Genomic DNA, 60,948 nt, shown 5'->3' on the forward strand with positions numbered 1-60,948 from the left:
GCTTCTTTGCATCAGTCTTCACTACTTCACCACAAAGAGGCTGTCCTTAAAATAAGTAACACATTAGGGGATTGGGTGGGTCCTTAATGTTTCAGTGTTACAAGAGGTGGGTAGGTATTGAAAAAAAAACAAAAAATGTGTTATGGGTATAAGCAGAGTCTGAATGAGCTCTTCTCTGACATCTAGTGACGAATTGTGGAAGAGACTTCAGGAGCAGACTGTATTTGCATGGACACACCTACTCCGCCTAGATGCTCAGCAGATGGAGCTGCTTTGCCAAAGTGATCAATTTCGGCTGGTGTTGGTTTACAAATCATGTCTTTTTTGCTTCCTCCAGTGAAGGATGAAAAATTGTGCTTTTCTCTCCCCTTTTATCCCCAGAGTTTATTTGTACCTCAGAGTCAGTACAACCCCCTGTGGTTCAGTCTCTGGTGTTTTGCCTTTCTGACTCCATTTTGTCTTCACATTCTTTTGTATGCAAATGGCACTTCCATTGTGCTGGCTTACAATGCTTAATCTAGAGGCTGTCAGAGAGAGGGGTGAATTAATGTCCTTTGTCTAATCCAAAGCCTGTTTGGCAACTCTGCCTTGGACACAGATTTCAGTATGTATACACATCTCCTTCAATATCATCTGTACATACTTTTCATAACAGTTATTAGAATCATCTGACATAACCTTTTATCAGATGTATCATTTAACTCTTGTAGGATAAATATTATGAAAGCAATGTGTTGGGTGTCATGAATTTGTCAGACCTGTCGGAAGTTACTGTTACAGAGCAGTGATCTCTTTGCCAGTTGGCATTGAGAAGTTCAAAGGGTCACACAGTCTAATGAAAGAACGCCTGTTAATTAAAGGAACAATATGTGCTTTCTCAATGGAAATTAGAACTAAATACCAAGAGCTGAAGAAACAAGATTTTCTAGCATAGAGGGCTTGAATTGGTAACCTGAAGTCAATTTTAACAAATTCCAAAAGACTGCAAATAATTCAAAGCACTTGAAAATGACTTTTAAGGTGAAAGATGAAAACAGACACAAAAGAAGCAATCTTTGAATCTGTGGATTGCTAGAGGGTACTGAAGGTGGTGACCCTATTCAATTTCTAGAAATTCTCTCTTAAGATTCAGACACAGTCAGAGTTTTTGGAATAGATACCCTGTAATATACATCATCATCATCAGGCAACCTTTCTAAAGGGAACTGTTGGCCTTTTGTTATAAGTACTCAGTACCCATATTCCTGTCTTCTTCATGGGCAGGAAAATTCCTGTCTCCTTTACGACTAGAAGGCAACAACAAATTCTCATTCACAGACCTGCCTAGACAGTGTGTTTGTAAAATAGATGATTCCTGGCAATGAGAAAAATTCACAAGGACTTGTTTGCAATCAACAAGATTCTCTACCCTGCAGCAATTATAATTAAGGCTACTGTTATGTCATGGAGGTCATGGAAGTCATGGAATCCATGACTTCCATTGACCTCCGTGACATTTTCTGCCCCGGGGCTGGAGCTCCTGCAGCTCCAGCCCCTGCCCTGGCAGACGGACCCTGCAGCTGCCCAGCCGCGGCAGGGGGTAGGTGGACCCCTGCAGTTGCCCAGCCATGATGGGCAGTGGGGGGATCCCTGCAGCTCCCAGCTGCCCCAGGGGCAAGGTGACCCCGTAGCAACCTAGCCCCACAGGCAGGGAGACCCCGGAGCTCCCACACACCGCAGTGGTGGGGGACCGAGGAGCTTATATTAGTATCAATGGCACCTGAGGTGAACATGGTGGCCCGGGATCTCCTGTGCCTATTGGTGACAGACTCAGCACCAATGCAGGATGAGGTCTGGGCACTGACTATTCCTACCATTCAAATCTTGGTACCAAGATCTTCCTCTGCATCCACACATTTGATATCTTCTGGGACTGAACCTTTGTTGGCACCGTCAGGGACTGGAAGCTCTGTTGTCTGGCAGAGCATACATATGGTATCTTCAGCAGGAAAGCTTTGGATGCTGCCTCTGGTACCATCCACCTCATACACCTCCAGGGCCAGGTCCTGGTTACTCTACCCAGTACTGTGCTGCATTGGCATTTGAATGCTGGCTCTTTGTTTATCTTAGCAATTGGCTGAATAAGAAGTAGGACTGAGTGGACTTGTAGGCTCTAAAGTTTTATATTGTATTGTTTTTGAGTGCAGTTATATAACAAAAAAACCCTACATTTGTAAGTTGAACTTTCACGATAAAGTGATTGCATTACGGTACTTGAATGAGGTTAATTAAAAAATACAATTTCTTTTGATTATCATTTTTACAGTGCAAATATGTGTAATAAAAATAATAATATAAAGTTAACACTGTACACTTTGTATTCGGTGTTGTAATTTAAATCAATATATTTGAAATTGTAGAAAAACATCCAAAATATTTAATAAACAATAGAATACCAATTGAAATTTAACAGTGCAATTAAAATTGTGATTAATCGCATTAATTTTTTTAATTGTGATTAATTTTTTTGAGTTAATCATGTGAGTTAACTGCAATTAATTGACAGCCCTACTGAAAATTAGTGCAAACATACTGTAGTCCTATTTATCTTGTTGGGGCCAAATTCTGCTTTGAACATCCCGTACAACCCCACTAGAATCAATGCCCCTCTGTATCTTATCCTTTTTCTGCTAACCATGATAAATCTGACATGAAAAACAGACAATTTTGCTAAATTGAGCTTTCCTTTTGAAAAGGAACTGATTAGTTTTAAATTGAAACTTCAATATTTCACAGTGTGAAAGGCCTATTTTCCATCCCCCTCTTCACAGTATGCCCGTTCCCATGACTTGACCTTAGACTGACCAAGATTAACAGTATTTCATGCTACCCATCCATCATTCAAACGGCTATGGCCAGGCCTCCCCAAGAAACAAGTATCCATTCTCAGAGGGCACTGTCTGTCAGTAGGAATTTACCAGATTAGTTTATTCTCCTTGTAAATTGATTCTGTTATTGATTCATTCTTCCCTGAATGTAAAGTATTTCCTGACAAGGGAAAGTGGCACTGCATCATAAATGGCTCTTGGAAGCTAGTGAGTATTTCACAGCATAAAATCCCTTTACTCCACCAGCTTCAAAATTCTTGAATCTAATTTTTAAAATGGCCAAGAAATTGGTGATTTAATATTCTCTCTGATTACGTTAAGTGTCAGAAGGCAATGCACTGGCTAGGGACCACACTGTGTATAAATTTGTTAGTCTCTAAGGTGCCACAAGTACTTCTTTTCTTTTTACTGTGTATAATGTGTACCACTGCCTTCCTTTAACTGGGGAAAATGTCAGTCCTGCTCATACATTTGTGAAGGCTGACCTGAAAAAGGGCTACAAATCTTAATAATAAGGTGGTTTTGAAGCCAAACTGCAATTAATTCTTGTTTCCTGGGTATGCCAGTTCTGAATGTGTAGTAAAGCTGGTGACCATGATATCTGCATATGCAGATGCAAGGTTGTGGCAAGCACGCATCAGAGTGTTAATTTTCCTTGCTCACATTGCACAGTCTTGATTGCCTTCCACAGCAAGCTAAGAGATGTAAATTTATGAGCTGTACTAACTGATTGTGTGATATCTGAGCTCAATCCTCTTAAACTGCATTAAGGAATGGGAGATCTTTCCCTACTCTTTTGCTGAATAGCTCTGTTTAATAAATGAACAATCAGTTGTTAGATCCTGACTGGCTGCTAAAGCTGACTAATAATAGAATGAGATAAATCCTGTCAAATACCAACAAGAACTATTTTAGTTTTTGTTGTTAAAGCTATACATTCCTTCTTTCCCTTCAGTGTTTTGGATTTAAAAATAAAAATCATTGGCACTTGTAAAAGGGTTTACAGTGAGGGAAATATTCTGATCTCACAATGCAATTTAGGGGTAACTTGAAGTCAAATGGCCTGCCACTGCATTGGCTTGCATGTTGTGTAGTCATTTTTACCAGTGAAAAGTGGTGCTGAAATGCCACCCAACAGAATGGCCCAACCAAGTTACATTATTATAAAAGCACTGTGAGAGGAAAATCAGGTCCTGAGTTTCATGCTTTGGAAGAGTCTTCAGCATTTTTGCTGCTTTCCAGAGTCTTGATTATGATGTTACTTAGAAATAAGGGGCTAGCTTCACAAAGAAATTTAAGTGTGGTGATGCAGAGTATTGCCACGCCTATCTTGAAATGCTACGGCGCTTCAGTGGAGACTCTACCTACGCTGACGGGAAGCATTCTCCTGTTGGCAAAAGTCATGCACCTCCCCCAGAGGCAGTAGGTAGATTGATGGAAGAATTTTTCCATTGAGCTAGTGCTGTCTGCTCCAGGGGTTAGGTTGCTGAACTGTTACTTAGGGGTGTGGATTTTTCACACCCCTGAGTGATGTAGTGGGTCGACCTAACTTTTTAATGTACAGCATGCCTAACTTAGGTGCTTTGGCTCCCTATACAGTGAATGGGGAGAGATAGGAGCCTCAGAATGAGATTCACAAAAGCCAGTATGCTAGGCAGCTTCCTGCCTAAACTAGCCAATTGGAGAAGCCGAGATGAGAGCTGTATGCTAAACTCTGCCCCATCTCAGAGATAGATGCCTAAGTCTGGATTAGAGAGAGGTGCCTTCCTCTGCTTGAGATTCTCAGCTGCAAACTCTCTCTTGGCATTATCTGGCTATGCCCTTTTTGCAAGAAGTGGGTAGGAGGGAGGGCCACCTCCCTCATAACTTTTAGCCCAGTGGAGAGAGCACTCACCTAAGAGTTGGGACACCAAGGATCAGATCCACTTGCGCCAGTGACTTTTTAAAATTATTTGTTCATAGTGGAACAGCTGTGGGAGTCCCCACATCAGAATATCCCATAGCTCAGTGGTTAGAGCACTCTTCTGAGAAGTGGCAGATCCCTGTTCAAATCCCTTCAGTTGCAGAAGGGAATAGAATTGGGAGTCTCCTACATCCCATGTGAGTACCCTAACCACTGGGCTAAGAGTTATGAGGGAGATCATTTTGTGCAAGCTTGCCTACAGGGCCCAATCCAGTAGGTGAGCTCTGAGCACACGTAGCAGATTGGGCAGACAGGTTAGGCAGAAACGCCTAACTTCCCCTGGTTCGTGCATCGCTCTGGGACTTAGGCATCCGAAAGCCTGGAATTGTGCTCATGCACACAGGCAGAAACATGGGAATCTAGGGATTTTTTTACTGTAAAATGTAGGCACTGTACAAGGTTTGGCGATAGCCGAGCAAGAGTTTTGTGAATCCCAGTGAGGCCTGATTCTAGGATTTAGGCGTCTAAAGTGTGAGCTAGATGCCTCTGTCCTTCTGTGAATCTAGCCCAAGATCACTTAAATAAAAAGAAGAACTCCGTACCCATGCATTTGAGCTGGACACCTAGAACCTGAGTCTGATCTTACCCAACCTCTTTGCATTGATCTGCTGAAGTCAAGAGGTTTGTTCTTACAGCCATGTAAAACCAAAGTGATGTCAGAGTCAAGCCTTCATCTCGATTCATGTTGAGTTCTTCAGGCAAATACAAGTCTGACTGAGTACGCTTCAAAAAAAAAAAAAAAAAAGCTACTCCTTAACAAAACCATAAGGAATAAGGGCTGGTAGTCTCTCCTGGAACTCTTCATGCCATTTCACACAAGAAAATTGGTGCTAGCTAAGGGATGCTGAAACGATTTCTGGGTGTTTCGTTTTTTTCCACAAAATGGATCATCTTGAGCGTCTAGAAATGAAGCGTGAGACACTGATAAATCCACACTGCGCCAACTGCACCCTCTACTTCTGTGTGCCTTCCTTTGTAGCAGAAATAATCACACAGAACATACTATTAAAAATAATCAAACGAGAATTAATGCTGATAAATATGTGATCAGAAAAAAGACAGAGTCCCCAGATAAATAATTCATAATGGATGAATGATCTTAACATATTTCCTTTGATGCATGGGAGCATGGTTTTAGCAAGGGGAAATGCCATCGCCTTCACATTAAACAGAACAGCCCTGTATAAAGTACTGAAAGCAGCAGATGTTCTGCAAACCAGTACTTCCACAAAGGGACAGTACTTGGAGGTATATTTGGTAAACAGCCTGGCTTAAAAGGTAACATATGCACTTTGAGGATGGCTGTGTGGCAGGTCTCAGAAGCTAGTACAGGCAGGCCTCAGCAGCAGTGCCCTGGAGAGGGTGCGCTGAATTTGGGAAAGGTCAGGCAGCCTATTTTCTTCTTTAAAAAGCCCCAAGTCCTTGTATTGAAATACTTTTTCTTAAGTATTTGTATATGTATAGGTAGACTGCAAACATTTTAGATGTGAAATTTTGCACCCTTTAACAGCCTTGTGATGCAATAGTTTTCATTTTCCTGTGACCTTAGGAAGGAATAGTCAATATAGTTGGGAAGCTAACGCAGACTGACTGGAAAACAGGGGCCATATTGTAAATGTACATTGTCCGCATCTGTAGTTCATTTTCGAGTATTTCCTTTTTTCCTGATTGCAGTAAAAGTGGAACTGAAGAAAGAGGGTCAAGGTGGGATATCAGGAGCTCAGAAATTCAAACTCAGGCAAGGCTACTGCCAAACAAATACAGGCTTTTCAATTGTGTAGCACTGGCATCTGTGCATGCTCAATACAGGTTTCTTTCCTACAACTCTGCCTGCTTGCTGCATTGCTTATCGCTAATGAAACACTGATTGCTGTAGGAATGATGTGGTATCCTCAGTTACCATGAGATAACAATGAACACATTTCTAATATCCTTTCTCTGCATCTACTTAATTTTTAACTGGGAAGTGAGCAGGATAGAACTCTCTGAGCAGGTTTCAGGGGCAGTTTTTCCGCCCCCTTGAAGAACGGGCTAACACTCCTTCAGAGAAGGAGGTACTGTACCTTCTGCACTCTGCGTTTCCTCTAGCTCTGTCATTTGCAAGAGAGGAAAGGGGGAACTGTACCTTTTAAGAAGCTCCGGCAAGAGCCAGTTGGATCAGTTAGAATGCAGACACTGAATGAAGCAGACCTCTGTCAGTCTGCTTGGCTTTGAATGATCCCTGAACACCACATGGTGTAAGGGGTAAAATATTTTTCTCTTTGATGGCAACTCATGACCCTCTCTGCCCTGTCAAAGAGAACAGTAGCAGAACATTGGCACTTCACTGGTGTTTATCAGCCTTCTGTAGCAAGGAGTTTAGCTCCAGAAAACAATCTTTTTCACCAGGGGAAATCAGATTTCTCAAAGCAATGTCCCACTCATAACGTGCAAATCTACAGCCCAAAGGCCATGATTTCTCAGAGTACTTAGGCATGTGGAAAGTGTCTTTAAAATGGGACTACACCAAGCATGTGCATAACTCTGGCTGAGATTCAGGACTACACTTCTGCGTGTTCTTAAACACTTTCCTTAACTGGGATGGACATAAACATCAGTGGAGTTAATCCCATTGAAATCAATGAGACTTCAGCACATGCTGATCTGAATAGGGATGCTTTCCTGAACTGGGGCCATTACGAATAAGTACCTTTGCTGAACTGGGTCCAAAGGGAATAGGGCTTAGTCTTTTAAGGCTTCTTAGGTATATGACATATGTATTTTGGCAATTTTTGATAGGTACGTTGGATTTTGAATGCCAGTCATAGCCCTGTCAAGTTGGGTTGATATTTTTTCTCAAGTAATGGCTAATATCTGATGTGTCACAGGAAGGGAGGAAAAGCTGGGGAGATGGGGGGATTCCAATATACCACATTAATTGCACAACATTGTACTCAATGGAAACTTTTTTCCTGACTTTCTTGTCCTGAAGCACCTGTGTTCTCCCACCTAGGTTCTGGAGAAACATACTACAGGAAAACAGATAGAAACACATACAGGACTTGAATGATTATACTACTAGTAGGTCCAATTCAAATAAAAACCATTAGTAAATGTGAAATCTTGCTTAGGAAAATACATCACAAAAATGAAAATTACTATGTCATTCCCCTGAGTTAAAAAAGAAATGGTGAATCTAGCTGAGACATTCATATAATATTAATTAAATGCTACAGATGTAATGTTCAGGCAACAAGTTAGACACAAATCAAATTTTGTCATAAAAATGTACATTTCCTTCTGCCAGAGAAATTTAGTTTGAGATGCATTTGTGTACATCAAGAAGGATATTACTAAGACTCTTTAGGTAAAGCATGCAGTAGTGGCATACTACCCCAAGGGATATCTTTAACAATCACAATGCTAGAGTCTCTTTCCAGTTCAAAGATAGCAATTTGAATTGGATTCAGCTAAGGTTGCATCTTGAATGCAAATATGAACGTAATTAATACAAGAAAGGGAGAGAAAAAGTAGTGCCCTATGATGATTATGCAGTAAAAGCCATTAAGTTTAGAGGAAGCTCCTGACTGGAATGGCTTGTCTTCCTTAACCAGCACTAATGAAAAAAGGAGGACAAAAAAGTCATTGATAAAATGTCACCACCCAAATGTCCTTGAAATACATTAGCTATAAATAGTACATTGACAGTGTATAAATCTATGGAATTGTAATGGAAAAGCATGAAAGGTACAAATGCATGCATTTCCAAGGGCATTTCCATTATGCGACCTACTACTGTGAGTCAATAGACATCATACATTATGTCACCATCTGATAATTAAAGGGGGAGGGTTACGAAGGATTTTTGACATGCATTTATCAAGAAATCAATGAAAGAATTAGCTTATTAAGAGTGCTAAAACCCTGGCAATACTTCTCTTGCTATGTGTTAGAGTATTACTTTCTTCATAACTAAGACCAAGTTTCATTTTTATTTTGCAGACATCATGGGGCTGTTCCAGGTACCACTGGATCCAATGGCAAAACTCCCATGGCTGTCAATGGTGCAGGAGCAAGCTTTCCTCAGGGGAAGAAATACTGCAGCATAAACTGATATAGGTAGTTGACTGAGGTGATTATCAATATCTCTTCTCCCTCAAAGGACAGCTTATGTCAGGTCCTGAGCAGACTCAGTTCCCATTGACTTCACTGGTGCTCCAGGGCTCTCACTAGCTCCCACTAGGTGCTTAGCACCTCTCAGGACAGCATCAGGTTCAGTATTAACTTCAGACAGGGCCCATTGTGATATAATTGAAGTCAATGGGAGTCTCTGGGTTCAACAGGCTCTGGACTGAGTACAAGTACAAATCTGAGTGGGTAGGACACTGCTATCAGCAGAGCTAAGTAAGATGGCGTGGCTGATATAGCAACATATGCACTTTGTGGGCTCTTTGGAATCTTGGGGTTCATACTGAGGTAGTGGTCTCAACAAATTCCTGTCTTCTAGGTATTTAGTGTAGCCCAAGCAGATTGTGGAGGCAATGGTGTCAAGTCAATGACAGGAATTATTAATGTTCAGGAGCATGCCTTGGTGACAGACTGAGATGGGCAACGGGCAGGAGAAATAGGGGAGAAATTCATTACCGGCCGCCGTAGGTGCCAATATATTTTAGCTGACGTTCAGCAAAACAGTGTCATTATTTTTTCATAAAAATAAGGGCCCAATTATGCAACATTGGCAAGCGCTTACTCATGTGAGTAATCTCTGTGATTTCAGTGAGACAAACCAGGTGAGTAAGCGCTCATCAGTGTGAGTAGGGATTGCACGACTGGGCGTCAAAGGGACATACAGAGATGGGAGTTAATACTGTTGTAAATACTACTTTATTTAATTCTGAGCAAAAGCGGCGGTGTGCATGTCCCCAGAACTTGCACTGTTTTTAATAGATTTTTTTTTTACTGTGACATAAGTTAACAACATGTGCTTCAGCACATATTGTATGGAATTACCCTGCACTGGTTGGAGGATGGATGTAATGACCTAAACAGCCATTTTCCTGTTTTCTGCAATTAACGGCCCATTCTTGCACCCCTTGATTATACTAGTGGTGTCATGAAGGAATTTAACTGGACTACCTGCATAAATAAGGTGACTGGGATTTGGTCCAATCTGCAGAACAGCATGACACTTTGCCAGAAGAAGAGAGATTATCGATGGCTTTTTTTCCCTAGGTGGTGCCTTCAGTCTTGTTTGGGCCTGAGGCTGCGATGACACACCACCTTTCTTCCGCTGCAGAACCTGCTTCCTGAACAACTCTAGCTAATGTCCATTTTAAACAGAAGCATTGCTTTTAATCATAAACCCATTTGTCTCCTAGAAGCCCCTTGGCCACCTTTATGTTGCATAGTGCTTTACTCTGTGAGCAGGGACTACAGTGGCAGAATCTGCTCGGTCTTGGTCTTTTGCACTGTGTAGGCTTAAAGAGCCAGATTAAAAATACATTGTCCCTTGAAAGATGAAGCAGTGAAAAGAGACAGCCACCCATACCATACCCCATAGCTTATATAACACATTACTCTAATAACGCTTTAGACTCTGGTCATTTGTTAACTTTTTAAAATGATTCACAATCAAATAAGCCATGCTTAATTCACTCTTGACACTAGCCTAAGGAGTGATTTAGGGCTAAATTCTGCCCTTAGGGAGAGCTGCAGATGGCTTTCTAGATTGTCAGCATCAGTATATCTGAGAGGCAGGGCAGCAGAAAATCAATCTGAGCCTTTCCGCAACTGGAATGTGTTGGGTTTTTTTCTATGGAGATTTGGGTTTGGAGGAGGTTTAAAGATCCACACTGCTCAAACAAACTGCAGTTAGATTTATACATCTATTTTTGCTTCAAAGTATCCTTTTGAAACCCAGATGAAACAACTGAAAGGGAAAAACTTGGTATAGCTTCAGTGGAACGACCCTGGTGTAAAAATCAGTGTAACAGAGTGGAGAAAATCAGGTCCAAAGTGCCTTGTTCCAGTGGTCAGCTATTGAATGGACTCCTTAGAGAGGTGTGAAATACATGAATTGACATGGTAAAGTACTGGGGACCAGCCTCTTCTGTGTCTGAGCTGCTTCTTGGTATCTGCAGTATTTTGATTTTTTCCCCCTGTGAAACTATTGCTCAAGTGGCACACCAAGTTTTGTTTTGTTTTGTTTTTGCACTAGCTGGATGTCAGCAAAATGTGGGGAAGATTTTTTTTTCACTTCAAGTTTCAGTGGGAGTTGGTCACTTGGTAGAAGGCAGCTGGGATTGCACTTATTTCCCAGATAGGCCAAGTCTTGCCTGTGAGCTCAGGGGGCATTTCCACTCAGTTTCTCTGTGGGAGAAGCTGCATGTAGAGCCGCAAATTAAATGAACCACAATCATTACAACCCATACAAGGGATGGGGCAGATGGGGTTGAAGTTTACAACAATTAAACTTTTTGATTCACGTTATGCTGTGTATGAAGCTTATTAGTGCTTTTAAGGATAAGGTCTGACAGGAACAGTGGCTCTGGTGAGAAGGCCCAAGAGTGGAAAGTGAACACTGAGAAGTGAGTTTTGAGGAAGGATCTGAAGGCGATTTAGGACATAGAGGTATAATCCTGTACCACTGAAATCAATGAGTGTTTTACTACTAACTTCATTGGATTTAGGATTGAACCTTAGGAGAAAGGGAGAGGTGCAGTGAGGAAGATGAATATAGAGTCATAGAAATGTAGGAGTGGAACGGACTTTGAGAGATCATCTATTCCCGTCCCCTGCACTCTGGCAGGACTGAGAATTATCTAGACCAGTGGTTCTCAAAGCCGGTCTGCCACTTGTTCAGGGAAAGCCCCTGGCGGGCCGGGCCGGTTTGTTTACCTGCTGTGTTCGCAGGTTCGGCCGATTGCGGCTCCCACTGGCTGTGGTTCGCTGCTCCAGGCCAATGGGGGCTGCGGGAAGGGCAGCCAGCACATCCCTCAGCCCGTGTTGCTTCCCGCAGCCCCCGTTGGCCTGGAGCGGTGAACCGCGGCCAGTGGGAGCTGTGATCGGCTGAACCTGCGGACGCAGCAGGTAAACAAACCGGCCCGGCCCGCCAGGGGCTTTCCCTGAACAAGCGGTGGACCGGCTTTGAGAACCACTGATTTAGACCATCCCTGACTAGTGTTTGTCTAACATGTTTTTAAAAACCTCCAGTGATGGAGATTTCACAACCTGCCTAGGTAATTTGTTCCAGGGCTTAACTACCCTTACAGTCAAGAAGTTTTCCCTTTGTTTTTTGTCCTGTCCTTAGTGAGTAAAAAGAACAATTTATCACCCTCCTCTTTATAACAACCTTTTATGTACTTGAAGACTGCTATCATGTCCCCCCTTCCCCTCCAGTGTTCTCTTCTTCAGACTAACCAAACCGAGTTTCTTCAATCTAATGTTCCTTTTTTTTTTTAGCAACAGTATTACATTGGTGACTCATTTAGTTTGTGATCAAGTATAACCCCCAGATCCTTTTCTACTGTGCTCCTTTCTAGGCAGTCATTTCCCATTTTATATCTGTGCGATTGATTATTCCTTCCTAAGTGTAGCACTTTGCATTTATCCTTACGGAATTTCATCCTATTTATTTCAGACCATTTTGACAAGATCATTTTGAATTATAATCCTTTCCTCCAAAGCACTTGCTATTGTCCACAAACATTATAAGTGTACTCTCTATGCCATTGTCCAAATCATTCATGAAGATATTAAATAGAGCTGAACCCAGGATAGATCCCCGTGGGACCCCACTAGATATGCTCTTCCAGCTTGACTATGAACCATTGATAACTACTCAGAATAGGGTTTTCCAACCAGTTGTGCACCCAACATATAGTAGGCTTGTCTTTCTTTACTTTGCTTATGAGAAGATCCTGTGAAACAGTATCAAAAGCCTTACTAAAGTCAACATGGAACATTGCAAGAGCTGGGTTGGGGAGGGAGCGATCTATCCACCTGCTAATCTTTATGCACTGAAATCTCTGTGGAAATAAGGGGTTGTGGAAATAAGGGTTTCAGCACATTTGGTTATATTCAGAGGAGGTGGCCACCAGGGAAGCTGGAGGTGAGGATGAATAGGTTCTGCTTGAAGTGCTGAGCTTGAGAGGGGCTGTTGTGGGTCTCATTAAAGGCAAAATTCAGGAGCTCAGCAGGACTAAGAATCTCTTCGTGCAGGGCTCCATGGATCATGGAAGCCCTCCCCTTCACTTTAAGCCTTGGGGAAGCTGGCCTGCAGTCTTTACATATGTAGTGAAGTCTGTACCCTGACCGTCAAAATATCTTGGATGTTCCTAGAGACATTTGGGTCCTCAAGGTTGCATACCTGTCCTGAGCTAGAACTAAAGTCCTTTTGTGGAGGTTCCAAGTGTTTGTGCAGGCTTATGTTTGGTATTTGGACTCTCGGCATATAGTATATAAATGCATATATCCACTTAGTAGCCTAATGGCACTGCAATGGCAGAAGTTGCCCTGCATCAGTTTGTCTGCTTGCTGACCTTCACTTGAAGCCAATGTGAAGATACAGATTAATTTTATGTTGTGCAAAAAATATCTTGCCTTTTGGCCAAACCACTCTTTTTGTGGGGAAGAAGCACTGCAATTCAGCATAAAATACTGCTTGGAGTTTGGAAGAATAATATCAGACCAGCCATACCGTGGAAGACCAATGGTCCATCTAGCCCAAAATCTTGTTTTCCAATAGTTACCAGGGCCAGATTCACTTGAATCCTAAAGATCCCAGTTATGTGCCTCAGTCTTCAAAATGTTATACACTTAAACCACTCATTTGGGATGTGTTTGATTTGAGCTGGTGACAGAATTTGGCCTGAAGTTTGTCAATTGCAATCTGGCAAGTTTCCAGCACAATAACTATATCCCAAAGTTGATATTCTACAAATTAATGCAAGAAGCTCTGAAATGGTTGAAAATTGTCATACGCAAACATTTTAATTAAAAAAAAAAACCTTCATAAGAAGCACACCGGGTTCTGCACAATCAGACACTGCAGGCTTGTTACATCCTTTCTGCTGTACCTCAAACATATTTAATTTTCTATATGTAATTATGTGTGGCAGAGCATTGACAGGTGGGCAGATTGTGCTTTTATTTTGCAAAACTGAATTCTATTCCTCTCCGTTGGGATTAAAATTTCAAAACAAAACAGAACACAGGTTCTTATCACATTTTACCAAAATACTGCTGGAAGGAAAGCTGTATAGCTAGGCAAGAGAAGGCATTCTGCCTCCACTACAAAAACCTATATGATTTTCGATCAGCTGGCTGAAACACGATTTCTACAATCTGTGCATGGACAGAAAAAAAAATCTTAAGCATGTTTAAGAGCCATGATTTAGCCCATGCACAATGACTTATTCCCGTGGCTATAACGTAGGGATTTAGATTCAAACTGCCAAGAAAAAAAATTGCTTTGGCCCACAACTATATTGCACAACTGTAGTTATTTTGGTGGTTTTGACGCTCATGTTTTTGGGATGCCAAGTGACAAAGCAATATTGCTATAGTGTGTCCTTGCTGCCAGTCATGAACGGTGGCATAATGCAAGGCCAAGCAAGCATTAAAGTTGTCATTCTACAGATTTGAGGAGGTGAACAAAGCACAAGAAAGCTGACACTTGCTCAAGGTCACCCAGCAAGTCAATGGCACAATCAGGGGTAGGATCAACTAAAGAGATTCTGGGAAATTGGAAGTAACATACTTTTTATTACAGGCCCTATTCAGTACGCGATAATCCTGCATGATCTACACTGTGGAAGCTGCACCTGGATATATTTTCCACTGAATCAGCCCTTATGATGATGATAAAAAGTATTGTTGCATGGTATAAGTGTAAGACCTCGCTAATTATCAAAGCAACACTAAAATGGTGCAGGTTTTTCTATAGATCATTTTCAGTCTTTCACTTGAGGTAATGCAGTCCAGAATAAGGACCTCATCCTGCAACACTTAGCTGGATTTTAATTATGCAAGTAGCTCCCTTGGTCTCTCAGTTTGGTTATTTTTTCAGTGAGGAGAGATACTCATATGAATAAGAGTTGTGAGGTCAGCCCCTAATTCTATAAATCCTCCCTTTTTACAGGATAAATCAGTATAACCCATTACAACTGAATCTTGTCATCATTTTTTTGAGATATAACTAAAGACTATGTGTTTGTTCATATGTGTGAACATTAAGAACATTTACATTTATGTAAATCCATGTCCTATTGTTGCTGGCAATAATTAACACGATATTATGCCAAACATAGAGTAGAAATCTGATACAAAAGATGTGGCAGCCTCAGACTCAATAATTCACAGCTGTATGCTGAATCCTAAAACCTAATCCTTCTGTGGTGCAGTCGTGCAAATTAAAAAGATAAATTGGAATTGAACTGGGCAGAATGAATGACCCCATAATCATGGTCTTAGTTCACTGTCACTTTAACACGTCAGACAAAAGATCTGTACCTTGCCTGATATTATTGATAAATCATCATTCCAAAATTTTACAAGCAGGTATGCCTTTGGAATGAATAACTGACTCCTTCCTATTACTTTGGTATGTCTGGACAACGTTTTTCAGACAGGGTTATCAGCAGACTACGTGGGAACAAAAACAAAAAGGGTATCTGTACTGTCCTACATCTGTGTATTGCAAGGTCATTGATTGCCTTAAATGATGTCTTCAGTTGCAATGGTTTTTAGTGCATCCACACCAGTGGCATTATCTGGACAGCATCACTTTGCCATGTGCCACAAACCACACAGCCATCATTGTAGTAATGCATTCTGAGGCTGTACTAGTGTACCTACGACTGTTGCAGGGGGCAGGTATAGTTAGATAATTCCTACAAATGAGACACTTCCATGTGGGATGGAGTTAGGACCAAATGAATGTGTGCAGCTGCCATACTTGTGGTTTCTATTCTACACTGGGAAGACACTGTTATACATTGTATACATTTAGCTGGCCCTGAGTGAAAGACCTTGGCCCAAATGTTCTGAAGAAATGGTACACCAGAGCTTATAGAGCCCTTACAACAACTGTGTACGGATTCAAGACATATCAACACTTCGAGCTTAAGACAGCCTAGTGAGTGATGGGCACAAAGTTTAGCAAAATTCAAGAATTAGGGAAATATTTTTCCACTATAATTTGTGTTTTCAAACTTATTATGTTCTCAGAACTATGGAAATCTTATGAATTTTCAGTTTGAGGAATTTTGTGTGTATACTTTGAGTGTCATTGTGGATTCTGCAGGAGGGGCACATATGGCTCATGTAATCTCAGATTAGAGAGAGAGAGAGATTTTGACTAGCACTGTCCATTGTGGGCACATGTGACGGGCTTGGGACTCACTACCGTGGCACCCCCTGTTGGTACCTCTGGGAATTAGCTCAGTCCATGTGGAGCGCCCTCCACTGGTGGTATCCCATCCATCTCCTGCCCTCTGTTGGCGCCTGGACCCGCGTTGCTCCCTTCTTGCGGCATCTTTTTCAGGACATTGCCCTCCAGCAGCGCCCCCTAGTCCTTCCTGGAGGGGCGGGAGGTTAACAGCAGTCTTTTCACTTCACTCCAGCCACAGTGGCCAACTACATCCCCAAAATCTAACCCCTTTTATCAGGGGTCAGGTGCAGTCCGCTAAGGCCACTTCTAACGGCCGGGTGTAGTACAAGGGGGAAGGGAAGGACGCCCTCTACTCTGGGTCCCAGCCCAGGGACCCTCTGGCAGCAGTGTCCCTGTCCTCCTTCGCTCCCCTTGTCCGCCTCTCCTCCCTGGGCCATTTCCCCCTCAGCCTCCTTGCACCTTGTGGGTCCTTCTATCAGGGCCTGCAGCCTGGCAGGTATTGGGCTGGAGCTCTCCTCAGCCACGCCACGCCACGCCACGCCACGCCACGCCACGCCACGCCACGCCACGCCACGCCACGCCACGCCACGCCACGCCACGCCACGCCACGCCACGCCACGCCACGCCCTCCTTTGCTCAGGAGACTAACCTTCTCCCTTGAAAGTCTGGGAGAGACTCTCTGCCTCTTGCCTGGGCAGCCTTTATATAGGGCTGAGCCCGGCCCTGATTGGCTGCCTCTTGCTCAGCCCTGATTGGCTCCCTGCAAGCCCTCTCTGATTGGCTGCCTGTCTGTGCAGCTGCTCTGGCCTGCTATAGCCCAATCTAGCCTGGGGGTGGGGCACCGCCCTACCACAGCACACCTGCATCTTATGCCTTCCTGTGCTGTCATCTGAGGGCATAAAGGGCGGAATGGCCATAACTCTCCCACAGCTCATGGTAGTGAGCTAGAACCTGACAAGTGTCCAATCTGCTACTATCTTCAGAGACCTTAAACTGCGGTGTGTTGAGTTTTTTTTCCCTGCTTTCAACCAGCTTCACACTCCCAATCAAAGGATGTTCCATAAACATAAAAAAACAAATAACTAAAAATTCACGGACTCACCTTCCCCTCGCCAGAAAGTGGGTCAGGTGCTTTGTACCAACCATTATGTCTCATGGCAGAGATCACCAACGTTAACCCAGAGTTGTGAATGAACTCTCGGCTGCCATCTATTGAACTGGAGGAAAAGACCTCATGAGGAGACATTACTTCCATAGGTGACACCTAGTTTGCTAGGGTGATCAATTTGGGCTGTTCAGAGTTAAAATTCACTTACAACTTGGATGTAGGGGTAATGAAATGTTACTCTTATGGCTTGACTAAAGGACAGCAGAACTGTATTTAATATGCCTGATTGAAGGATCCCCATCACCTGTACTACACTGTTGAAGCATGGGGTAGTGAGTCAAAATCAAAGTGAAAGCGGGGTTGGGGATAGGTGCTATCTGTTTAAAGGTCCTAAATGCCATTTGAACCCTCCCCCTGAGAATCTAAAGAGAGAGCTGAATACTCAGTTGAGCGTCTCCCTGTCTTCTCAGTGACCACTAGAGTTGAAATCACTGATAGCTGGCGTGTCTATCGGGGGGGGGGGGGAGGCTAAGCCTTAGATCTGGTATGGAAACTGTGTTGTGATGAGGGACAACACAGAGGAAACAACCCCAGTGAGGTTCCCCACTACACAGTGAAATCACTGACCGCTGCAATCATGCGGAACTGGGCGAGGTGGCGGAATTACAGAACACCTCATCATGGCTGAAGGCAGCGAGGTGGTAAGAGGCGCAGCAGCTGCAAGGAACCCCCACCTTAGCAGTTCTAGAGCTGTGGTTACTAATAGCTGGCCTTGGTGGCCGTGGCACGGTGGGACTGAACTAGTGGAATGGCATCAAGGTGGCAGTGCAGCAAGAGGTGGCGAGGCATTGGCAGCATCTGTTTCAGTAGCAGCATGAGATGGCAAGATGTTGGGAGTGGTAGCAGCAAGACAAGAAGGGCCACAAGGCAACATTCATCCTACCCCTTCAGGGGCTGGTGGTGACCCCTCCCCCACCTGAATACACCCCTGAACTCTGAACCCCTCTCCCACTTACCCCTCCCCCCAGCCCCCACAAATCCCTATGGTCAGCAGCCTCTGCCCAGAGACCTCTCCACAGAGTGGGGTCAGGAGCAGAGAACTGGCTGTGGGGTAGGGGGCAGCCAGGACTCCGATCCGAGACCCTGCCATGCAGGGTGCCTGGGAGCCCAGAGCCCAGGGCCTTTAGCACACATCTGAGCTGGGCCGAGAAGTGTGTGCTAACTGGCCACATGTGGCCCACAAGAACCGCTGCTTCAAACTAATACTGTTTTCTTCCCCTTTAATACAATGTTATCTTGGTTTCATACTACTCAGTGCTTGCCAGTGGGGAAGTATTGCCTAATAAAGGTGCCAAGGGGAAGAATTTAGTGTTTGCAAGTTTTTGGGTGTGGACTCGAGCTGATTTTGTTTTGTAAATTCAAGAGGAACTCCTAGATATTGAACTTGGCCCTTGTTGCTCCCACCAACACTTGACAGAAGGGTGGCACTGAGGATTTATACAGAATTTATACAGCCCCACAAACATCAGCCCCAAAAGAGACAATGGGCTCACCCCAAGTCCCAGGGTAGAAAGCCCAAGCCACTCCCCTGAGGGATGTAGCTGGAGGGTAGAATGCACGGGCTGCTCTGAGTTCTGAAGCAGCCTGTAGGCTGCTGTATGTCAGAGTAGCCCCTTGAATGATTCTAATTTATGTCAGGGCTCCATCAGTGTTTTGAACAGCCCAGCTTTAAAGATGTATAAGGTGGTGGAAAGTTACCTTTAAGTCCCATGCTCATGGGCTGAGCAGCAGTAAAGGATACCCCAGCACCTGGGTCTGGGAGGAGTAGGTTGGATTGAACCTTGGTTTCTTCTGAGAATTCAAAGGAAACTGCAAGTTGACACTCAGGGTTTTCACTTTCCTACCTGGCTATTCCCGCACAGAGGAGAATAAAGTCCTAAATGATTTTAGTTACAGACTTGATGTAGGGGTTACTATGGCCTGTTTTATGCAGGTGGCTCCTTCTGACATTAATGTGTCTGACATTAATGAATCAATGATTTACTGGATAATTTGCCCTTTATATTACCTGTTTTCCCCATATTTAAATGTGATAATCATCCCCAGATCTGTTTTTGTTCCAGTGCATTTATATGGATGCTGTGAATTGGCATAAAGAGGAGAAAGTTGCTTACTTCATTCTTTAGTGAGTGCATTGATGATTTAACGTTTCGCTTGGAAGACCAAGAAATGAATGTTACTTTGCTTGTACCAGAGATGACAAGTTGTCACAGTGTGTGGAACAACAGCAATGGTTCTGCAGAACAAAATCTAAAGCCTGTTAACAAGGCAGAAAGATAGCACAATAAAGGACAATATTGTGCATCTCAATGACATTTAACAAGTATTTTTTTAAGAAAATAGCAAAACCAAGTAAATTTTCTGTTACTGTTTTATTGCCTATGGTACAATTCCTGCAAGGAGCCAGGATCAGACAAAAACCACAAAATTCCATCTCAAAGGATATTCTGAAACCTTGTGTAGAAGAAAACCTTTTTGGAAAGCTGTTGGATTCTGGGTCTGATTCTCCTCTCCCTTACATTAGTGTACACTGTAACTTTAGTGGCGTTAGTCCTGGTGAAAGTGAAGAGAATCAGGCCTTACCATACTCATAGTTAACTTTACGCCCAGGAGTGGTCCCATTGACTACTCACACATGTAAAGTGGAGCATTTGAATATGTTTTTGCAGGATTGGGGTATAAATATGATCACAGGCCAAAGTTTGATTTCATATTTGTCACTTTAACTGAATTCTAGAACTTCTGACTACTGCAGAACAGTGTTTATGACCAGACAACTTCTAGGTTTGACCATGTTATGCCACTTTCTCTTTGTGGAAACTTCACGTGAACATGGTTTTCTTTGCACAAACATTTGGGGAATGGCTGCTGTTCAGAAAACTGTATATGTGAACAAGTGTATATTTTCATGAGCAAAAATTTAGTAATTTCTTGTTCATCATTCTATTCCTTAAAATCAAGGAACAGAAACAACACTGTTACTTAAGTCATCTGCCACAAGCCATGAATAGTCAGTCAGCATCACTTGAAAACACACATTTAAAATTAATCTAACTTGAATAAGTAGATCTTTAACAGATTTAAATTATCCTCTGGCTTTTGATACTTCCAATAGTCCTGAAAGTGAAAGGCCATTCTAACACAAGGTTGCAAAGCCACTAGCCTTAATCCCCCAGAACCGAATGTTGCTAAGTGTCAGTGGGTGTGACTTTGCTGTAGTTCCCCCTGCTGGCTGACTGTAGCACTGCAGGCACTTCCTGCCTCAGTTTCCTCCCTAAGGTTTTCTGTCTCATGGGGTTCATGTGGCTCAGCCCTCCAGCTGGATCCCTTAGTTCAATCCCCTTTCTTAGGTTAAAAGGTCTAAACAAAAGGTTCTTCTGGCCTTTGGGGCTTCCCTGAAGCCCACCCTCTGGGCTCTGCTCCCAGTCTCTTCTGGGTTACTTTTCACTTTCTCCGTCTGAGCTGGGTTGTAAGTTAGCAACCTGTAAGGCCTTAGCTAGCTTCACCCTCAGTTGGCTCCTTTCCCCCAAAATGGTTCAGCAGGACAGCCTTTTCCGGCTGAGGTCCGCCTTATTATGAGAGAGAAGGCAGCATTTATGCTGGTTCCCTTCTCCCTGCTTATCCCCAGTTGGTTGCCCCACCCTGTCTGCAAAGTTCCTGGCCACAGGCCTTGAAAGAGACAGTGATGGGATTTCCTTCCAAGCACCACTTATTCCCAGAACTGCTTCCTCTCTATCAATATCTCCTAGGTTCTTATGCTTATAGATTGGACCTTTCAAAATCTTAAAGTGCCATGCCACATGACTGGAGAAGGAGGGTGCGCTGCTTACTAGGCACCACTACTTTTAAGGGGGCAGACTACCACATCACACTAAGTAAGAGCATAGAGAACACAATGACCTGAATGGTGAAAGAAAATGACCTGTTACTTAAGGGTGAATGAGTGGGTCACCCAGGGACTGATGCTACAAGGGGCTGACAGCCTCCTGTGAGATTCTGAACCTGATTGCCATTAACTAGCGTCACTTCTTTGTACTGCCCTGGCAATGTAAAATAGGCTTTAAGGTGGGTATAAATTACTTGTACATTCACTTTTAGGCCCCTTTAAGGAAGATACAAACCCGGTGTGAATTGAGGGTGCTCAGAGCTTTGTGCAGTCCCAAAGCTAGTTAAACATTTTCTGTGCCCCCCGACCCCCCCAGTTGTTGTTAGACAGAGAGCAACAGACCTGTGCTGTTGCATGCTGTGATAATTGTAAAGGTTTAGTAACTCACTGTGGGGCCAGAAACTTCAGACTGAAGTAAAAACACAGCAATCCTCCCATATAACTATTGCACCTACACAGCAGGGATGCAGTCATATGCACTCAGGTTTCTTCACAAAGATGATGGAAGACAGGTTTTCTCATACTCATGCCACTTCAGTTATTCTCAAATGCAAATATGGATCTCCATAATTCATAACTTAACATTCTTTTAAGGTTTATTTTTTACTCTGTCTTTTGTTTTGTACAACTGTGCCAAGATATGCTGAATGAGTAATTGCAGCAGTGAAGCATACAGTTGGAAAGAAGTAGATTGTGCTTTGACAGTTTTTCGAACAAAATGTCACAGAACCACCAGCATTTAAGTAATTTATTTCCATTTTCAGTTACCACATAAAGAACTTTTCTCAAACAGACTATTTCCCCAAACAAAAAAAAAACTAGAGAAATGAAGCTTATGTTTAGTCATCACTAGGAACTGGCAATCATTTCAGATAAAGTAAGAACTCACTTAAGCATTCATCATAAACACAAATCAGTTTGGTACATAACCATTGTTGAAGTTAAAAAAAAAAATTCTAGTGTTTTCCAGCCCCTCCACTGACAGGGCACACAACTTATAGAAAGAACCTCGCAGTTCCCCTCAGGGGAACCTTTTACAAACACTGTGTAAATCTCACAAGATTTAGAGATGTCCATTTTACAGATGAGAAAGCTGTGGGCGAGAGCAGTTAACTGACTTGCTCAGTGTTATGTGGTCAATCAGTGGCAGAACACAGCTACAAAACACAATAGTTTCTCTCCCCCATCCCTGCTAATCAACCTGCCTAGTTGCAGGTAATGTGGAAAGCCTTACCCTTTAATTACATATAGGTGAGGTTTTAGCTCTGCTGTTCAAAACTTGCAGTGTCCAGGAAGGAAGGGAATGTGCTAAGCTACTTAGGGGAAGTGCTTATGTGTGGTGAAGGTGATGCTGACTGAGACTGGGCCTACTTGGTAGTAATAATTTTGAAAGGGGTCTTGAATTACAAAGGTAAGCTTGTAAGTCAAGGAGGGAGAGGGAAGCGAGCAGCTGGGAAATGGTGGAAAATTAAGCACTCTTTTAAATTAAAATAGCCCATTTTGTGTTGCCCAAAAATCTCTACAGGTGTCTTGGTGCATGTTTGTTTCAGGAGAAAGAAGGAAGAAGATGAAGGGCGTCATCTTCTCTACTCTTTTTTGTATGTTATACCATTTATCATATTTTGGCGAAAATAAACACTACCATTTGGTGCATGTTTCACCATTTTGGATTATTGTTTGTTTCTGATGACCTGGGATTTCCACCATTCTGAATGCCCCTGTACTGTAGAATCCCAGCCTCCAAACGGTTATTGAAACTGAAACTCATTTCCAAATCTTAGGTTTGCCTGTTGCGATTGCTTTGTCCCATTCTCTATTGATTCAAGACTTTTATTTGGAAAAGAGGAAACTATTCATATAACAAACGCCATCCAAAAATAATTTTAGGGGATAAAACAAACACCCAAAATTGCATTGACATTTACAGTTCAGATTAAACTCCCGGTACTGAAGTAGTACATGATACAGTGAGATAATGACAGAGTAACCAGAGAGCAGAGAAAAATCTGTCAGGATGACAGTGGAATAGATTCATAGGTTCTGCCTTGCAAAGCAGTTAATGAGGGTCAGTGGCTCAGCAGGATCTCTATGGGGGAATGCTAATAGCTTCTCCTTTGGGAGGGTACTCAGGAGAGAGACTGGCTGAAGCATTCCTGATATTATACCTGAAGAGAGTCCATTTCCTATTACTTTAAGTTTGAACTCCAGCGGAGAATCAAACATTAGAGAAGGAAAAGGCCTAGTAGGTCACTTTCTAGCCCATTCACCAGGCAGTGCCAGGCTGTTCTCAACAGTAAAATCTTTTTGCATTTACAATTAAGAATTATTATAGAGCTAGGACACTCTTACTACTCAAAGATCTCGTGTTGGTGGCTAAACCACATCTCCCCCAATTGTGCTGGCTAATCTCTGTGCTGTTGTTCCATTAAAAACCTTGTGGTTCTTCACTGTCTTGCACTCTTGGATAGATAGTTAACTTGTGAAAAGTGGGTGTGAAAATGCTGGCCTTGTGGTAGCATTTCACATCCACTACATATAGGTGTAAATGGCTGCATCAGGTATGTTGGCAATGGAGAATCAGACCCCACATATATCAAGTTTCCATCTGAAGCTGCACAATGGAGGTATAAATCCCTGCTTACCAAGGTTTATAATAGAAATAGTTACAGACCACTGAATAGGTATTGTAATACTTGCTTATAGAATCACAGGGATTTATTGCAACTCTGCAAATACTAACTCGAGCACACCCAGGCAGGACTGTTAGTCCTGCCCCTCTCCCCGTATCAGACACAACAACATACAAGACAACAGTTTAACACTAAGATAAATATACAACACCATCTATTTGGTGGAGGTGTTGTTTCCATTGATCATTATAACTTGTCCCCCTACCCACACACCCAGTTGAATATGAATGTAAACAATAACAACAAGGAGTCCGGTAGCACTTTAAAGACAAACAGATTTATTTGAGCATAAGCTTTCATGGGTAAAAACCCCACTTCTTCAGAATTAAGGTGCCTCCGGACTCCTTGTTGTTAATGTAAACAATAATTCCCATGAATCCATATTAGGTCACTTAATGCCCTCTGAAATGTCGCTGGTGCATTCATGAGCCCAGAAATCATTCTGTAGAATTGAAACAGTCCAGAAGGTGTCACAAAGGCAGTTTTATCTCAATCCTCAGGTTTCACTTTAATCTGATGGTATCTAAATACCAAATTGAAAATTACTAAAATACTTTGCTCCTGACATTTTATCCAGGGTATATACTATGTGGGAAAATGCATAATTCAAGATAGCTGCCCACTTTCCCACACAGCAGACACCCTGTCTGTGAGTTAAGTCTCCTGTAGTCAAAGTATAGCCTCAAGTCTTCAGTGGGCTTTTCACAATTACAGAAGGTGATGTAGATTGATCAGTCAGGCTATCCTCCAGCATGTGATTTAGCTTCTTTGACTGTGACTCAATAAGCCAGGGGAATGCACCGTGGGGGCTGCCTCACGGGACCACTCCCTTGCTTAAGCACAATCCAGTGTTGCACCTGATCATGTCTTCCAACTTCTTAATTATTCCTGGAGAACATATTAGCATGTCGCAAGAGCATCTGTTCTAATTGCTTCCTTTAATTGCCTAATGCGGCTGCTTCTGTCAAGTCAACCCCTATCTCTTTTACTGACTGGGCTGTTTCACGGCTCTTGATCTCTGACCCTTTGAGAAGCTTTGAGACACCAGCTATGTTGAACACTGTTCCCATAGTCTGATTTTTCACAGAGTTGTATTTTTTCATCCAATTTGAAACAGGGTTCTGCTAAACAGCAATCCTGGCTGGATATTGGTAGCTCCAAACACTTCTAAAGGCTCACTGCAGCAGCCCTTTATCCTTAGGGGTATTATTGCTTTACCACAACTTTATTCTGAGCCACCACAAGGAGCAGCTGAAGTGGTAGAGGCACCCCTAAGGCCACAAGAGTTGCCCCCCCCCCCCCCCCCCAGTGTCCACACTTCCTCCTACTCACATCCAGCAGGAGCAGCTGAATATTCTCCAGGGACAAGTGAGTTCTATTAACATCCCAGAAGTTTTTGTGATTCCCTTGGATGAAATCCACTCCTAGGACAACAGAAGTGAAAATATTGGTCACCACAGTAAAAGTCCGTTTAGTATGGAAAGACTCTAAATAGAGAGTTGAATTTCTCCTGTTGTCTGGCTGAGGGTTAATAGTCATCAATTTAAATCCTGCAGTACAAATCTTCTTCCCCTTCAGTACTGGGTGTTCTCCATAGATCAGACTTATTTCAGATCCTGTGTCAAACAGCACTGTGATATTCCAGCCATCGATATCTCCAGACACACAGTAATCAGACAGCTGGGCAGCTCTTCACATGGGCCTTTCTAATAGTTAGAGATAAGTAGGGGCAAGTACATGCACTGTGTCCAGCTGTCGTTTGACTCCATTTTCTATTACCGCTGCTACCATTATCTGCTACATACCTTCCAAGTGCCTCATCTATAAGATAAGATAGCGTGATACTGCAGGACTAGATATAGCGCTCCTGCCAGTAAAAGAGAAAACATTTCCAAGTATTATGATCATAGTTTTCTACTTTTAACTTTTTTTAAAAAACTTTGTTGAAAATGCTGGTTGTAAACAGGTAACAATAACAAGCACTATACCAGCTGGCCGCCTGCCTTTTAGAACCTTCACTGGTATGATTGTAACAGGCATATGTATCACAGCAATAAGAGAGAAATGATATCAGAATGGAGATGATCAAGGCATATCCCTTTCCCTTGTGGCTCAGTTTGTGGTAGATTTAGACTGACTTTAAATTTCAGCCAATGCAGAGGTTCTGGGGACACAGACTTGGAGGAAACTGTTTGCCCAAATAAAGTTTGGCCTAATGGCTACCATTTGTAGTGAAAGTGAGCCTAGACAAGTAAATGAGCAAAGAACACTGTGGGCCAGATTCTCTACTGTCATTTTGGCTTCTTCGGGGCACACTGGTTGCACAAAGGTGGCAGAAAGAAACTAGATCTCCACAGGTGAAGATTTCTTTGGCGTGGGCTGAGAGTAGAGGAAGTTCAAAGGTAGCTTAAAAATAATTAAGTGCCCAGCTTTGGATGAACGGGAGAATCTGGCCTCAGGGCTGTCCCTAGTGGGGTGCGGGGCCTGGGACAAATCAGCCTGTATGGGCCCGCCTTAACATTTTTTGTACAGGTGAAATCTGGGGTGGGGAGGTGACATCAGTGCTGCAGGGTGAGGGACAATGGACAGTCACAGGCTGGCACCTTGTGCTGGGGCAAAGGGGCCCCCTGTGCTGGGTGGGGGTCATGGAAAAGGGAGGAATCCGGGGCAGAAGGGCAATGGATGGGGTCAGCCTGGTGCTGGCATGTTCTGGTGGTGCTAGGATGCTGGCAGCTGGTGCGGTGGTGGGTGATCAAGAACAATAAATACAACACGCGCTTCCCGCCGTTGAGTGCGGGCCCAACCCCTCCTGTCAGTGCCAGGCTCCCCGCTAACTCCCCAGGCCGGCCTGCCTCCCAAACCTCTAACCTCACCCCCTGAGCCATCCTGGCTCCCCAGGCACCCCTAACCCCACTCCATCTGGGCCGGCCTAGCGCCCCCCGCACAACACACACACACTGAAGGGTGGGGCCCCTCAAAGCATGAGGCCTGGAGCAGTCGCCCTGATTCGCCATACCCAAGGGATGGCTCTGTCTGGCCCTTAGTGTCTAGTTACTTAGCACTGCCCTTGCTGATAGCCTTGCTTTAAGCATGAACCTTTGCAACCAGACGTGCTGAAACAACGGGTGCTGGGGGTGTTGCCATACTCCCTAGCTTGAAGTGGTTTCCATTATATACAGGGTTTATAGCTTGGTTCAATGGTTCTCAGCACCCCACTATAAAATTGTTCCAGCACCCCTGTTTGCAGCTTAGTCCGAAAAGGCTACCATGGAAATAAACTACTAGGAGAAATTTCACTTGCAAAATGTTTCAATGTATTTTATTCCTCTCTTTTTTTTTTTTTGAAGGGCTTGACTGTAGCCATGCTCTGTGTATGTGTATGTGTGTGGTGTTTTTTTTCTTCTTCTTTACATTGTTTAAAGTAGGTATGAAAGATTTATTTAATTTTCTTGTTATTCCTGATTTGTCTTTTTTTACCATTAGAAATTCAGGTCTTGTCTACCCTATTTTTCCCTGAAGACTATGGATGACTGAAGAATGAGCAGAATTATAACATTACATGTAGAAAGGAAGTGAAACCTGAGAAATTGAGAGACGAGGGATTTTTAGTGAGATTGCTTAAAACTCTTTGCTTTTTGTGTTTTGTTAACCTCTTACTAACTTAAACCCGTGACAAACAATGAAGGCCTGGGAAAGCTCACACTCCACTCTCTTTTTTTTCCCCAAGGGAATATCCAGGAAAAATAGGTACTTGGTATTTCCAAGGTAAGAAACAAGACGACAAAAAAAAAAACAAAAAACCCAACCAAACAAAAACAAATCTCCCCACACATTCTGGTCATCTTTATGCAAAATTAAGTAGGAAAACAAGGGCACAAATGCAATTTTGTATTTGACCTTTGCAGGTCACCTTTTATATAGATTTACAATCCTGAATGATATGAGGTGAAATACTGAAGGGCATGAAGACCTGTAAAAGAAGTTTAATGTGAATTTAAAAGCCTCTTCCTAACGAAACAATTCTCATTATGGTTACCACTATCACACAGTTACAGTGGGATATAATTTCTCTGCAAATAAATCAGAGCATAGTATATATAAAATGATCACTCCTGCGTTTAATGAGTATTTCCAATGGATCACATCATAGAAAAACATCAGCTGTGCAACATGTTGTGGATAAATTGGGTTGTATGATTTATCTTGCCAGATGTGGGTTAAACTGTAGCTTATGAGCAATGGCCTATTTAACATGCTAAATAGCCATGCTTATTTACAAATAATAATGTTCAGGGTCACCTTTGTTTTTCCTCTTCTGTATGGAGCTTTCTTGGGTTGGATGAATAAATCCTTTGTCATAACCAGGGAATTTTCTTGAGCATAATATGAGAGAGCAGAAGATAGTATGTGAATTCAATTTTGAGGATAATGAGTCTCCACTCCACTTCCCAGAGCTGCCAAGCAGTTTTCCAAATAGAACTATAGTAGAGCATTTTCCTGATCTTTCTGTCCTATGCAGGGATTTTCATTTGAACTTGTTTGCCCTTTGGCAAACGGGCCAGATCATAGTGGAGTTGGCACATGTCCTGGGTGCATTGATAGGCATCAACTGGGCTTTTCTCCCAATGTGTGTCATTTTATTAAAGTCCACAACTAGTGAAGAAGTCATTCAGGGCTTCAGGGGATGCATCTGAGTGTAGGAAGAAATAAAGCATCAGGCTGTTTTTGGAATGCTGATGCACATAGGTGCACACCTGGAAAGCATTGCTCAGGAGGGGGCGTGTGGGGCTAAATCGGCCAGCTCAAATATTTACTCTCTTCTCCAGTCTTGAGAGGCTTTTGTGACAGGGATCAGAGAGAGGCATTCTGGGACAAAGTCTAAGAGTCAGGAGTATGGCCTACATGGGTAGGCATATCCTCCCCCTCATCTATAAGCGTCCCTACAAACAACCCCCCCATGCTGATAATTTGTGCTTGAAGCATGGTAAACTGTGGGAGGGACCTGTGTGTGCAGGCCAGCATATGGGCACACATTAACATTTGTTTTGCAGTATAGATATGGTTGGCTACCAGTTCACATCCTATCAGAACTTAGTCCAATTATGTGGTAATAGAACACTACTCTTGGGCAGCATGCAGGGTCTCTTTCAGAGCTTATTCCAGCAACCTGCACTAGAATGATTTTTTTGTATATGAAACTAAAGATTTGCATTACCTGCTCCTGGCATCCACTATTGGCTCCATTAATTATTTACTGCAGGATACCTCAGCTCTTGCTATGTTAAAAAATTAACGACACCTTTCATTTAGTGCAATCTACATGAGATGTGTTATCATGTGACTGCTGGCAATAAGACAACATATACATCGAGGTGGAGAGTGGTAAGATCTCCCAGGGGATCCTGCCCATCAGTTCCCTGAGGGAGTCAAAGTCTGCTTTTCTGAAGTCCAGGGTCCGTTTTCTGCTGCTCTCCTTTCTTCCCTGTGTCAGGATCCTGAACTTGACCATCTCATGGTCACTGCCTCCCAGGTTCCCATCCACTTTAGCTTTCCCTACTAATTCTTCCCGGTTTGTGAGCAGCAGGTCAAGAAGAGCTCTGCCCCTAGTTGGTTCCTCCAGCACTTGCACCAGGAAATTGTCCCCTACCCTTTCCAAAAACTTCCTGGATTGTCTGTGCACCGCTGTAGTGCTCTCCCAGCAGATATCAGCGTGATTGAAGTCTCCCGTGAGAACCAGGGCCTGCGATCTAGTAACTTCCGTGAGTTGCCGGAAGAAAGCCTCGTCCACCTCATCCCTCTGGTCCGGTGGTCTATAGCAGACTCACACCACGACATCACCCTTGTTGCTCACACTTCTAAACTTAATCCAGAGACGCTCAGGTTTTTCTGCAGTTTCATACTTGAGCTCTGAGCAGTCATACTGCTCCCTTACATACAGTGCAACTCCCCCACCTTTTCTGCCCTGCCTGTCCTTCCTGAACAGTTTATATCCATCCATGACAGTACTCCAGTCATGTGAGTTATCTCACCAAGTCTCTGTTATTCCAATTACATCATAATTCCTTGACTGTGCCAGGATTTCCAGTCTAAACAAACACACTAAACATTAAAACAATGAAGTCAATGATGACAGAAAAATTAAGCTGGTTGGGAATTTTTCAACAAAATAAATTTAATCAGAAAATACCAATTCATAGAAACTGAAACTTTTTTGCCAGAATTGGTCAGTTTAGAAGAATTTCCTGTTTTGATAAAAAAATTCTGAAGAAACGTTTTGAAACTGTCAAAGGTCCCATTTGTCGCCTTCAAAATTAACAATTCCATTTTTCAGTTCAAAACAATGTTGAGATTTAAGTTAATTTCTACTCTAAAAATGTAAAAGCAATTTAAAAGATCAAAATGTTTCATTTTGACTGAGCTGAGCAGAATGTTTTCAGTTCACAAAAATTTGAGACTTTGACCTTTGTCCCAATTTGGGAGGGAAAATTTTCAAAAAAATCTCTCATTCGCATGAGATAGGGAAATATTTTCCAGCCCTTCTCTACAGATAGTATTAAACCAATGTTGGCTCCATGATGAAAACTTTTGCTAGTCAGGAGAAACTGTCACTTTTCCATTTCCAAGAAATAACTAATATTAAGGGCCTGATCATACTCTTCTGATCTATGCCCTGATGGTTGATTCTGTGTGCAGCTTCCCATGCACCCACAACTCTCACACTAGCAGTAAAGGTGAGGGCTATTAGTCTGTGTGGCAGTGGACATCCTATGTGTCTCTCCACAAGTCTAGGGACCTGTGCTAGGAGCAGGAAGTAGTTGGATTGAGGGAGGAGTGGGCAAGCCATGAGGGGAGGGAATTCATGCCTTTCCACTCTTCTCCTCTCCCTGACTACTGTGAAAACCTAATACAACCACAGACTGTATTACACTTCCAGTGCTGCCTCCTCTGCAATGGGAACCCGTGTTTTAAGGGGAATCCCAGCAGCAGCCATGGCTAGGGGAGCACTCTGGCAGGATGGCTCTTCTTAACCCGCACTGTCAGAGAGCTGGGTTAGGGCTCATGTGGAGACACAGGACCTCCTTGTGCATTGCCCTGTTGGCCAAATTATCACTATCTTCTAGAAGGTGGGAACCCCTCCTTCTCCCATCCCTGCAATGGAAGCAGAGGAGAAAATGGTGCAAAGGGGAACTTTCTGGTGTCTTCCTGCCCCTTTCTCAGCTATTAGAGCACTGAGGCACAATTTGGCCTCCAGACATTTTTTTCCTTTCACATCAAGATGGAATAGGTTCATATCGGGGCATGGAATTCAGTGGATCTTCATAGTGGTGGCTCCTCCAAATGTTATTCTGGGAAATTCTGAAAATATAAACAAATAGTTAATGAGATGGTATTCTTGAAAAAAAGTTACTTTCGTGCAGTAGTTTGATAATTTCGTGGACCCAAAAGATGATGTAGGTGATTCTCAGAAGACAAAGGCACATTCCCCACTCGAAAGAACCCCTAACTTTAATATTCGACACGACACAAGTGGGGGTATCCCAGTAGGAAAGGAAGGCTGAAGGTTACGGAAAGATATTGTATACCTATCTTTAAATAGCACTATGTTTTATCTGTAGTGGGCTTGAGAGATGCTTTGTCAATGTGAACATTTCACACAGCAGAATGAAATAAAGACTTTTAATGAATTTCTGCAAAGATATCAAATAAGGAATGGAACATTCCACAAGGAAATGAAGTCACTAGTCACTTTTTTTGCATCTCCTCACATGGAAAACATAAGCAATCTTTAAAGTTAGTACAAACATTGCTCCATTGATTAACAATTATTTGTATTAATGCTGAAATCATATTGCAGTACTGTTCCAGAATCTCCCATCTGAATCCCTGCTTAATGTCACACAGTGTTTCTGACAGGTCTTTTGCAAGAGAGCATCTCTATTTCTTGAAACAATTAAATTTAAATTTGTTTGGTAGCCTGTAAGTCCTCAGCTACATTTCAAACTTATAGAGATGGTGAGAAGAAAATGAGGGTTGTGATTCCTGAGAAATGACAATACTGTAGAGTCAAGCTGTGGGGATAAATACCCTGAATTGCAATCTAAGCCACAAATCCTCTTTCAGGAGCCACGCACAGCCAGGAGAGGTCATGATCCAAACTGACAAGAATGACATTGACAGTGCTGGTTTATAGAGTCTGAGCACATGCATGTTAATTAGAGTCAATCAATGGAAAAGAGGATGCTAGGATGAGGCAAGAGAATCAGGTCAACAAAATCTGATCTGCTAAAACAATCTCTAAAACAATTCTTTTCTGTTTAGGGTAAGCTTCCTGCAAACAGCTCCTCAGCCTGCAGATAGAAAGCATATATTGCAACCAAGAAATTATATAAAAGCAAGCCAATAAATATAAATTAAACACATTTTATATCAATAATTTAATACAGCATGATACTACTCTCTCTGATCTGAAACTCCTTTCAAAATGCAGATACTTGTGGACCAGAATATTGATTACATTTTTTTTTTCAGTTTCAAGCAGGGATTTTTACACCTGAATTCTGTATCAATAATTCCCTAATACAATCCAAATTCAGTGTCTTAGTACCACTCTTGTACAGGGTAAGAACGATACAGATGCATTCGCAATGATGGGATGGGACCATTCTCACCAAGGCTGTGGAGGCAGAGTTTAACAGAGGGGTAATGTGGCTTCTGAGATGAGGTTACCAGAGGGTTCTCCAAATGACACAGATTTTGAAAATGGAAATCAGATTTAGCATCTAACTTCATAATGGAAAAAAAGAACCCCCAGCATCTAGGAAGGGCAACCTCGGTTGGCAGATTTCCCAGGACGGGGAGAACAATACATTTTTCATTTTGTAGCCCCTTGGTGTTCACTTTCATGAAATCTCTGGCACGTCTCCCTTTTGGGGGTAAACGCTGTTTTCTGTGTTTGTTTGGTTTTTTGGGAGGTGGGGGTTGTTGAGGTTTATAGAGTTGAAGGGAATGTCAGTGTTGTGCATTTCATTCTTTGGGTAAAAAGGCGTTTTTGAAAAGAATGTTTTACAGTATTTCCTAAAAATGGTCAGAGTTGGGATTTTCCTGATCTCCTCTGGAAATTTTGTTCCCTAGGTGGATCACCTCAAAGAATACTTTGTCCCCAGCTCTGACATGCTTCAACCTGGGCTTTGAGATCTCATTGTCCCTGAGCAGCACAGATTGAAATTTGGCCTTTAGCGTAGCTGAGGCTCGAGCCATTAATTGCTTTGAAGATTAGGATCAAAGCATCGGAAGCTGACTAGAAACCAATGGAGGGACTTGATCACAGGACTCATGTCCTCCTAGCAGCTTAAACCATGGAGAAAGTGGGCAGCCACATTCTGCACCAGCTGAATGGTGAACACAGGAAACGTGTGCTAAAATGTAGCTTAATATTAAATGTGCCTAAGGGCTCTGCTGGATCAAAGCCACAGTGCTCAGTACCTTACAGGATCAAGCCCTAAATCAGTCAGAGACAGAGGCTCTTACTCTTCTAGACAGCAGGAGCCAGAGAGGAAAGGCTCTTACATCAACAGTGGAGATACTAAGGGACAATACGTAGGAGGGTATTGTGGGAGGGGCAGAGAGTCAAATGAGATGAAGAGGATGAGTGCATGAGGAGGTTTAGAAATCAGAAACCAAATCCTCAGCCGATGAAAATGTGCATTGCTCCACTGACGTAAAAATTCTTGAACTTAGAACGTAATTTAGAAGAAATTATAACTTTTTTCATGCCTCTGTAATAATGAACAATTCAAAGCACCAATGCAAAGTACCGGCTCAGAAAAAGATGCTCTCCCAGCAGAAGCAGGTGGACAGACTGTAAAATGGTTGAAAATGATTGAGTAATGGGAATAAGTCCACAGTTCCAGGCAAAATGATAAACCAAGCAAGCCAGGTTAAACAGGCCTGTGGTTTAAGATATTGGCAGTTGGCTCAGAGGTGAGTGCTGCTTCAATGCACCATGTCTAACAGTGCTGCACATGGGGTCTGCTGTATCCAGGCAGGCCTGTCCATTCTGAATCAGCATTCACATGTGGTTGCAAATGTAGTGTTTGGCCACACTGAATCAAAATAGGCTAGTCAGTGATACAGTAAAATGAATAGGGATCATAGTTCCAACAGACATCCATCCTACTTAGTCAAATAAATGTAAATAACTAATGGAGATAGTGCCCTGTACTTAGCTACATGTATACCAAATAGAACACAACCCAGTTCATATTGTTCCCAATATATACATGTTGTCAGTCTTGCAACTATATTGCAAGTCAGTTTTATTAAAGCTTATGTTAGAATGATCTAAAACACAGGTTAATAAAAAAGTTTCTATTCATCCAGGCATAATGCTTATATTATCCCAAAGTAGCAAATTTGGTTTAAGTCATAACATGCATATAGTTGATAAATGTATGTATTTGGGATATTGCAGATTAACAGTATAATTTAAATATCAGTATTCAAATACTGTGGTACATCACTCATGGGATATTAGGGTATTTATTTTCTGCAAGCTGCTCCTAGTATAATGAGTGTACATTGTCTCTTAGTAATTGAGAATTTAAGTTAGGGTGTCCCTGAATAAATATGGTCCACTAGAGAAGAATTTCAGCTACTTTTTCCATTTTTGCTTTTCATTGGCACGGCAGCTAATTTTTCCTGGTATTGCCGATATCTGGTGATATGTTCTAAATATATGGTCCTTAACCACGTGACGGTGTCCAACATTATGAGGCACTGCATCAGCCAGGCATAGTGCTGGCTGATTCCTCATTCCCGTAGCACTCGCTTGTTACTGGGATCGTAGTATAGGGCTCTGACGATCAGCACATGTGTTTGAACCTCGTAGCCCCTGGCTCTCAAGGCATTAGCCAGGGCAGTGTATTTTTCCACCTTTCGAACTCATGCACCGTGGAAGGCCAGCATTCTGTTCTAAAAAGAAACTGTGACGTCTACCATGACGACCCGCTTCTGTTCCTCACTGGGTGGGATTCATGGCAGTGACCCTCTTCTGTTCCTCACTGTGTGGGATTCATGGAAACCTTCCTAATGGGTGGTGGGATAGCCTTGATTTGGTGGTCTTGGATGGTGTTGTGCACAACTTCCAGGCTCTGGAGTGGGGTATGCAGCTGCACAAGACATGGGGTAGCATCTCATTATCATAGACACTTTCTGCATCGCTTGTTCCGATTCCCGTGGTGGACAGCTCCATTCAGCAGGACACAATTGAGCTGATACCTGTGGATGACTCTCCAGTCATCAAATCAGGCAAAACTGCCCCTGGGAAGGAAGTGGTTGCTGTCATCCCACTTGCACATCACCTCATAGGCCTTGCCTTGGTCAGGTTTCTATCTCAGGTTTTCCAGGTACTGCCAATGGATGGCACCTGTGAGGGTCCTCTCCAGCATAGTTCTAGCTCTCAGAGTGATAATTGTGTGGTTGGTGTTCTTGACCTGTGGCACAAGGACCCCCAGCTCCTGACGTTACTTGCACCATGTCCAGTAGTAGCCGATACACTTCTCCAGCCATCGTGTAGCATTGCAGGCACAAGTCCAAAATGAAGCAAAGTCTCCCCCGACTCTTCCAAATTCACCTTCCAAGGAGCCGCTCAAGTAGGTGGTGACATCTTAGTTGGAGGGAATCCTGGCGATTCGCTTCCTGATGACGTCATGCATAGCACTCACTGCGATGTCCAGGCACGTCAGAAGGTGGAAAGTGTGAGTCATCACCGCAGCGTCACACAGATCACCCATTCAATGGACATTGGCGCTGCCCTGCCTGTCTGAGATGTACACCAGCTTATGACTGGCCCTCTGGGGAAGAAACATCCACTTCTTAACTAACTGCCTTATGATGTTGTCCACCTTGTTGAGAGATACCTTTTCCATGGCAGATCCCCTCAGACAAATGACATACAGCGGATCAGAAAGTTGTTCAAGGTGTTGATCTTCTGCCTTGGTGCCAGTAGGGAGGAGTTGATCTTGGCCACATCCCGTAGGATCTCCACAATGGTATCCTCAGGTGTCCGCTGGACATGAAAACCCATGGGCATGCTGAGATGTTGGTAGTCTCACCCATCCTCAAGGAAGATCATGGGTTCACCCTGGATCTGAAACAGGGTTGCCTGGACTGAGTTCCTTCTACTGCCATCGCTATGCAGAGATGCACACTTCCTAGCATTGACGTGGAGTCCCATCCAGTTGACAGCCTGCCTGGTGACATCAAGCATTTGTTGTAGACTCTTGGGGTTATCTGCATTTGTGACTATTCCATCTTGCAAATCTCCCAAGAAATAAAAATCCTATCCCAACATCACTATCAGATGTGGTCCCATGTATGCAGTATGGACAAGGTGCACTGGTGTAACTGAAAGCAGAATTTTGTCTTCTTTTGTCAAATGGGGACAAAATGGGGAAGAGATGGCCAGCCCTCTGTGGAGATAGAGGTGGTTAGGGACTATTTAGAAAAGCTGGACGTGCACAAGTCCATGGGGCCGGACGAGTTGCATCCGAGAGTGCTGAAGGAATTGGCGGCTGTGATTGCAGAGCCCTTCGCCATTATCTTTGAAAACTCGTGGCGAACGGGGGAAGTCCCGGATGACTGGAAAAAGGCTAATGTAGTGCCAATCTTTAAAAAAGGGAAGAAGGAGGATCCTGGGAACTACAGGCCAGTCAGCCTCACCTCAGTCCCTGGAAAAATCATGGAGCAGGTCCTCAAAGAATCAATCCTGAAGCACTTACATGAGAGGAAAGTGATCAGGAACAGTCAGCATGGATTCACCAAGGGAAGGTCATGCCTGACTAATCTAATCGCCTTTTATGATGAGATTACTCGTTCTGTGGATGAAGGGAAAGCAGTGGATGTATTGTTTCTTGACTTTAGCAAAGCTTTTGACACGGTCTCCCACAGTATTCTTGTCAGCAAGTTAAGGAAGTATGGGATGGATGAATGCACTATAAGGTGGGTAGAAAGCTGGCTAGATTGTCGGGCTCAACGGGTAGTGATCAATGGCTCCATGTCTAGTTGGCAGCCGGTGTCAAGTGGGGTGCCCCAGGGGTCGGTCCTGGGGCCGGTTTTGTTCAATGTCTTCATAAATGATCTGGAGGATGGTGTGGATTGCACTCTCGGCAAATTTGCGGATGATACTAAACTGGGAGGAGTGGTAGATACACTGGAGGGGAGGGATAGGATACAGAAGGACCTAGACAAATTGGAGGATTGGGCCAAAAGAAATCTGATGAGGTTCAATAAGGATAAGTGCAGGGTCCTGCACTTAGGACGGAAGAATCCAATGCACCGCTACAGACTAGGGACCGAATGGCTAGGCAGCAGTTCTGCGGAAAAGGACCTAGGGGTGACAGTGGACGAGAAGCTGGATATGAGTCAGCAGTGTGCCCTTGTTGCCAAGAAGGCCAATGGCATTTTGGGATGTATAAGTAGGGGCATAGCGAGCAGATCGAGGGACGTGATCGTTCCCCTCTATTCGACACTGGTGAGGCCTCATCTGGAGTACTGTGTCCAGTTTTGGGCCCCACACTACAAGAAGGATGTGGATAAATTGGAGAGAGTCCAGCGAAGGGCAACAAAAATGATTAGGGGTCTAGAGCACAGGACTTATGAGGAGAGGCTGAGGGAGCTGGGATTGTTTAGTCTGCAGAAGAGAAGAATGAGGGGGGATTTGATAGCTGCTTTCAACTACCTGAAAGGGGGTTCCAAAGAGGATGGCTCTAGACTGTTCTCAATGGTAGCAGATGACAGAACGAGGAGTAATGGTCTCAAGTTGCAATGGGGGAGGTTTAGGTTGGATATTAGGAAAAACTTTTTCACTAAGAGGGTGGTGAAACACTGGAATGCGTTACCTAGGGAGGTGGTAGAATCTCCTTCCTTAGAGGTTTTTAAGGTCAGGCTTGACAAAGCCCTGGCTGGGATGATTTAACTGGGACTTGGTCCTGCTTCGAGCAGGGGGTTGGACTAGATGACCTTCTGGGGTCCCTTCCAACCCTGATATTCTATGATTCTATGATTCTATGAAATATGGACCATGAAGTTGATGGGAGAATTTGCTGTATTTGTTTTAGATTCAGTTATACTGCCAGATACGTGTTTGTTTTCTGTTACATTTATGGAGACATACTGCCATACTGTGGCCAAGCATGTCAAGCATAAAGAGGTTATTTGCCAAAGTAGCTTTTGTTCTCTGAATGCAGTGCCTCTCTGGATCCATGCTGTGACACTGCATGCTATAGCACAGGGTGACTAGACCCATTTCAAAGCAATTAGCCATTGGGAGACTGCACACATCCCTCTCTGTTCCAGCATTTTAGAGCCAAAGGTGGAAAGTTCTTCTCCCTCAATTCCTCTCTAATTCTGAGCACATCCTATAAATTATGAATGAGGGGGTTTCACTGTCATTACAGGGATCTGCTGAGGAAATATCATGAAGGAGAATTTGGATTCGGAGGCATCATTGCTCTACATTTTCCTCTGATATTTTAGCATTTCAAACTTCAAGTGTGGTTTTGATGTCCTCAAAAACTTCACAGGACAGCTGAGTAAGGCTACTGGAATGATATTTAGGCTACACTCTGTACAAGGGGAAATCATATGAGTAACTGACCTTACAACTTTGCTGGTGGTCCAAGTAAGTTTTAATTACTAAGTGCTTGCCTATAGTATTATGGAACTGGACTTTCATTGCTCAATAATTTCTCATTTTAGTAAGCATTTTCTTCTAAACTTTTCAGTACATAGTATTAACAGTTAGGTATTCAAAAAAAATCTTGATTTTAAGTCAATTTAATGACCCTCTTAAAACAAGTTTTGGGGTTCTTTTAACTGGTCTTCTGTTTTTGGGGGGCTTTGAGGGTGCACTTGGGAAATGGGTGGGAGTTTTGCCATTGATTTAAATGAGGCCAGGATTTCACCCTAAGTGACTTTTCCCCCAAAGCTGTTACCAAAGTATTTGCTGGCTTTGATATCATTTTGGTGGTTCCTGGTAAACAAGTATCCCCATCAATCAACCATCACCACAAGTAGCATGAACTAACAAGTGACAATTTTTTTTTTTTTAACAGTACCGTGAGGGAAGCCCAGTAAAATGTTGGCCATGAAAATTAACTTTTCTCTTGACCTTGCAAATACTTTTTCAGGTAAGGCACATTGCCAAAGCAATGTGAGGAAACTGTACCTCTCCTGACACTAAATATAGGACTTCATTTTCCAAGGTTGTTGTTAGTCCAATACCTAAAAAATATGAATTTTTTTAAAAATAATTAAAATCATTTAATACTTTACTGTAATTACACATTCCATTTCTTCTGCTATTTCTCGCATGAACCCATAAAGAATCCGTGAAAGAAAAGATATAACAAAAAAAGAAATGAAAGCAAAATCATGTCTTAGAAATACCAAAAATGATCCATGCAAATGAAACAACAAGACTGTCAAGAAAGAAACTAAGGAGAGAGAGATGATGCTGGCAACTCAAATTCAGAAAACTTCACTTTAATTTAAAGCTGACATAGTTTTGAGAACACTGATGAAACCATAGGCATGTGTGGGCAGCAGCAGAAACGAATGTAGTGATGAACTCCATCTGCCTTATCTGGCTGTTGCTCAAATTGGTATTTGACTAATTGTCACCTGTATTCATGATGATACTCTGGAGATTAGAAAGTGAATTTCAAAAATATGGGGCTAAATGCTTTCATAACTGCAGTAGTGACTGTGTACCACAGAGACCTGGAAAATTAGGCATACCTTAAGAACAAGCCATCACTCTGCTCTAGCAGTAGAAACGTCATTGGCCCCTATTCAGCCATGCACTAAAGCACACGCTTAATTTTAAGCATATCCTAAAGCCCCATTTGAAGTTAAACATGTGCTTTAGTGCCTGACTGATTCAGGACCTTAACTGATAAAGCACTGGCCTGTTTGGAGAACTCTGAACTCCTGTTTACCTGTAACAAGGTCTCAGTTGGTCCACCGAGCCGCTGGGGATGGTGGGGAGCTAATACCTTGCTGAAAGGCCTTGGTCACACCTTTCTGTTGATGGGGAGTTAGCAGAGGGAGGGGTGCCAGCCAGAGTCCATGACACACCCCTCAGGCCGGGGAGCGCCCGCAAGAGTCAGTGGCGCGCCCCTCAGGCAGGGGAGCACCAGCACAAATCAGTGCTCTTTATCGGGGTTCTGCCACCCAAGGCAGGGTGGCCGGGGTAGGGGAATGCAGGCAACGTTCCCTCTAATTTTTAACAGGCCGTGTGCTCAAAAAATTTCTTCTGTGCCGCCACCAAAGCGCAAACCCCACCCCGCCTCCCAAAAAAAACTAAACAAACAAACAAAACCCACCGCTGAAGCCAGAGTGTGCATGGTGTTTCACTGTGTGCGCAGGGTTTAATATCTGTGTGCACAAGCACAGCTTAGAGGGAACAGTGAACACAGGCCCACCCGACTTCACTGCATTCCAGCCCAGGGCCCTGTCAGTGGCAGGAGGAGAGGATCCCACCACTGGGTCAGCAGGGATCCATCTGCAACACACTGACCAAATACTGACTCACCGCACTGTCCAGTTCTGCTCCTGGGTTACTTCCTACCCAGTCTTTCGAGTGGGTCCCTCTAGTTCATAGAATATCAGGGTTGGAAGGGACCTCAGGAGGTCATCTAGTCCAACCCCCTGCTCAAAGCAGGACCAATCCCCAACTAAATCATCCCAGCCAGGGCTTTGTCAAGCCTGACCTTAAAAACATCTAAGGAAGGAGATTCCACCACCTCCCTAGGTAACGCATTCCAGTGTTTCACCACCCTCCTAGTGAAAAAGTTTTTCCTAATATCCAACCTAAACCTCCCCCACTGCAACTTGAGACCATTACTCCTTGTTCTGTCATCAGCTACCACTGAGAACAGTCTAGATCCAGCCTCTTTGGAACCCCCTTTCAGGTAGTTGAAAGCAGCTATCAAATCCCCCCTCATTCTTCTCTTCTGCAGACTAAACAATCCCAGTTCCCTCAGCCTCTCCTCATAAGTCATGTGTTCCAGTCCCCTAATCATTTTTGTTGCCCTCCGCTGGACGCTTTCCAATTTTTCCACATCCTTCTTGTGAGTGTGGGGTCCAAAACTGGACACAGTACTCCAGATGAGGCCTCACCAATGTCGAATAGAGGGGAATGATCACGTCCCTCGATCTGCTGGCAATGCCCCTACATATACATCCCAATGCCATTGGCCTTCTTGGCAACAAGGCACACTGTTGACTCAAATCCAGCTTCTCGTCCACTGTAACCCGTAGGTCCTTTTCTGCAGAACTGCTGCCGAGCCATTCGGTCCCTAGTCTGTAGCGATGCATGGGATTCTTCCCTCCTAAGTGCAGGACTCTGCACTTGTCCTTGTTGAACCTCATCAGATTTCTTTTCGCCCAATCCTCTAATTTGTCTAGGGCCCTCTGTACCCTATCCCTACCCTCCAGCGTATCTACCTCTCCTCCCAGTTTAGTGTCATCTGCAAACTTGCTGAGGGTGCAATCCACACCATCCTCCAGATCATTTATGAAGATATTGAACAAAACCGGCCCTAGGAGCGACACTTGGGGCACTCCACTTGATACCGGCTGCCAGCTAGACATGGAGCCATTGGTCACTACCCGTTGAGCCCGACAATCTAGCAAACTTTCTATCTACCTTATAGTCCATTCATCCAGCCCATACTTCTTTAACTTGCTGGCAAGAATACTGTGGGAGACAGTGTCAAAAGCTTTGCTAAAGTCAAGGAACAACACATCCACCGCTTTCCCCTCATCCACAGAGCCAGTTATCTCGTCATAGAAGGCAATTAGATTAGTCAGGCATGACTTGTCCTTGGTGAATCCATGCTGACTGTTCCTGATCACTTTCCTCTCCTCTAAGTGCTTCAGAATTGATTCCTTGAGGAACTGCTCCATGATTTTTCCAGGGACTGAGGTGAGGTTGACTGGCCTGTAGTTCCCAGGATCCTCCTTCTTCCCTTTTTTAAAGATGGGCACTACATTAGCCTTTTTCCAGTCATCTGGGACTTCCCAGGATCGCCACGAGTTTTCAAAGATAATGGCCAATGGCTCTGCAATCACATCCGCCAACTCCTTTAGTACTCTCGGATGCAGTGCATCCGGCCCCATAGACTTGTGCTCATCCAGCTTTTCTAAATAGTCCCAAACCACTTCTTTCTCCACAGAGAGCTGGTCACCTCCTCCCCATGCTGTGCTGCCCAGTGCAGTAGTCTGGGAGCTGACCTTGTTCATGAAGACAGAGGCAAAAAAAGCATTGAGTACATTAGCTTTTTCCACATCCTCTGTCACTAGGTTGCCTCCCTCATTCAGTAAGGGGCCCACACTTTCCTTGACTTTCTTCTTGTTGCTAACACACCTAAAGAAACCCTTCTTGTTACTCTTAACATCTCTTGCTAGCTGCAACTCCAAGTGTGATTTGGCCTTCCTGATTTCACTCCTGCATCCCCGAGCAATATTTTTATACTCTTCCCTGGTCATTTGTCCAATCTTCCACTTCTTGTAAGCTTCTTTTTTGTGTTTAAGATCAGCAAGGATTTCACTGTTAAGCCAAGCTGGTCGCCTGCCACAATTACTATTCTTTCTACACATCGGGATGGTTTGTCCCTGTAACCTCAATAAGGATTCTTTAAAATACAGCCAGCTCTCCTGGACTCCTTTCCCCCTCATGTTATTCTCCCAGAGGATCCTGCCTATCAGTTCCTCCAATTCATCAGGATATTCAGCCGCCGGTAGCCTCAGTAGCTCTAGCTCACCCTCAGCATCAGGCTCACTCTGGCTCAGGTTGCTGCCTGGTTCCTCCAGTTCCTCAAGGTACTCTGTGGCCGGCAGTTCTGGTAGCCCGAGTCCTTCTTCAAGGTCAGGTTTCCTCTGGTCCAGGGCTTCCCGCGGCTCAGCAGCAGGGAATAGTCAGCAGCCTGTGTCTGTCTCCCTCCCTGGTGCTGCCCTGACTGCTAAGGGCCCCGCTCTTTGTACTTCCTGTTCCACCCCTCCTGTTCCAGGGGGTGGAGTAAGCTTGGCCTGGCCCCGCCCACTCAGGCTGAGAGAGTGGCTTTTTACCCTTTGGTTTGCAGGGAGGCCACCCTGGCTCCCTACATTACCCATGACCTTCCTTAACTTTAGTTAAAATGCTTAAATAAAGAGTTGGGCAAAATCCTGCCTTGAAAAGTTATAGCTGTGTAGAGGCATATCAAGCAGAAGAGCCACCTGGCGGATTACCTAAGGATGTGTGTGGAAGGGGGGAAGGTCTGTACACTTTACTGCTGCTCTACTTCTTCGCATGCTGTTTCTATCACCACTACAAAAGGGGGGTTGTTTTATTTGTTTTTAAATACTCTTCTAGAGCACCAGGGATCATTCAAACCCATCCTCCCTCCATTTTCCCTTTTATTCCACAATCTAGGCCACTGTGGGTTTGCATGACTGCTCCTGGAAACTATTGGTACTGTTTCTGGCCCTCCTTCATCTTCCCCCTCCCCAGCCGCTACATTGTGGTTTGTCAGGGATGTTGCTTGAGGGAAAGAGAACATGATTTGAGTGCTGCCACTCTCGGGCTACATATACCCCCCACACCATAGATCATAGAATCTCAAGGTTGGAAGGGACCTCAGGAGGTCATCTAGTCCAACCCCCTGCTCAAAGCAACCACTTTTGGCAGCATGTAGAGTATGTGTAGCTACACATTGCAGTGAAAAGCAGGCTGCATCCACACTGCGGTGTGTAGCTACATGTGCCAGTGAAAGGCTATGATAGGAGGGAGGCAGTGGGGAAAGGCTTCAGCAGCCACCCATTGCCAGAGCCTTTCATTATGGAGAGGAAAGGCTCTGGTGGAGGGGGGGGAAGGGTAAGGCAGCAGGGAAAGGCCTCCCCACTGCCAGAGCCTTTCCCCACTGCTGGCACCTTTTCCTGTGGCTGGGAAGGGCTCCAGCAACTGGGAGGCAGCGGGACACTACATGGCTAAAAATAGCAGTGTAGACAGGAAGGCATGGCTTGAGCAAGTAGAGAGCCATGTAGGGTATGTCCTCAAGTACATACCCACACCCTTCAAGTGTGTCTGTACTCTACTCCCCTAAGCTGGACCTCACTGTCTACACTTCTACTTAAACCCATACCCATGCTAAGGCGGGCTACCTGAGTAAACACTCTACATACTGCTGAAAGAAATTTGTAGTGTAGACATAGCATCTGGCAATCCCTGGGTATAGACTGGCTCCTTTGGGGCCATTGCAGCAGGCCATAACATAGACCATTCCTGTGGTTGCTGTAAACTGTGTCAAAGACTGAAGCAGCCCCCCAAAGACCTAAGAATTGAGGAAGTGCAAAGGTGTCTCAAAGCCAACTTTGTCCCTCTCCCGCTCTTTCACAGAATCATAGAATATCAGGGTTGGAAGGGACCTCAGGAGGTCATCTAGTCCAACCCCCTGCTCAAAGCAGGACCAATCCCTTTCATGTGCACTGAGTGGAGCTCTGGCACTGATGAGGATGTGGCCCTAGAAATGGAAGAAACCAAACCTGAAAGGCAATTTAGTGGTGATCTACCTGAAAATTGCATCTCCACATGCTATTGCACTTCAGCTATTACCCCATGTATTGTATCTGTCTGAGTTAGAGTCTAAGCAATTCAGGGTAGCATTTTGTCACTTTTGTGTTTGTAAGGAACCATATGCCCCTTTTACACTCTGTAAATTGGGGATGGACCTAAATCAACACTCCAGAATCTGGTCTTTGTAATTTGCCCTTATCTCTGCAATGGCTAACACCACAGACTCAACACACTCTCACTATCCTTCTATGGACACATATTTCAGCCTATCTGTAGTTCTCAAGCTATTCACTTTGATTAGTCACTATTTGTTGTGCGTGATTGGTCACCATAATCATGTGGTATTGTGATGTAAGCAGAGTCTGGATGAGCTCTCCCCTGACATCTAGTGGTGAGCTGTGGAAAAAGACTTCAGAAGCTGATCTCATTTGCTTAGGTGCTCAGCATGATGGGACTGCCTGCCCAAATGATCACTTGTGGCTGGTGTTGGATCCCCAGTCTCCTTGTTATTGGGGCAGCAGTAATAAAGGGTTGCTATCGTTGTTGTGTGAACTGAGCGCAGCAGAATTGTACCTGGCATACCCCAATGGAGGAATTCACCCTCTAACTGAACAGCACTTACTAGGCAGGGGACATGGGTTCCAAAGCCCAATGAGTTGAGAGAGTGTGGGCCCTGTTTAAGGGTCCCAGACACCATTTGACCCTTCCTGTCTCCATGGTATAATAAAAGAGCTACTTGAGAGTCTTGTTACATGCTACAGAGCTGAAATCCCTGATATGTAGGCCTAAGTATTAGACCTACTTTGGGACAGTGTCTCTATTGCAAGAGACTGCCCAGTGTGCACCAGCAGTGAGGCACCCCCACTAACAGCTGACATCACTGAGAGGTGTGTTAAGTGTGCAGGGGGGGAGGGGGCTGAAGACATCTTGGTGAGCAGGCAGCTGGTGGAGAGGCATGCATGGCAAGGGGCTAGCAGGGCGGCTGGTGGAGAGGCCTGGCAAGCGGCCAGCAGAGAAGCTGGTGGAGAGGGCCATAGCACAGCCCTGCAGAGAGGTGCAGTAATCGGCCGCTGGGGCGATGAGCGAGTTCCTGAGCAGTGCAGCATGTATGTTGCCTCTTTACCACCCCCTGCCTTCCACACAGGGTGGGAGGTGAACTCTCCGGATGAACCTCTGTACTCTGGGGCTGCACTAGACAAGCACAGCAACTGTGAGTGGGGTACAGAGAAGGGACGGGCACATTAAAGGGACTTTTGGGTTGCTGGACTTAAGACCCTGAGGGAAAAAGGACATTACCAAACTTACTTGGGGGTGGGTCTTTTGCTCATGGTTTGTGTTTATGAACCCTCGTTGTGGTGTTTTCCCAAATTAATGCTGAGTGAATTCCATCTTTTTATTAAAAGTTTTTGCTACACTCAGACTCTGTGCTTCCAGGGGAGGAAGTATTGCCTCTTAGAGATGCCCAGGGAGTAGTGTGTAATTGTCACAGGTCACTGGGTGGGGGCTCGAGCCAGTTTTATGATGTATTGTTAAAAAGGAACCCCTAGATACTGAACCCAGCCCTTGTTGCTGCTGGCTTCACCTGGCAGAAGGGTTACAGTTAGATGATTAAAATTTTTATAAATGAGCAGGGAAATCTAATATTTCAAGGTAGCTGCACAGATGCTTCTGGTGTGAGCTTTAATGTGAATATGTGTTTGCTCAAGAATTCATAAGACTTTCACTTTCTGCACTCACTCTTGCAACTATAAAAGAAAATTGCTCATGCAAGTGTTTACTGAAAACAAGTAAATAGTCATGAAAGCTGATGAAGTGAATTCAGTCTTTCTGCATAAAGACTTATACAAATGCATTTCCCCCAGTATTCGCACTGCCTTAGTCCTTTCCCTTCTCCCTGAAGTATTCTGTGATTGTGTGTGTGTCCTTCCTTGGAAGCATCAGAGATGGGCACAGCTGGAAATGGGACACTGGACAGGGTGGGCTGGGCTCTGATGTTGTACTGAGAATTCTTTCTCTCAGGAGCTTGACTGGAGGGTCCCCGCTTACATCCCCAGAGTCTAACTGATCATCATATTTGGCATCAGAAAGGAATTTTTCCTCAGGTCAGATTAGCAGGTAACTTGTGTATGTGTGTGGGGGAGGGGGGGAGGGGTGTTGCTGCATGGGGCACAGGTCATTTGTTAGGATCATATCTCACTAAATCAATTCCCTTCAGGGGACCTGGGTATTGGTGTACCTTGGTCCCTCCTGTTCTGTATTGTGCCAAACAATAGCTTAGTCTCCTGAGGGCTGTAATACTTTTGGTCTAATTCTGGTTGTTGGGCTTGAGGTGGAGGTGATAGGTTTGTAACTGGTGGCCTGTGATATACGGGAGGTCAGGCTAAATGATCCAGTGGTCACTTATGGCCTTAAACTCAGTCTATCACAAAGGCAGTGGAAAGCTAGTGAGCTCCAGGCTTTCTGTTTGATGCAGCAAAACAGCAGCAGCTGATTTAATCATAGATTCCATCTTGGGTAATGAATAAGTTGCTTTCCCCTCCCCCCATTTCTTGTATTGGTATTCCACTGTCATCTTGGAAATAGGAAAATTCAAGTACTTTGTATTCTGTCTCCATCCTAGGAACAGAGAAAGTTGTTGTACTTCTTGTTTTGTGCTGCCAGACCTGCAGTAATTTCCCTTCCTAATAAAAGGCTGGAAATGGAGTTAGTAGAAAACTTTGAGAACTGTTCCCAGCCAATGGATAAAATTAAATTAACCAAATCTAGGTCAAGGATGAGGGCTATGGTAGAGGAATGTGCTGGTTGGGGTCTGCAGTGAAATTTAGCCTGTGAACGAAAAACACTTGTTTTCGTTTTATACTTAAGTCTGTGTGTTAAACTTCTCAAAACCAAAAACTGGCATTATACAATCTAAACTTTGCACCCCTAAAATATCCATCTTATAGTACACTATTAAGCACTTGAAAGCAAATGTTAGCATTTAACATTGAATTCCCAGCTTCTTACTATACACCTAATAGTTCTTTCCAGTGAAACAAGAACTAGGCCTTCTGATGTGCATAAGTCACTTCAGTCATACTTCCAGCACTTGCTTCAAGGGTGTATATTTTCAAATCATCTATCTTATATCATCCAGCATGTACGCTTCACTCCAGGAATGAATAAGCTTGACACATCTTCCTGCTTAATGTTATATTCCTCTTACCATTCCTTTGAGATTTTATCTTTGCAAGGTTTAAGGCTGGTTTGCTGCCTGCTGGTGATTTCCACTGGAATCAAAAACACACTGATCAATGGAAAAACTGCCTAAAACTCAATGACACTCTCTTACATTGCTCAGTATAATGCAGGATTACACAGATGTATCTATAGGCTGTCTGGCTGGGGAGGCCAAACAAACTTTCTGGTGGCTATTTTCACTGGAACAGAAAAAACAGTTCCCATTGTGGTGATGTTTCGCTTTTACTAATGAAATGCACTATCCTAATTATCCACTTGCCTAACAGTCTACGAAGCTCCGATTTTACTTTTATTCCACCACTTACTGTGGTTGCCAAATATAATTTGTTTTGTGTTTTTTTTCTTCATTTTTATATATAAATTGCCTATCTGCTGCATGATTAAAGAAAACTACAATAGTAAAGGTCCAGCTATGCATTTCTTTGACACCCAGAACTTCCATTAGCTTCAGTAGGATTGGGGGTGTGCTAAATGTACAGGATTAGGTCTCATGGTTCACTATTAAGTACCTACTATAATAGTCCCACAACTGTGTCATATTCTGTTTAGCATGGAAAACAAACTCATAACTGCCTGCCAGCCCTTTGGCACTGGCTACCCGTTAGTTAATAATCAATTGTTTACAAGGGGTGAAATCCTGACCCCATTGAAATCAATGGGAATTTGCCATTTCACGAAGAAAATGTCAAAATGTTTGGCTTTGACTTTCTCATTCATTTTATTTGAACTTTTATAGTAGTTTTACTATTCTATACATCATATATTTAATATTAAAATATGTTTTGACAATATTGAAACACAATGATTTGACATCAAAAACATTTTGATATTTTCAAATATATATTTTCTGTAATTTTCGTTTTGCAGGAAATTTCAAAATTTCTTCTTGTTCTTCTGATTTGGAACAATTTTGGTTTGGAATGTTGGAATTTTCAGCAGAACAGAACTTTCATTTTCTGACCTCTTTCTGGGAAAAAAAGAGTATTGTGTTATGTTGTATAGGATTGCTTCTAGGAATAAGATTAACTGGTCTTCTCAAATGTACAGAAAATATAGACTCAAATACAATAAAAATCTTAAATGAATCAAACAGTACCACAGAATCTCTGTGGATAGAAATTCCATGCTTCAATGATAAGAGTATAGCGGTAGGAGTATATTACCTGCCACCTGACCACAATGGTGGCAGTGATTGTGAAATGGTCCAGGAGATTAGAGAGGCTACAAAAACAGAAAACTCAATAATAATGGGGGATTTTTCAACTATCCCCATATTGACTAGGTACATGTCACTTCAGGATGGAATGTAGAGATACAATTTTTAGACACCGTTAATGACTGCTTCTTGGAACAACTAGTCGTGGAACCAGAAGGGGAAAGGCAATTTTTAATTTAGTCCTAAGTGGAACACAGAATCTGGTCTAAGAGGTGAATATATCCAAACCATTAGGTAATAGCAACCATAATGTAATTAAATTTAACATCCTTATGGGGGTGGGGGAAATACCAAAGAATCCCACCACAGTAGCATTTAACTTCAAAAAGGGGAACTACATAAAAATGAGGAAGCCAGTTAAATGGAAATTAAAAGGAACAGTCACAAGAGTGAAATGCCTGCAAGCTGCATGGAAACTTTAAAAAACCACTATAATAGAGGCTCAAACTAAATGTATACTCCAAATAAAAAGTAATGGTAAAAGAACCAAGAAAATGCCACCAGGTCTAAACAACAGAGTAAAAGAGGCAGTTAGAGACAAAAAGACAGCCTTTTAAAAACTGGAATTCAAATCTTACTGAGGAAAAGAGACAGGAACTGGCAAGTCTAATATAAAAGTATGATTAGCCAGGCTAAAAAAGAATTTGAAGATCAACTAGCAAAAGACACAAAAACTAAAAGCATTTTTTTAAAAAGAAAATCAGAAACAGGAAGCCTGCCAAACAATCAGTGGGACCATTGGATGGTCAAAGTGCTAACGGAGCACTCAAGGAAGACGGCTGTTCCAGAGAAGTGAAATGAATTATTTGAATCAGCGTTCAGTGCAGAGCATGTGAGGGAGATCCCCACACCTGAGTCATTCTTGTTAGGTAACAAACCTGAGGAACCGTCCCAGACTTATATGTCAGTAGTGGAGATTTTGGAACAAATTGATAAACAGTAATAATTCACGAGGAACAGATTGTATTCACCCAAGAGTTCTAAAGGAACTCAAATGTGAAATTGCAGAACTACTAACTGTGGTATGTAACCATAATGCTACAAAATCAGCCTCTGTACCAGATGGCTAGTGGATATGTAATGCCTATTTTTTAAAAAGGGCATAGAATCAATCCTGGCAATTACAGGCCAGAAAGCCTAACTTCAGTACCAGGCAAATTGGTTGAAACTATACTAAGGAATAGAATTATCAGACACATAGATGAACACATAGGTGAAGAGTCAACCTGGTCTTGTAAAGGGAAATCATGCCTCACCAATCTATTTGATTTCTTTGAGGGGATCAACAAACATGTGGACAAGGGTGAGCCAATAGATACAGGGTACTCGACAGGGTCCCTTACCAAAATCTCTTAAGCAAAGTAAGCAGTCATGGGATAAGAAAGAAGGTCCTCCAATGGGTCAGTAACTGGTTAAAAGACAGGAAACAAAGGGTAGGAATAAATGGTCATTTTCCACAGTGGAGAGAGGTAAATAGCTGGGTCCCCCAAGAATCTGTATTGTGACCAGTGTTGTTCAACATATTTATAAATTATCTGGAAAAAGGGGTAAATAGTGAGGTGGCAAAGTTTGCAGATGGTACAAAATTACTCAAGATAAGTTTAGTCCAAAGTAGACTGTGAAGAGTTACAAGGGGACGTCACAAAATTGGGTGACTGGGCAAGAAAATGACAGAGGAAATTCAGTGTTGATAAATGTAAAGTAATGCACATTTGAAAACATATAATCCCAACTATATATACAAAATTATGGAGTCTAAATTAGCCATTACCACTCAAGAAAGAGATCTTGGATTCATGGTGGATAGTTCTCTGAAAATATCTGCTCAATATGCAGTGGCAGACAAAAATGCTAACAGATTGTTAGGAACCATTGGGAAAGGGATAGATAATAGGACAGAAAATAGCACAATGTCACTATATAAGTCCATGGTGTGCCCATGCCTTGAATACTACATGCACTTGTGGTCATCCCATCTCCAAAACAATATATTAGAATTTGAAAAGTATGGAGAAGAGCTTCCTTATGAGAGATTAAAACAACTGGGACTGTTCTGTTTAGAAAAGAGATGACTAAGTGGGGATATGACAGAGGTCTATAAAATCATGACTGATATGGAGAAAATGAATAGGGAAGTATTACTTACCCTTTCACATAACACAATAACCAGGGATCACCCAATGAAATTAACAGGCAGCAGGTTTAAAACAAACATAAGGAAATACTTGACACAACACACGCTCAATCCATGGAACTTGTTGCCACAGGAGGTTGTGAAGGCTAAAGGTGTAACTGTGTTCAAATTAGAATTAGATACATTCATGGAAGGTAGGTCCATCAATGGGTATTAGCCAAGATGGACTGGGATAAAACCCTTTGCTCTCGATGTCCCTAAGCCTCTGACTGGCAGAAGCTGGGACTGGACAACTAGGGATGGATCAATCAATAATTGCCCTGGTATGTTTATTCTCTCCGAAGCATGTGGCACCGACCATTGTCAGAAGACAGGATACTGAGCTAGATGGACCATTGGTCTGACATAGTGTGGACATTCTTATGTTTTTATTTGGAATTCATGATAAAGTCTTGGGTTCTGGATTTAAAACGGAATGCAACACTTTTTAAGTTAACATTGTGTTCTGTGCATGTCTCTGTGTGTGTGTACATACAATTTTTTCTTTTGAAAGTATTTAAAGCAAATATATACTGAGAAACTCTAAGTTCAGTCAAAACCAAGACAACATTTTTGGTTCTTCCATTCCCATCTCTTGGTAGGGTTTAAATTAAGGAATCATCTATTCAGACAAAAATGAGCTGTTGCTTGAACTTGAGCTGTTATTCTTTGGAAGACGTCAGGGACTATATTCAGGTTTCAGAGTAGCAGCCGTGTTAGTCTGTATTCGGAAAAAGAAAAGGAGTACTTGTGGCACCTTAGAGACTAACACATTTATTTGGGCATAAGCTTTCGTGAGCTACAGCTCACTTCATCGGATGCATACGACTTACCACTGAATGCATCCGATGAAGTGACCTGTAGCTCACAAAAGCTTATGCTCAAATAAATTTGTTAGTCTCTTAGGTGCCACAAGTACTCCTTTTCTTTTTAGGGACTATATAGTTACCTATATCTAAACAGCTTTTTACGTGTATTCACTCTACATATCTTTTTCAAGAGCAGTCTGTAAAGCCACTTGTTACTCTGCTTTAGGCAGATTCAGTTTTGTACATTTCACCCTTCCTGACAGCTTAACTAATAAATCTAGCGGTTTTGGAAGGGGATATTGGTTTACCTCCTACCAAAGGCTTATGGCGACTTCCCACATGCTCCTTTCAGTTTTAGAAATACAATGCACAATTGATGCAGCCTGTTTACTAAACTTCACCAGTGAAATTATTCTCAGCTTCTCCAGTTCTCACTCCTATTCCATAGGTTATCATTGTTATTCTGTAGTTCTCACAAAACACAAGATAAGCCATAGGGGAAGTTTGTGATGCTATGCCTATTACTACAGATCTATATTAAATACAGATGAACATTTTCTCTTAATTTAATCAGTAGATTCACACCTGATGCATACTGGTCCTATCTACCTTTCCCGTAATATACTGTTTTCCGTCAATTAGTGAAAAAAATCTTTGTATTGTAACAATTAATTGTAACAACAACCATGAACCCTAATATTTTACTTTACTTTGACTTGAAAGCAAAACTCACCTTGCCTAAAACCTCACCTTGCCTTGACAATCAGCTTCTCTTTGTGTAACATGGGGAATATGTCTTGTGTATAGTGCTGCACCTATACCAGGTTTCCATTCTCATATTCCACTAATGTATATTAATCCCATAGGAAGCATTTGAGTTTCACTTCATCTTATTTACCCGGAGGCTACGTCAAGTTTCTTCCTCCCCTTGTGCTAGGCATTTCACAAACACATAGTAGGAGACAGTCCTTGCATTACAAACTGTTCTTCGAAGTGATATAAATCACAAGCCACCTTGTACAACATAGTATGGAAATTTTTTTCAGACCATACTATAGCACAATTGCCAATTGAGTAACTAGGGCATGAGCATATATCTTTCATTAACACTAATGACACACGGTAGATTTTTAGTCTTCCCCTGAAATTGCAGAAAAGAGCAGGAATTAGTGGAATCAGCAAGTAGAGCTGAGAAGCAAACTTAACTTCTGTTGAGCAAACATCACTTTTTAAAACTACATTTATTTTATTGCTGTTAAAAATATTGAATTCCACTTGTTGAAAGAGAGTATATTAAAGGCAAAATAAGTAAAAGTATATAAATGTAAATATTATATCTAATATTTTTCTGTGAGCAATACATTGCAAACTTGCCATCAGGAACAGACTAAGAGCTGGGTAAAAAACATCAGTGGAATTCTTGGTAGCACCAAGAATTGGTGTAAGAGACTATATTAAAGGCAAAATAAATAAAATGGAAAACCCAAATCTTTTCAAAATTGGCTAGTTTTGGTAAAAATAATTGAAGGTTTTTTTTTTTGTTAATCCATTCTTTTCAAAAAGTTTGAAACAAGCACTTTAGAATTTTTTTTAAATGTGAAAACCATTGTTGACTTTCTTTCCAGCTCTAGTAGAGAGCACTATTGCTAGGGAGAAGTGGAACTACTAAGTTCCCAGACAATGACAGGTCATTTGAGGACCTTAAACTTGACCCAGCGTTCGACAGAGAGCCAGTGGAGTGAATGGCATGCTGAAGTGTGTAACTGAAAGGAAGCTGTAGGATGTTTTAAATTACCCCCAGGAGCTCTGTAAGGACTGTAGGCAGCAAAGCACATTCATCCACCTCTGCATGAGACTCACTATTCATAAAAAGAAAAGGAGGACTTGTGGCACCTTAGAGACTAACACATTTATTTGAGCATAAGCTTTCGTGAGCTACAGCTCACTTCATCGGTGCATCCGATGAAGTGAGCTGTAGCTCATGAAAGCTTATGCTCAGATAAATTTGTTAGTCTCTAAGGTGCCACATGTAGTCCTTTTCTTTTTGCGAATACAGACTAATACGGCTGCTACTCTGAAACCTGTCAGTATTCATAGCCACTTAATAAACCCCCTGTAGCCAACCTGGGTTTTCTATGTGTAGGGATTAGGCAGTGTGCCTTTAAAATGTCAGTTGCTCTACATAGCCCCTGAGCAAGAGTATCCACCAAGGAACAGAAAATCACTCAAACTGGAACAGACAAAAGTCATCCCATGGCTTGATTGTGATGGTGCAGTGACCAGCGATGTTTCAGAATAGATTTGGATACAACCACCATGGACATTGGTACAGTCCACACAGGAACAGTGTTTGACTAACAAAGCATGGGTCTTACCACTGTTGCTTGTGTCACCTGGGCAATATTGCCCGCTTGCCTGGAAATGGTGATCCTCTGCCTTATGCCCTGGCCTCACAATGCCCATTCACCCATGTCCAGCCTGGTTCGCCCCCTGCTGATTCTGTGCGGACTGTCATGGAGTACAATGCACCTGTTCAGACAGGAGCAGGGGATGGAGACTTCACTATGCTATGCACAAGAGCAGGAAACATGGCGCCCTTGCCCTCCCATCCCCAATAGAGAATTTTCTGCATGGTTCAGAAGTTTTGTATTTTGTCCCTCATTCCCAGCTACCTATGTTTTCTCTGCATCACAAAGAAAAATTTGGACTTTCTGACTTATAGAGCCAAAAAAATTTCTTAAAGTTATTTACTACTCTTTCCTGCTCTCGGCCCACCCACACTACCCCTTCGGTTAACTTAGCCTGGTGGCACTATAAACATTCTCTCTTCAGGAGAAGAGGTTAACCTCCCGAAGATAGCCAAAAGTGTAGAGTCTACTGGTACCTGTCCAGCGAGAAGATAGAGCATGGTGAGTTTGGCCAGAATGCAGTTCATGGTGCTAGTGGATAGAGAAATATTTTTAAATGCATGTTTTTATTAAGGCTTCTTCAAAATCTCCCTCATTTTCTGTAACAAACTTGCTACTTCCAATCAATGTCTGAAATGTAAAATCTTGGTGGCTGTCCCAAAGGATTCCAGCATTGATAACATTTTAGGCCAGAGCTGCGTACTGATGCCAACTAACTGCCTTCCACTAAGTAATGAAGATAAATTGGAACAAACATGCCATATTATTCTCAGGAATGTTGTACTCCTCCCACTGTTTTAATCTGTATATACCTAAGGGAGTAAAGCCTAACAGTTACCGCTATTTAAAATGGCCTGACTTTCTGTGGCATAAAGTAATTTAACTGATTCCCCTTGATATCAAACACCAATTACTCAGATGTAACTGCAAAGAACAGACCTCTTGGCTAACAGCAAACAGCTGTGCCCTGCTGCTTAGCATTTGCCAGGCACATTAAACATATGCCAAGTGAGTCCTGGCCAACTGCCTAGTTTTAAGTTTAGGTAAAAGTGATGACTGGCACTGAGTGTTGTACTAAATGAAACTTCTGGATGCTTTGTGGTTGATGTGTCTCCTGCTTAAAGAAAGGTCCAACAAATATCTTAGGTGTCTTGAAAAAATGGCTAAAGGCCCTAAGCTGAAGCTTGACTCAGTTCAGTGGGAGCGGCTTGGTATAAAGGTGGTTTTAAATCATCTTTATATGCTCTCCTAATCCTGGGTCTGTGTGACCACTGGCCTAGTCCCCAGGATAAATTAGAGCACGTTCAGGGTTTCTCCATTTACACTGGGGGGTGTTGCAGCAGCTGGGGTTTGTTGTCAGAGGAATGTACCAACTACATCCCTTTTCTGCTGGCCACAGCTCTGCACCAAGAGCCCAGGAGGAGGGGGTCAAGGAAGAGTTAATTAAAAGAAGAATGGTGGGGCGGGCAGAGAAGAAAAGAAAAAGTAATCTAAATACAGGATTGTATCATAATGGGCAGGAGGATTAAGCTTCATAACTATAAATTACAATTTTAAGACTATCTATGTTAGCTAATGACTTGTTTATGTTTGAAAATCTTTCCAAATGCTGTTGTTGCGACTGTTTTAGTCTCTGTGATTTGTGCCCATTTTTAATATGGAGGTGGATTGGCAGAGGCTGGAGAGCTTCAGTGAAAGGGGCATTTCAGGGATGGAAAGGGGATGTGGTTGGAGAACACCGAGCTCTGGCTATTCCCAGATTGTGGATGGTCTCCTGAGAACCATGGCTACCTGCCATAGTTTGAGCAGCCCACAAGATTCTCTAATCTGTGTGAGGGTCCAGGTTGGGGTGGAACAGAGCAGTGGATAGGAGAACCGTACCTGAGTCTCTTAGACCTTTCCTACCTCACTATGATGAGCTGCTTTTGGCCGGAGCAGAGAATCTGCCCATGTGTAGTTAGTGGTACCTATACTGGTTTTCTCTGTCTAATAGCACGTTCAATGCTGGCATAAATTTAGTGCCCTGAGTGAATTAAAAGACCATTGGTTTCAATACAGTTGACAATCAACAGACTCTCAAAGTATACTTGTTTTCTTTGTGTTTCGCCTGCAGCAGATTCAAATATCCATTCCAAGAGCTATCACAAAAAAGATAAGACAGGAACATAACCTTCCAAATGGCAAATCAACGTGATAGCACGTTTCAGTTTTAAATATTCATGAATATTATCCTCCATGTTTCTTTGAAGAGTTTTGACATTTATTTAAGTAATTACTGTCACCTCCAAATGGCTGCCCATCTTTTTCTCCTTTGTAACTCCTCCTATGGTATTATTTATGCCTTTGTTTCATCTCAGCTCTTTGAGCCAGGTTTTATCAGGCCTGCCAGGTGCACTATGCACACACGTTCTGAATTAATCTCCCTACTCCGTCAGTTTGTAACAAAGTTCATTTATTCAAGGGAGTGGGGAGATGGAGGGAAATGCAGCTTGAGACACCCTGCTCTTGATTGCCTTTGCAAGCTATTCACATCAGGGAAAATGCCACTTTCTACTCGAGTAGTTTCAGAACTAGCAAAGCCAGAATGCTAAACATGAGTAGCCTTGAGTCAAATCCTTTGCCACCAATACATCTCAAAACAAACAGATTAGCCCCTTATAATCATGTATTTCAACAGATTTAGTGCACTGTAAACACACCACTTTTTTTCTAAAATCCCATATCAATATTCTGTCCCTTCCTTATAGAGATGACAGTTATGCTTCTGCAGTTAGGAGCTTTGCTTCTCCTACAAATCTGTTATTACTGTAACCAGTCATTCCCAGAAAGAAGTTTAGATTTTGCTAGATTTTGATAGCAGCAGAAGCTGCACCTGCTCACACCCACCTAATCAATGCGAACAGTAATCCAACTGCATGTGCAAGTCCTGCCATCAGCTCTATGGGTGTGGATGTTCTTCCTCAGTGGTGGAACTAGTGCAGTTCCGATTCATGGTTGGTAGGCACTGGGGAGCTCATGCAGAGATAGAGTATCTGCTGCTTAACATGGAGATTAGCACGGATCTATCACAGCCCCAGGGAGCTGATCAGCCTGAATACTTGTATTTAATTCATGTTGAGTATAGGATAAGGCTGGCAAGAAATTATAACAAAATGTGAGTCCCCTCTCTTTAAATGCAGACTGATCTGCATTCAGGATGACACCTCTATCCAAGACAGTTAAAGTGGTGAGTGAAGCCTGGTTGTTAGGCTAGGACAAAAAACAGACCTGCCTCAGAGTGAGAGATGCGTATTTTATGTGTACACCTGGAAAATGGCGTTTTAAATTGCAAAATGTCAAGAGGGAAAAAAGTGACATATCTGTTTGTCTATTGCAGTGAAGGCAGTCCTGACTGGAATTTGAAATCATATCATCCAGCATATGAGAGCCTCTGAGATCCTGCTTGGAGGATACATTTGTGAAAATAAGTCTGTGAGGGCAGTCACAAGAGGAAGATCAGAGTAATATGAAAAGCATGACTGCGGACTCAAGCAAGACACTGGAAGTGGGGAAATGAATCACTAGACATGATACCACGGGCTGGTTGTTTGACATGTCTGGCCAGAGGGTCAGGAAAGAAAAGGGGAAGCTATGGAGAGAGAGTAACTCAAGAAGTGGGTTATTTCTTATTTTCTTTAGTGACATGGATTGTCCTAATCTGGATTAGTTTGTGTAGAATTTAAAGTGCAGATGCTCAGCTGATATCAGTTGTCACAGCTCCGTTGAAGTCAATGGAGTTACAATCTCTAACACCAGCTGAGGATCTGCCCCTAAGGCTCTAGCTATGTTGTCCCTACTGTTTCTTTTGTTTTGATTTGATTTTATCTATTAATCTTTTACAACAACCACAGTGAGGTCAGACTGCTTTTGGGGAACTGCACCTGGAGAGGTGAAAAAGACTTTTCACCTCTAAGAAGTGGTAAAGAAAGATGAGTACCCTACTGGAGGGTGTGAACCTCTCTCATGAACTGTCTTACCATCATGGCTACAAATACTTGGAATGGAGGCCTCCAGTGACCATGGACAAGAACAGGGTGTAAGGTCACAGAAGCTCCATGCACCCTGCTGTGCAGGGGAGCAGCTATCCACATTCAGTTAAGAATTACCTAGTGCAGACTAAGAGAACAACAAGAGCAAGAAAGAACATGATGAAAGTATTCACAAGAGAGAATGTTGTGTGTCTCCTCTGACTATCTGTACTGAACTGACCATAAAATGCCTGGTGGGCTATGCAGCCAGGAGGCAAAGTTCTCTCCAATTAAGTATAGGAGACATAGAAAACAAGTCATAACCAAGGCTACGATTTAGTCGTGGAGGTCATGGCAGTCAGGGATTCCGTGACTTTACCGGACCTCCATGACTTCTTCCGTTTCAGCTGTCAGCAACTGAAGCGGGGGCTGAAGGCAGGACTGTGCCCCCCTGCGCCACTGCAACTGGGGCTGGATGGCTAGAATCAAGACCCTGCAGTTCCTGCCCTGCGGTTTGCGGGGAATGGCGGGACTGCAGCCGGGCTGTGCGTCCCTTTCCCGCAGCTGCGGCCAGCTGCACACCCGCTGCTGGGCCCCAGCCCCACGGCTTCTGTGGGGGCTGTGCTGGGGCCATGTGCCCCAGCTCCTGCAGCTTTCACCGGGGGCTGCAGCTGGGGCCGCGTGCCCTTGCCCTGTGGGGTGAACTGCAGCGGGGGCTGTGCGCCCCTGCCTCGCAGCATCCCAGGGCTGCGCGCCCCCTCCTGGCTGTGCCTGGCATTTGGGGGGAGGCTGCAGCTGGGGCTGGGCACCTCTGTCCCCCGCTGCGGCCACTGGAGCTGGGGCTGTTTCCCCCGCCATGGTGGGGGTCTTGGCCTGTCATTCCCGCCACCACCCACCCATGGGACTCCATTCCTCTCCCTGTTTAGCCCTACCCCTGGTTATTTTTAGTAAAGTCAGGGATAGGTCATGGGCTCCCTGAATTTTTGTTTATTGCCCTGACCTGTCCCTGACTTTTACTAAAAATAACCATGACAAAATCTTAGCCTTAGTCATAACAGACGCCAGTGACATGCACCACAGACTGGAGTTCAGAGCGGCTCCATGTCTTCTCTACAAACTGGGAAAGAGGGGAAGTTTTCTCTTCCTGTTGCCCTGGTGCAGCCTTTTTTTCTCTTCTTTTCTGGAGCTGATTCTGTTGTAAACCTGTCTTTTCTTGTTACTTCATGTGGGTGTTTGCAGTTGTCTGTAAAGATACATAAGGGGGACAAGAAGCCTGGTTTGTTATGTTTCAGTGGCTAAATGTTATGTGTGTGACAGCAAAATACCTTTATTTGTGATATTTGCCTACATACATTGGCGCATGTAATTAGGCCCATGCAGTTGTGTTGTGCACATCAAAGAAGATCACAAGCTTCTCCACTGAAGTCAATGGACTTAAACTGCTGTTAGTGTGAGCAGAAAGCCCTTTGGATCTTGACTGTCATTATTGTCTTAGGAATCTCCTGTAAAGAAAGGAACTCCCCATAATCTGTTCCCTTTTGTGCTCCCTTTTTGCAGAAGTCTGTGTGATCAAATGTTTCTGTCACAAATATTTATGGAAAGTGAAGCTGAAGTCGACTTGCTCAAAGACATATTAAAGGCAATTTTAAAATTCTTTCCACAAGCCATTTTATCATCAGAGAAACATAGTATTTGGCACCTCTGTTCCATGCAAACATCATTGCTGTTGACTAATAAACCTGCCACAGTGGCTCCGCTCTACTCTAGATTTTATGTCTTTACCAAACAGAAATGAATGCAGGTTTTTCTCTCTACGCAGAGTTTACATTGGGTACTGTACAGTGGATTAACATTCTGTGTGCAAGAAGCTGAAGAAATGATTATGCTGTGTTATGCCTAGCACATGGAACGGCTGCCATCTTCAAAGGATCAAGACAATTTGTGAGTTAACAGACTGGATGTGATTGCACTAAAGCAATTTCCATCTGAGTTTAGGGAAGTAAACCATAGTGGCAAGTTTATGATCATAAGGTTGCAGTGAACTGAGGTTTCAAGTTTGATGTTTGTGTGCGGAGAAAATTGCCCACCTTCCAGAGGATCTGACAGATATTGTAGCAGTGACACCCCTGTTAGCATTAAGTCTGTCTGCATTATCATCATAGAACCCTATTTTTAAGGGTTTATAAATAAGTGTGGGTTTAAATTTCGGCTATGCCAAATTTGGCTAGGCATGAATTCAACAAAACAACACACAGCCCGGCCTGTTGTGTCTAGGAATAGGGGACTGTCCCTTTAAATAGTTTGCAAGTTTGCTCTGTTTTAGAACCCAGCCCAACAACAGTATGTGTGTAGCTTGCCCCAGCATGTTAGTGTTTAGTTAGTAAATGTGGTTAATTGGGACCCATATGGTGTGTTCATGTTGTTGTATAGCCAGCAAGAAACCCAACATTTTTTAACCAAACAAAAATGAAATAATTTTACTATTCTGAGATTACATGGGTGGAAATATAAATTACTGAGCCAGATTTACTAGCAC

At 43.2% G+C, this 60,948-nt stretch overlaps 1 long non-coding RNA gene across 1 annotated transcript; it reads left to right on the plus strand.

The window, feature by feature from the left end:
• The first annotated feature begins 22,426 nt into the window (after positions 1-22,426).
• On the plus strand, positions 22,427-60,059 carry LOC122464018. Its single transcript, XR_006287849.1, has 4 exons — positions 22,427-22,666; positions 38,402-38,625; positions 39,059-39,133; positions 57,782-60,059. It is a non-coding gene; the product is annotated as an uncharacterized LOC122464018 (long non-coding RNA).
• Positions 60,060-60,948: the final 889 nt, after the last annotated feature.

Source organism: Chelonia mydas, chromosome 1 (genome assembly GCF_015237465.2).
Source record: "Chelonia mydas isolate rCheMyd1 chromosome 1, rCheMyd1.pri.v2, whole genome shotgun sequence".
Lineage (NCBI taxonomy): Eukaryota > Metazoa > Chordata > Testudines > Cheloniidae > Chelonia > Chelonia mydas.